The 71,749-nt window shown below is 40.6% G+C and overlaps 8 protein-coding genes across 8 annotated transcripts; 5 read left to right on the plus strand and 3 right to left on the minus strand.

Annotated features, from left to right (window-relative positions):
• The first annotated feature begins 2,843 nt into the window (after positions 1 to 2,843).
• On the plus strand, positions 2,844 to 3,797 carry LOC125362599 (olfactory receptor 5AN1-like). Its single transcript, XM_048361417.1, has one exon. It carries the CDS (start codon positions 2,847 to 2,849, stop codon positions 3,795 to 3,797), a length of 951 nt encoding a protein of 316 aa, XP_048217374.1. The 5' UTR covers positions 2,844 to 2,846.
• A 6,444-nt stretch (positions 3,798 to 10,241) lies between these two features.
• Positions 10,242 to 11,180, plus strand: LOC125361986 (olfactory receptor 5AN1-like). Its single transcript, XM_048360635.1, has one exon. The coding sequence runs from the start codon at positions 10,242 to 10,244 to the stop codon at positions 11,178 to 11,180; it is 939 nt and encodes a 312-aa protein (XP_048216592.1).
• Positions 11,181 to 16,030: 4,850 nt separating this feature from the next.
• Positions 16,031 to 16,980, minus strand: LOC125362600 (olfactory receptor 5A2). Its single transcript, XM_048361418.1, is given in 4 exon segments — positions 16,031 to 16,209; positions 16,212 to 16,496; positions 16,499 to 16,848; positions 16,850 to 16,980. Coding segments are annotated over 4 exon segments (945 nt in total).
• Positions 16,981 to 26,776: 9,796 nt separating this feature from the next.
• On the plus strand, positions 26,777 to 27,733 carry LOC125362601 (olfactory receptor 5A1). Its single transcript, XM_048361419.1, has one exon. It carries the CDS (start codon positions 26,777 to 26,779, stop codon positions 27,731 to 27,733), a length of 957 nt encoding a protein of 318 aa, XP_048217376.1.
• Positions 27,734 to 35,828: 8,095 nt separating this feature from the next.
• LOC125361691 (olfactory receptor 4D6) lies at positions 35,829 to 36,773 on the plus strand. Its single transcript, XM_048360269.1, has one exon. The coding sequence runs from the start codon at positions 35,829 to 35,831 to the stop codon at positions 36,771 to 36,773; it is 945 nt and encodes a 314-aa protein (XP_048216226.1).
• A 4,028-nt stretch (positions 36,774 to 40,801) lies between these two features.
• On the minus strand, positions 40,802 to 41,882 carry LOC125361731 (olfactory receptor 4D11). Its single transcript, XM_048360310.1, has one exon. It carries the CDS (start codon positions 41,741 to 41,743, stop codon positions 40,802 to 40,804), a length of 942 nt encoding a protein of 313 aa, XP_048216267.1. The 5' UTR covers positions 41,744 to 41,882.
• Positions 41,883 to 52,433: 10,551 nt separating this feature from the next.
• LOC125361791 (olfactory receptor 4D11-like) lies at positions 52,434 to 53,369 on the minus strand. The gene has a single exon (XM_048360392.1). It carries the CDS (start codon positions 53,367 to 53,369, stop codon positions 52,434 to 52,436), a length of 936 nt encoding a protein of 311 aa, XP_048216349.1.
• Positions 53,370 to 68,532: 15,163 nt separating this feature from the next.
• On the plus strand, positions 68,533 to 69,462 carry LOC125361773 (olfactory receptor 4D11-like). Its single transcript, XM_048360375.1, has one exon. It carries the CDS (start codon positions 68,533 to 68,535, stop codon positions 69,460 to 69,462), a length of 930 nt encoding a protein of 309 aa, XP_048216332.1.
• The last annotated feature ends 2,287 nt before the right edge of the window (positions 69,463 to 71,749 follow it).

The raw sequence follows: 71,749 nt of genomic DNA on the forward strand, positions 1-71,749 counted from the left end.
TTGTTGAACTAACCAATTACACCAGTGTTTGGGAGAGCTCATCTGATATAGTTAATGCTTCTGAAACACTTGCACTAAATATAACCCAATCTGAATGAAGTTCTTCAAAGTTACATTGGTATTATCTGCTCTAAAAATAAAACAGAAATACTTACAAATCCATAAGTGTACAATCAAAACTAAGTGGGAATAATATATTCACACTCAAAGCTAGGCAAAAAAATCATTTATTATGCATTGATCATATAGTAATTGAGTGATACAAATGTTGGTGAGCACAGTGTACAACACCATAGCTTATCACTTTCCCTGGCCAGTAATATTTTTCCCAAGTGCTTGATGCTGATGCAGAAGGAAATGAAAATCCAACTACATGAGGGAAAAACAGTGATAGAAAGTAGAAATACAGACAATGATTTCTTTTTATGTGCCAATTCATTGTGTAATAAAACGGATTCATTATTGTATTTCTACACATGCATATATTTTGCTTTGATAAAAAATTATTCCCTTTATTCCTTTTTAACCCTTCTCTTTCCTTAATTATTCTGGGCCTTTTTTTCCTCATCTCTCTCACCAGTTTTCCCTTCTACATATCCTTTTATAGTTACATCAATTTTTTTATTATTTCTTCATGTGATTGAATCTAGGCGTAGAGAGCATCTAATTAGGAAATCAGTTTATCTTTCATACTATCGCATCAGTGCTTCCTTTTTCCTCTTTTTTCTAAGCAGAGATAAATAATTATGTGAGTGATAATTTAGGTCATTTATTGAGCTGTTGTCCTTTTCAATCTTTTATGTTGGTCCTATGAGATAGTAAATATGATATGTACATTTATACCTGAGACAACTGGAGAGTGAAGAGAGGCAACGAGACCTCATGGTCTACAAGGCTGATGTTGTCTGAGAATTTTCTTAAAAATTAAATACAGAGAAAGAGACAACAGAGAAAGGAGGAGATTGTGTGGAAAGGGTAAAGGGAAATTGAAGGAAGGGAGGGAGGGAGGGAGGGAGGGAGGGAGGGAGGGAGGGAGGGAGGGAGGGAGGGAGGGAGGGAGGGAAGGAAAGAAGGAAGGGAGGAAGGAAGGAAGGAAGGAAGGAAGGAAGGAAGGAAGGAAGGAAGGAAGGAAGGAAGGAAGGAAGGAAGGAAGGAAGGAAGGGAGGGAGGGAGGGAGGGAGGGAGGGAGGGAGGGAGGGAGGGAGGGAGGGAGGAAGGAAGGAAGGAAAGGGAGAGGGAGAAAGGAAGGAGGGGAAAAAGAGAAAATAAAGAAAAAGCAAGCTCTGATTTGTGGATGTAAGCACTCAATCATAGTCGACATGAACTGAACAATTACTGTGTTCTCAATTGTGTACATTTGTAAGGATAATTTTGCTTTGAACTCTCTCAGCTAATGACTTCAAGACCACTTACTACACACATTTCCTTAAGAACACACCAATTTTATTTTGTTAAACCAAATCAAACAACTTGAACTAGTAAGAGGGTATCAGAATTAAACTATTATGCTTGAAAATTTAACCAAATCACTGTTGTTTTCAAGAAGCAAAACAGTTATAATTGAGACGATCCTTAGGGTAAAAAGTGAGCTGTTTTCACATCCTTTGGGAATGCTTTGTGTGCAAGCTCCCATAAGGGAACAAATTCCATAATTTTATTGGTCAAATATTTGACTTAACCACATTATTGTCACAATGGTAAAATACGACATGATGATCCAGGCGACTTAGAGATGTTATCTTAAGTACATTTGCAAAATATGTGGAAATGCATTGCATAGAGAGCATATAATGTCTACTAAAGGCAAAAGAATAAGTGTTTGTGGGTATTGTTTTTGCTCTTTCCTTTCCTCTCTGGACTGTTTCCTAACTGTGTTAAGTGTATTTGCTGGCTGCTGGTCTTTGAGACAGGAGTCCACGATGCAGTCATTGGCCTTTTAATAGACATCAGTATTCAGCCTATCAAAGAAAACAAGTATAATTTCTAGATATCTATTTTAAAATACAGGATGAAATACTACTTCAAAATTGTTTTGAAAAGAGGCCATATTTACGATCATGATTACTAAGCAACAATTATAGATAAATTGTCAGAAGTCTTTTACTATGCTTTATGTTTCAATTTTTTACTTAGCACAATAATTACTCCAATCATAACAATGTTCATAAGTGTGAAAGATACTCTTAGCAACTGAGGCTTGTTAAAAAACCATCCCAAACTAAATAACTCTGTGCTTGGGTGATATCATCAAAATATTGGAATGGAAAATGATTGACAGCTACCTAGAAATACTGAAGAAGCAAAGTAATTAATGGTGACTAACACTACTAAGTACTTATATGGAGGAAATTTTAGTTTTCATTTATATGAATATTCATGTGTGGGCTGGGGATATGGCCTAGTGGCAAGAGTGCCTGCCTCGGATACACGAGGCCCTAGGTTCGATTCCCCAGCACCACATATACAGAAAATGGCCAGAAGTGGCGCTGTGGCTCAAGTGGCAGAGTGCTAGCCTTGAGCAAAAAAGAAGCCAGGGACAGTGCTCAGGCCCTGAGTTCACGGCCTAGGACTGGCCAAAAAAAAAAAAAAAATTTCATGTGTAATATTTTCTCATATGTATGATGGCAATTTTAATTCTCCTGATATTTCATAAATTATTACCTAAATACTTGAACAGGTTCTGGTTGAAACTTACAAAGGAAGGCTGTGATCTTTCCACAGAACTACATTATGGGATTTGTCCCGGTCCAGCACTCATTGGGAGAAGATATTGCTAATGCTACAATTTCATCTGAACCAGCAATGCATTCTCTTGTCTCCTTTCTCCTATCAGGAACATCAAGGAAATGATTGGGGCAGGAAATCTTACAGACATCACCCAATTCCTCCTCCTGGGATTCTCAGATTTCCCCAGGATCCTAACGCTGCTCTTTGTTACATTCCTGCTCATCTACATTGCCACTCTCACCTGGAACCTGTCTCTCATTGTTCTAATAAGGATGGATTCCCACCTCCACACACCCATGTATTTCTTCCTCAGTAACCTGTCCTTCATAGATCTCTGCTATGTCACCTCCACAGTTCCCAAGATGCTCTTTAACTTCTTCCAGGAGTGGCAGACCATCAGCTACGTGGGTTGCATTGTTCAGAACTTCTTCTTTTCAACCTTGGGCCTGAGTGAATCTTGTCTCATGACAGCCATGGCTTATGATCGATATGCTGCCATTTGCAAACCACTGCTCTACTCATCCATCATGTCACCCACCCTCTGTGTTCACATGGTGTTGGGAGCCTACATGGCTGGACTCACTGCTTCTTTACTCCAGTTGTATACTTTGCTTCAGCTCCACTTCTGTGGGCCAAATGTCATCAGGCACTTCTTCTGTGACATGCCCCAACTGTTACATCTTTCCTGTACTGACACTTTCTTTGTACAAGTACTGACTGCTATACTAACAATGGTGTTTGGGATAGGAAATGTCTCCGTTATCATCATATCCTATGTCTCTATTGTAGTGTCTATCCTGAAGATCACTTCCGCTAGAGGCAGGTCCAAGGCCTTCAACACCTGTGCTTCTCACCTGACAGCTGTTTCCCTCTTTTACACCTCCAGTATCTTTGTCTATCTGAGTTCCAGCTCTGGTGCTTCCTCTAGCTTTGATAGATTTGCATCGGTATTCTACACTGTGGTGATTCCCATGTTGAACCCCTTGATTTACAGTCTGAGGAACAAGGAGATCAAAGATGCCATTAAGAGATTGCAGAAGAACGCTTGCTACTTTGGTCACCAATTGTAATTTCTGATAGATTGATTCCTGTCAGAATCATCCTAACCCACAATAATACACACATGACAAGTACACTATGAAATTCCTATTAGCTTATGAAAAAGGTTCAATATGATAAAGACTATATGATTATACTATCAACCAATATCTGACTCCATGCCATAAAAGATTGATTTTGTAGCTTCATTTTTCATGATTACAGCCATAGGTATTTGTAAAACAGCAAAGTTTAGAAACTTGTTTATTCCTGTCACTGCTGAGACTGAAGACTTCTTGATCTTGATAAACAATCCCTGAAAAATTTAGGAGTTTCCCCAGGATCCAGAACACTTGCCTCTGAAATATTTTGATACATCATACAGAAGCCATTGTGGTAACCATGGCTAATTCTGTATTTCTGAGCAGGTGGAATGAGCATATAGAAAGAACTAATCGTTTTCATAAATACGAGTTCAAAGTCTTCTTTTTTATTTGAGTTACTTAGCTTTGAATAAAGTGTAGTTTAAAAACAATAAAAGCTCTTTTCTTTTGAGCTATTTCGATTTAAGTTATTGCCATAACAGAACCACACCTGTTCTGTCGCTCTTTCAAACAAGTTTTGGACACATATTAATATTTTGGGCACATAACAATTTAAACATCATATATTCAAAGTACTGGTTTTTCATCTTAATCTAATCACAACGTACTGAATAAAGTAATAAACCCATGACTAAGAAGAATGCAGGTGGTCAAACCTCCTAACATATCACTTGGCCTCAGATATGTAAATCTCAATGCATAAATACAAGAACTATGAAGAAACAATACAGTATGACTTCCCAGAGTCCCACAATCCCTCAGTGATAGACTCTATAATGGCAAAGTGGTTGAAATAACACACAAAGAATAATTTTTAAATGATGAATGACATTAAAATGGTCATGAATAAATACTTGAACTCATCAAAGAAAATATAGGTATAAAAAATAAAGAAAATAATGTAAAGTATAAAAAATTCAATAAAAAAGAAATCTTGAAAAAAAGTCAAATTGAAATTTAAGAAATGAAAGCTCACTATGTCCAAGAAAAAAACTCATTTAAATAATGTGTAATAAACAGAGCATCAATGACTCATGCCTATAATTATGGCTGCTCAGGATACTGAGATTTGAGGATCAAAGCCAGACCGGTATTAAAGACTTTTATCTCCAAACAGCCCTCAAAAAGGTGGAAGTGAGAGTTGGGAATGTGGCTTAGTGGTAGAGTGCTTGCCTTGCATGCATGAAACCCTGGGTTTGATTCCTCAGTACCACATAAACAGAAAAAGCCAGAAGTAGTGCTGTGGCTCAAGTGGTAGAGCATTAGCTCAGGAACAGTGCCCAAGATCTGAGTTCAAACCCCAGGACTGGCAAAAAAGAAAAGAAAGAAAAGGGAAAGAAGCCAGAAGTGAAGCAGCGTTAAGTGATGAGCACTAGCCTTGAGGAAAAAAGCTCAGTGACTTCACAGGCCCTGTATTCAAGCCCAAGGATCAGCACACACACACACACACACACACACACACACACACACACACACACACACAAACACACACACACACACACTTTAAAAAGAATGAAAAAGAAAACATCTATAACACAGGAGAAGACATTGAAGACAGAATTTTTAAATATTAGGATTGAAACCCAAGACAGATGAATTAGAAAATTCAGGCAATGATAAATAAAAATAAAAGATTATGAACAGAACACATGTCAGGGACAAAAATATTCATGAAGGATTGGAAACTCATCATAACATGCTGAAAAATCTCCAAATGAGGACATATTACTATATATGTGTCATTACTAAATGTAAAACATAATCTAAGTGCTTTATAATTAATTCTCTATGTGAGAGTTACTCTGTGTTAGCTCCATTCAACAGTTGAAAATTCTGATACTTGCAGAGGTTAATTTACAGAAGGTCACACAACCCAGTAGAGGAGGAGGCAGAATTTAGCCCAAAGTTTTGGCACTAACATGTACAGCCATGAGCCTAGTAAATCATGGCTCTGTCGTGAGTTTCATTGGTGTACAACTCCATGCCTTAACTTCCTCACATGCACATAGGAAACACTGCTACTACTGCTGTAAAGCTGTTCTCATCATCAGATCACATCAGATAATTGAGAAAACATGAACATATCTTTGTAAGGAGGACTGTATATGCATTCATGTGAATGTTGTCAAGCTATGAAACCAGCTAGCTGTGCAGCCATGGGAAAAATCTCTCAACGTCTCTGATCTTAAATTCTTCACCAGGAATGTGAACATTTTAGACCTAGGGCCTTTCCAGCTCCAATGACTCCAGAGTTGTTAAAGAAAAATTACAATCTGAGATCACATTAGGATCATGAGGAAGTAGGGAATTGATCCACATGACAAAGTAGGGCCAGAAATCACCACGGAAAGATCCCCATGACAATATAACAATCATAACCCCCAAGAGTAAAACCCTGGCCTATTTTCCTCCTCTAGTTGCCTTTTCTCCGCTCACCCCTGCTCTAGGTGGCACATTTAAAAGGATGCCCTGTGTGGCTCTCTCAATTTCTCTGAGTGGGCACCAGTATCATGACCAAAATCACCAATCCAGGTGTACAATAGGCCCACCTGGAAAAATCTATGGGAAGGAAAGAGGCAGTTACATCCTTTCCCAAGAACTCTGTCATCTTGTAGGATCTGGCTCCGAACACAAGACTTAGAAGGGGAGATTTTTATGCTGTCTCAGGAGCTGGGTGATTTTTAAGTAGGACCTGGTGGGGCAAGTATATACCTCCCTCTCCATTTGACTTCTATACATGGCATTTCAAGTTATTTTCTTGGTTTCTCTTCTTAACCTGGACTTTCTTCTTAACTAAATATGCAGGCTATCCGAGGAAAGAATACTCTCAAGAATAAAACTTCAGGTATTCCTCTAAGGTGAGGATGAGTGTTCAACTTTTTAATCGGGTGACCTTGAACTCTGTTACTTTGTGTTTTGTTCACTTGTGTAATGGAGACAGTAATGTCCACCAGAACCGAATGAGATCATGTATACAGCACTAGAAATTGAGATCTAGATAAAAATATTTATGATTTTCAAAAAGAATCCCTAAGATGCAAACATGCCAGTCTGTGACTCACAGTTTTTCCTTTTCCGAGAGCTCTGTTAACTTTGTGACCATGAAGATACTATTTAACAAAAATTAGTTCTATCAAATATACAGCTTCAATTCATAACTTCTGGTTGTAAAAGACAAACTTCATGTTAATGATAGGACTGAGGCCTTCTGAAATATTCAAATGGGAGACACGCATCCCAGGGATTACTAGAGGTGTCACTTTCAGGCACCTTTAAGGTTGTTCTGCATGTTCCCTGTAAGATTTTTTTGTGATTGCTTACTTACAGTTGTTCTTCTCTCAGGAAAATTCCTGGTACTAATTGATACTGTCTTTCACATGTGGCATCGAACCCAACTTGCCCTTATTAGATCAGAAGTGTAACGGGTCTTGATTAGCAATATCCATCCAGAAAAATCTCCAACCAATATTTACATTACAAAGCTGTCCTACAAATCATCTTGAGAGATGGAAGACACAGGCAAAATAGTAACGGTAAATTGTGAGTATTTTCATTTTTTTTCTTTTATTCTAGCTTGTAAAATTTTAATGAGTTAAATTGATGAAAAAGGCTATCCACACTCACTATAAAAAAATCATCTCCAATTCTCCAATCACCTCAGTAAAAAGAGATTATGTAGAGTATATTGGGCAAAGCTGCCTATGGCCTCAAAATGCAATTTAAAAAAAAGGATGACCTTCATTCTGTTGCTAAACCGAGAATGTAACAATTTTCAGTTCTATGAAATGTTAAAGTTCATTATCTCCATTTATACATGAGGCAACAGAGGCACACAGATGTTAACAGTCTGCTATAGGTTATAGAGCCAGCAAGTCAGTGCCAGAAAAGTGTTCTCCCTCTTCCTCTTCCCCATCTCTCCTTTTAATGATTTATGTGCCTAAATACCTCGTTATTCACATAGGAGGTGAAGAAAACTAAGAAATTCCAGTTAATTATGGAGACATGCACCAGTCCATGATGAAGAAGAATGTCAAATTCCTACTAGTCGTTTTAATGTGTGCCATGGTGCATGTTAATGTGCAGGACCTTTCTAGTCAATCTTCAAAAAATTTAGCTATGATCACTGCTTGGCTTTTTCATTTCATGAAATCACAATTGGGTATGAAGCACAGAGGATATGTGTTACCTATTGTGGAATTACTAGGGACCTCTAACTCATTGAGTATCATCATAAAAATGTATTTTATTATGCAGCATTTCAGTAATGAAATATATACTTCAACCTTTATCTCCATAAGAATACTTCATAGGTTGATGCTGAATGTCCCTTGATATCATGTTCCTAACATTCATCAAACTAAATAAAAATTTTTTATGCAAAATATATCTTCATACTTCTGGTGGTTTGACCAACCTGTACACTGGATCTGAATCTATGCCTGTCTATAAGAAATAATGCTGTCTTCCTGGGTGATAGCCTCTCAGAGATTTTATTTTATTTTATTTTTGTGTCAGTTCTGAGGCTTGAACTCAGGACCTGGTACTCTCCCTGGGCTTTTCTGCTCAAGGCTTGCAATCTATCACTTAAGCCACAGCTCCACTTCTGGTTATTTTGGAGTTTGGAGTAGTTAATTGAAAATAAGAGTCTCGTGGATTTTCCTGTCCAAGCTGGCCTCAGATCTCAGCCTCCTGAGTAGCTGGTATTACAGATGGAGTCACTGATACTCAGTCATTAATTTTATATTTAAAGGAAAAAGTCTAGCAGCTCTAGCGTTCTTGTCTGCAGTAAGGCTGTTGTTCATGGTTATTTCTAAATAATCAATAATAATAGCAATGAAAACCTACTGGAAAACTACTAAGTACCTGAGTTTTCTCTAAGCACTTGCATAAGCTTTCAGCTCACAGTCATCTCAACAACCTTCTAGTTGGAGAAATCTTCTTGCCCTCAATTTATGATAGCTTAGAAGATTTAGTGTATTCAAGCAACTGGAACTAGCTAATACCGAACAAGAGAGTACCATACAGAATTAAAATACCAAACTTAATTTCTGAGCCATATTACTATTATTCTGTTTCCTAAGAAGTAAAGAACTCAGAAATTGGGATGATAAAAGTGACATTCTTGATGTCAATAGTGAGTGGTGCTCACATGCTTTTGGGGTATTTCCTATGCAAGTTCAGGCAAATAAGCTTTTGCCCCACCAAAGTATATCAGAAATATCAATATTTAGACTCAGAATAGTTTGGAGCTGTGTGGCAAAACACATATGTAAGAAAAGTTTGAGAAATGACTATACATAGAGTAATTAGTAGTTCTTAAAGGTAGAAGAATGAATTACATCAATTCAAATGAAAATCCAGGCTGAAGGCTTATTTAAAATGCACTTCAGAAAATGCCACCTGTGTGTTCATGATCCTAAATGAATTTTTAATGAATTGTTAGAATCCTTTTGAAAGAATGGGATCTGTTTTTCCTCCCATACATAAAAAATCACAGAATTCCTGTAGAATGCTTTTGAGGGTTGGCAGTCAAGCGTCAAAGGTCTCTTGTTACAGTGTTGATCATAAATGTTCTCCAAGGTCCTACATGCAAGTGTTGGTCAGAAGGCTGGGGCACTAAATGGAAAGTGAGGAAAACGTAGGGCTGAATTGGAAGAACTTAGGTAGCCTAGGATGCGCTCTTGAAGAGGACCTCGGGAGCCCCACCCCTAACTCTTGCTCTCATTCTTTCACTTTCAACCCATGATGAGGAGAGATGCCTCAGCTTCCCATTTCCCTTCATGATCAGCTGTGCTATCCCAATCCCAAAGCCACAAAGCCATCAAGTGTGAACTGAAACCCCTGGATCCGAGAGCCACTTTAAAGCTTCCCTCTTTTTAAATAGGTCATCTCAGGTACTCTATCACAATGATGGAAATCTGACAAACATATCCTTTTTATACTCTTGTGAGACTTCATGAATTAACTGGGAATATGAACCAATGAACAAATTTTGATTATTTGGAAGGAGCATGTGTGTTCATAGAAGCTCAGTGCAACATTTCTCCATTGCCAGAGCTCACTGGAGGAAAATATATCTAGTTTTAAAAATTGCTGGGCTGGGAATATGGCCTAGTGGCAAGAGTGCTTGCCTCATATACATGAAGCCCTGGGTTCGATTCCCGAGCACCACATATATAGAAAACGGCCAGAATTGGCGCTGTGGCTCAAGTGGTAGAGTGCTAGCCTTGAGCAAAAAGAAGCCAAGGACAGTGCTCAGGCCCTGAGTCTAAGGCCCAGGACTGGCAAAAAAATAATTGCTAATGCAACAATTTCATCTGAACTAATAATGCACTCTCTTGTCTCCTTCCTCCTATCAGGAGCACTAAGGGAATGATTGGGGCAGGAAATCTTACAGACATCACCCAATTCCTTCTCCTGGGATTCTCAGATTTCCCCAGGATCCTAGCACTGCTCTTTGTTACATTCCTGCTCATCTACATTGCCACTCTCACCTGGAACCTGTCTCTCATTGTTCTAATAAGGATGGATTCCCACCTCCACACACCCATGTATTTCTTCCTCAGTAACCTGTCCTTCATAGATCTCTGCTATGTCACCTCCACAGTTCCCAAGATGCTCTTTAACTTCTTCCAGGAGCGGCAGACCATCAGCTACGTGGGTTGCATTGTTCAGTACTTCTTTTTTTCAACCTTGGGCCTGAGTGAATCTTGTCTCATGACAGCCATGGCTTATGATCGATATGCTGCCATTTGCAAACCACTGCTCTACTCATCCATCATGTCACCCACCCTCTATGTTCGGATGGTGTTGGGAGCCTACATGGCTGGACTCACGGGCTCTTTCTCCCAATTGTGTGCCTTGCTTCAGCTCCACTTCTGTAGACATAATGTCATCAGGCACTTCTTCTGTGACATGCCCCAACTGTTACATCTATCCTGCACTGACACTTTCTTTGTGCAAGTTCTACTTGCTATGCTAACTATGTTGCTAGGGATAGGAAATGTCTCCGTTATCATCATATCCTATGTCTCTATTGTAGTGTCTATCCTGAAGATCACTTCCGCTAGAGGCAGGTCCAAGGCCTTCAACACCTGTGCTTCTCACCTGACAGCTGTTTCCCTCTTTTACACCTCCAGTATCTTTGTCTATCTGAGTTCCAGCTCTGGTGCTTCCTCTAGCTTTGATAGATTTGCATCGGTATTCTACACTGTGGTGATTCCGATGTTGAACCCCTTGATTTACAGTCTGAGGAACAAGGAGATCAAAGATGCCATTAAGAGATTGAAGAAGAAAGCATGCTGCTACTGATGTCATAGATTCAGAGATTTTCGATAGATTGTTTCTATATGAATCATCTTAACCCATAAAAAATATGGTCATAACTAGAACATTAGAATGAAAAAATAATCCCAATGATGGAGACGTTTTTCATTGTGCCTGTGTGAAAGACCTCAGCCTTTCTTCTTAAATAATTATGAAATATCCACCTAGAGCTCAGATTACAAATTAATTCATGGAATCTTACAAGAATTCTCAAAGGTCTTTATAATGTTGACTCTCATTGTAAAATGTACCCCAGAAATGCTGTAATTATGGTATATAGATCATCTACATATAATATGTAGACATGTAGATCTATAACTATGTAGATAATATAGATGATATATAGAGAGAGATCTACATATAACCTATATATAGACCTCTATATATAACTCTATATAATCTCTATAGAGATCTATACATCATTACATGCATGAATCATCTATATATCTATCTCTATTATATATGTAATCAAGATGACAGGCTGACCTTGAAAGTTTGTTGTATAATTGCCCTTCATAATCATGAAAACACAAATGACATTTTTCCAAAATAAATTTTAAATACTTTTATTTGCCCGGGCACAATCCCTGAGCTTTTTCACTCAGGAGTAATGTTCTACTACTTGAACCACAGTTCCACTTCTGGCCTTGTGGTAGCTAATTGGAGATGGGAATGTCACGGACATTCGTCTGCCTCAGCTGTTTTTTTTTTTTTTTTTTTTTTTTTTTTTGGCCAGTCCTGGGCCTTGGACTCAGGGCCTGAGCACTGTCCCTGGCTTCTTCCCGCTCAAGGCTAGCACTCTGCCACGTGAGCCACAGCGCAGCTTCTGGCCGTTTTTTTCTGTATATGTGGTGCTGGGGAATCGAACCTAGGGCCTCGTGTATCCGAGGCAGGCACTCTTGCCACTAGGCTATATCCCCAGCCCTGCCTCAGCTGTTTTTGAACCATAATCCTCAGATCTCCACCTCTTGAGAAGCTATGATTATGGGCACAAGCCACCAATACCCAGTTTGTCACTCACTTTTCATAAGCAGTTTTATTAGAATAAATAAGAACATGCCATCTAATACCAAAAATGATACTTCAGATATGCCAGTTTTCCTACATATGTTGACATTGAAGTTCAGACAATACAGTTCTATTTCACAGCTAGGCTTGCTGTTTCTTTCTAGAATATAGTCCCAACTCTCTCTTCTGACTAGATTACTGCCAGTCATTTTGCCTGTCATTTCTGAAGGAAAATGCCACCATGTGATTTTTACAATTCCAAGCCATGGTGGCAAGAAACTGCTCAGGTTATTCCTTTGTTGAAATAAGGGGCCAGCATTTGAAGGGGTGTGGAGAGCATGAGAAAGTGAGAACAGATAGAACTGAACATAGTGGCTCCTGGCTATAATCCTACCTAACTGGGAACTGAAGATTAAAAGGGCCACATTTAAGGCTATATGGGGGACGATGTTTGCAACACATCACCTCAACCACTAAAAGCTAGGTCTGGTGGTTCGAGTTTGTTATCACAAGCATGTGGGAAGTACAAATAAAATGATAATGATCTAGGCCATCCCAGGTATAAATTCAAGACTTTATTTGAAAAATCACTAATGGGGTGACATTGATCAAGATGCACTATATTCATAAATAGCTTTTGTTGAATTGGCAATTCCTTTGTACAACTACTTAAAGGTATTAAAGATTTTTTTTTAAAGAAAATAACTAAAGCTGTGCCCCTGGCAAAAGTACAGTCTTGCTAGCTTTGTCCTTTGCTAAAAGCTAAACATGGCATTCTGGCTTCATCAGAAATGTAGTCTGAACTTTGTTGATTTCTGTCTTGCTGGGAAAGATTCCTGAATATTAGATACACACCCTGGGTTGGGGTAGGTTTATTGAATTAACCGCATACATTTCATCTCTTACCTGCTAGGTGTCCCTAGACACTGCCATGCTGGGTTCTGCTTTAAATTCACTATAAAGTGACTAGATAACGTAGGGTCCAAAATATTCTATTAAATGTATGTCAGCTTATATGCCCCATAATAACATGAGGTTTACTTTGAACCCCAAATTATTTTAATTGGGACAGGTTTTTCAACCTATCCTTATATTCTGCATTAGAATTAATCATTATTAGTGGCCATTGTTTTTTCCCTGATAGTTTGGGTGAACTCTAAAAAGTCCCCTATATATATACTTAATGCAAAAGGGAAACTTCCATTATTAATAAACATTTAAGTGATGAGACAACAGAAATTTTGGTAAGGACTTTGACTTCAGAATTGCATTCACACCTCCACTGGGGGAACAAAAATCTAACAGATGATAGATTAGTCACAGCACCACATAAATCCAAAGCATAAGGCATTTTCATTAATTAATTAGTGAAATTAATTTGCTGGTTAATGAATCTGATAAGTTAATTTGTTGCTAGCATTTCAATGACTTTTGGCATCAGGATAATGTCACATCCATTGCTGTATTCAACATTGGTAAATTAAAGGACAGATGCTACTCAGTGAACTAGAGGTGCAGATAAAGAAAAGTGGAGAAGAACTGCTATAAGGAAAAGAGGCATTCAGGAGGCTGACAGATTGGTACAATGTTAACATACCCATATGAAGCCACAGCTACACACCTGAGTTCTGATTACTTAAGGACTCCTAATGTGCAAGAAGAATTGCAGTATGAGTTTGTGTTTTCAAGGAGCCTACTGATTTCCCTACTAGAGTGGATATGTCATTGCTATTATACATAACTGTGCACTTTCCTTTTTCTTATTAAAAAAAACTGACTAATCACATTGATTAACATAATCTAAACTGAAATAAGCCAGGCCTTCGATTAGGTCATATTGACACATATTCTTACTTAACTCTACCAACTCAATGAGGTAGAGGCAATTATTATCCCCATTTTACAGTAGATGAGAATGGAATCTGTAAGTTACATATGGCCATGTACTTTAAGTGGCAGGTGAAGTTAATAGTCAAAGGCCAGATGACTTAAAAATAAATACTGCTGGGTATCAGTAGCTCACACCTGTAAACCTAGCTAGTCGAGAGGCTGAGATCTTAGGATAGCAGTTCAAAGCCAGCCCAGGCAGGAAAGACCATGAGACTCTCATCTCCAATTAATCACTTAAAAGCTGGAAGTGAAGCTGTGACTTAAGTGGTAGAGTGCTAGCCTTGAGCAAAAAACGCTCATAGACAGTGCTCAGGTCCTGAGTTCAAGCCCCAGGAATAGAACACACACACACTCAAGAAAGAAAACCTCCTCCACCACTTGGCTATAGTCTTTTTAGATCCTCTTTCCAGGGCACTGAAAGCCTTTACAAATATCTCATTTGTTTGGCTTAGGTAATAATAAATCATTACTACATAATCCATAATAGCACCTCTTGAAAATTTCCTCAACAAAGGTGCAATTATCAGTGTCTATACATAGTGATTTACAATAAGTGTACTACTATTATTATTGATTATTTCTATTTACAATGGGGTATTGGAGACAGTCAAAGGAGCTTTTCTGAGAACATAAGAGTGTGCGTGTGTGGGTATGGGTGTGTGTGTATGTTGTGTGTGTAGCCAGTACCATGGTGTGATCTTTTGGCTTGCTTGCTCACTTTGCCGATGTTTTACTGCTTCAGCTGTGCCTCCAGCCTAGATTTTTTGCTGAACACAGAATATCATGGACTTTCACTGCCTGGGATGGCTTCAGACCACATTCCAGATCTCAGCCTTCTGAATAACTAGAACTTACAGGTACAAGCCACTAGTACCTGGCTCAGGTTCATGTTATTTAATTACTATTTACTTATGGCTGCCTAAGAACAACCACAGTCAAATTCATTTATTTCTGTTCTTTATTGCCAGTTCAAGGATGTGTACCATGTTTTAAGAGAATTTCAGGAAGAATTGTCACTGTCTTCCGCTCCTTACCTAAGTTCTTATCTAGGACTTATCAAACATGATAAAAAAAAATTTCACACCAAATGAAGACGTTCTTTTTTGATCTCTAAGAAATGTTGAGTGTTGTTTAAAAGCTGCCACTGCTGGCTTGAGAGACAATTTCTTGGTTTTATTTAAATAACTGCAGGGACTAATTTTTTTTTGCAAAGTTAATTGAATTAGCCACAAGGCTATCCTATTTGTTTCATTGGTAAGGCTCCATGCAGAATTCCTGCCTTCACAGATCTAAAGAGCATTAGCACACTTCATTGGTAACAGTGGCTTGCTTGTAGCCACAATTCTACAACATGGGAGTATCTTCTCTCTGATCCCCATTTCTTCTAAGGAAAATATTTGAGAATCTCAGAATAGAGAAGGGAATTGTGTTCAGGAAAAGAGCTGTCCTCTTCAGGTAATTATGCTCTATACTGTTAAAAAAAATGACCACCTTCAATGCCAGACTAACATTTTTCAATAGTTCTCCTCCTACAGATGCAAATTCTGGATGTTCTATGTTATTTTTATTATTGTGAAGTTTTCTATTAAGCAGAGCATTTGAAATCTCAGTCTGGAGCTCAAGGTATACCTCAAGTGGTAGAGTGTTTGCTAGCAAAAGTGAAACGCTGAGTTCCAGTACCCCAAAAAAAGGAATGATAATAATGCTAATAATAATTAAATAAATAAAAGGAAACTTCAGCCTAGGCAATAACTATTTATTCTAGAAGTGAGTAATGAACAAATTGTTTTCAAGTACCAATAGACTCACTGGCTAGCGGAGTTTCACAAAGAGAAGAAAAAGCTTAATCCATACCAACTTATCAGGAGATCAACTCATCGGAAGCCACATAAATGCCTGCACCCAACACATCGCTTCCCTGAAGACACAGCTTGGGTTCAGAAAAATGAATGCCTGGGAATGAACACATGGTCCCTTTCCATAACTTTCCTCATGGCATTCTTAATCTCCTTATTCCTAAGACTGCAGATGACAGGATTCGCCATGGGGATCACCACCGCTTAGAATATGGACACCACTTTGTCCCGGTTCAAGGAGTAGCTGGAAGGAGGTCGCACATGAAGAGACCAGAGCCATAGAAGAGGGTCACTGTAGTCAGATGAGAGGCACAGGTGCTAAAGGCCTTGGTACTACCTTCAGATGAGCTGATCTTGAGGACAGCAGCCACAATGTAACTATAAGAGATGAGGATGACAAGGACGGACACCACCCCATCAATACAACCCAGAATGAAGCACAACACCTGACTGATGAAGGTGTCCGAGCAGGACAAAGCCAAGACTGGAGGAAGATCACAGAAGAAGTGGTTGGTCATGCTGGGCCCGCAGAAGACATTCTGATAGAGTATGTTTCAACCAGAGAACTAAGGAATCCACCTATATAGGCACCAGCCACCATCTTTAAACAAAGCGTGTGGGAAATGAGGACAGTGTAGAGCAGTGGGTTGCAGATGGCAGCACAGAGGTCATATGTCATGGCTGCCGAGAGAAAGCATTCCTTCAGCCCCATCCCACAGAACACAAAGTACTGCATGGAGCAGCCAAGCAAGGAAATGGTTTTCTGCTCAGTGATGATGACAGAGAGCATCTTGGGGGTGGTGGAGGATACATAGCAGATGTCTATAAAGGATCAGTTTCTGAGGAAGAAGTACATGGGATTGTGAAAGTGAGGGTCCATCCTGATCAGAGCCATGAGGTATCAGAGATAGGAGGTAGATCCCCAGAAATAATGCAAATAGGAAAGCCTTCAACTGAGGATTATCCGAAAACCCCAGCAAGATAAACTTTGTCACAGAAGAATTGTTGCATCCTATAGCCACTACAGCCATAGACTTGTATCCTGCATAAAAGACAGAGAGAGAAAGAAAGAAAGAAATCAGTCCCAAGATCAGAGAGATTGTGTGTTTGTTATTCTAACAATGGAAACTTCTTGGAAGATCATAAAAAACAGTGAACCTCCAGTTACAGTTCCAACTAGTTTCTAGCAAAATCTTCTCAGAGCAAATTGTCAAAATAATCTGTTGGAATCTGTGTGTTCTCTATAGCTTGTTCACAAAAGAATTTCTGTGAAATGGAAGAGAAAGTAGGAACTAAATAATTGGTTTTTGTCTTCAGCTCCTTCCTTCCATTACCAGGGGTCATGGAAAAGCTCCTTCCAGAGCTTCATTTTCTCAAGCATAAAGTGGGATGATGAGATCAGATGAAGTCCATGGTCCCTTTGGAAATGATTGTTCCTGTGGAAAGTCAAATTTTCCAACTTTAAAAATATAAGCCAAGGGGGCTGGGAATATGGCCTAGTGGCAAGAGTGCTTGTGTTGTATACATGAAGGCCTGGGTTCGATTCCCCAGTACCACATATATAGAAAATGGCCAGAAGTGGCTCTGTGGCTCAAGTGGCAGAGTGGTAGCCTTGAGCAAAAAGAAGCCAAGGACAGTAGTGCTCAGGCCCTGAGTCCAAGCCCAGGACTGGCAAAAAAAAAAAAAGCCAAGGGGCTGGGAGTATAGCCTAGTGGTAGAGTACTTGCCTCGTATACGTGAAGCCCTGGGTTTGATTCCTCAGCATCACATATATGGAAAAAGCCAGAAGTGGGGCTCAAGAGGTAGAGTACTAGCCTTGAGCAAAAAGAAGCCAGGGACAGTGCTCAGGCCCTGAGCTCAAGGCCCAGGACTGGCAATATATATATGCCAAATTAAAATAACAATGAACTTAGAAAAGCTAACAGAAATTAATATTTCCTGACAAAAAAAGCTGGGAGGAAGGAGGGGTGGTTAAATATTTAAGGACAATAACTAGTGACTTTCAACTTTAATGTCATCAGACCAGATCAGATTACCATTCTGAAAACTTTTAGTAAGTCCATATAGACTTGGTGATTAAGACAGATAAACTATCAGAACCAGTGGTTCATGCCTGCAAACCTAGCAAGTTAAGAGGCTGAGATCTGAAGATGGTGGTTCAAAGCGAGCATTGGCAGGAAACTTCCTGGAGCTCTTATCTCCAATTAACAGTCACAAAGCTGGAAGTAGAGCTGTGACTCAAGTGATAAACATTAACCTTGAGTGCAAAAGCTCAGGGACAGTGTCCAGAGTTCAAGCCCCAAGACTGGCACACACAAAGAAAAAGAAGAAAGGAAGGAAGGAAGGAAAGAAGGAAGGAAGGAAAGAAGGAAGGAAGGAAAGAAGGAAGGAAGGAAGGAAGGAAGGAAGGAAGGAAGGAAGGAAGGAAGGAAGGAAGGAAGGAAGGAAGGAAGGAGAAAGACTATTGTCCCTGACGTCAAACCAGGAATAACAAGAGCTACCTCTCAGTACATCCATCTGTTATTCCCATCGGAAAGGAAATGAGCTCATTGTTTCTTATTGTAATGCCTACAATGTCTGAGATGAAGTATCCAGTAAATATTTATTGAATCAGTTAATTTTTTTCCACTCCTCCTCAGAGTTTAGCAGTTTTTGGCCTATGAATTGTTACATCGGGCTTATCCCTACTATATTAAAGCACATAATAATTACAAACTGTAATCATAATATAGTGACAAGCAGAGTACAATAATATAACCCAAATATGTATTGAACATGTTTTGTCTATCAAGTACTGTTCTAAGCACTTAATTTTTTTTTTTTTTTTTTGCCAGTCCTGGGCCTTGGACTCAGGGCCTGAGCACTGTCCCTGGCTTCTTCCTGCTCAAGGCTAGCACTCTGCCACCTGAGCCACAGCGCCCCTTCTGGCCGTTTTCCATATATGTGGTGCTGGGGAATCGAACCCAGAGCTTCATGTGTAGGAGGCAAGCACTCTTGCCACTAGGCCATATTCCCAGCCCCTAAGCACTTAACTTATACAAACCCACTTCTCTCTCCCCATCACCCCAGGAAATAAGGGTTACTCTGTCTCTTCAACAGATTAAAAAGTGGAATAGGTTGAACACTGACAGCTGTCATTTTCTGTGTGAATGAGTAAGGAGGGAAAGGGTTGGACTTATAATTATTTTAGGCAGAAGGGTCCTGAGATTTTTGTGTGTGTGCTACAAGAGGAAAATACTGGTTGCTTTGCTCCCACAGCATCTTCTATAGACCTCATTTTATCTTCACTTCCTACTGTCTGTGCTCAGCCTCCAGTTCCTCTAATTTAGTTTATTTCTGTGTATGCACATATACTGGCCTTACGTATAAATTAATGCCTGCTTCTGGGATGGCTGTACCTGTGTTGCCAAGTCTCCCAAATGACCTATGGGAGTTCATTATTGTCATAGGCCGAGGTAGCTAGCCCCATAGGCCATACTCCAACACTCACTCCAAAGCCCAGTCATCATTACAGCTAAACATTTGTGAGCACTAATTATTCTCTTGGGTTATGGGGAAATAGCCTAACCAGCCCTACCAGAGTCTTCTTTTTAGTCCCCTACCTCATTCCCTTCTGAGTCTTCCCAGATCTGGGTCCAAGAACACCTCTTTTTAGAAAAAAATGTATTGTCACTATAAAGGTGATGTACAGAGGGGTTACAGTTACGTAAGTCGGGTAAAGAGTATCTTTCTTTTTGGACAATGTCACTCAAGAATACTTCTTTTTGTAATAAAAAGCAACCTTCTATTTTAAAAAGCCCTTTGGTTGGAAGTACCCCCTCAGACATACACACACACACACACACACACACCAAGACATGCAGTAAGACATAGAAGTAAAAATATTTCCAACAGACAGACAAGATTCAAATTCTGCCTCTGCCATCCCATCAACAAAAACAGACAGGAAGTTATTTAATCTCTTCAGTATCAACTTCCTCATTTGTAACAACTGAGTTGATGAGATCCCCTACCTCAAAAAAAAAAAGATTGTCTTGATAATTAAATACCATTTGAGTAAGAAGTCCTTTGTACAATGCCTGACACATACAAATCACACAATGAATATAAACTAATACTATTGCAACCTCTGATTCTGAGGTCATAGCTATGTAGCCTCCTTTCCTCCTTGAGTTTGTGTTGTGACTTTTTCATTGTGGTGAACAGGTTCATTTTCTCTTTAATGTCCCACCTGGATAGATCACCGTGAAGAGGTCGGGTAGTGTCTCTGGATCTAAGTAAACTGAATTCACTGTCCAAGAATTCCCAGAGGGTCTGAAAGCCTGCCGCTTTAAATCGGGGGTTGTCTTTTTTCAGATGTCAAACTTATTTTTTAAAAAAAGAGTTATTACATTTCAAGGAAATTAAGTTAGCAATTCAGTCTAAAGAAAAAGAGAATGCATGAAAAATACCTTCTCTATGAAGGAATACAGTTACTGAGATTCTTGCTATACAAGGTAATAGAGTTAGTTGAGGGAAATTTAGTGACTGACAACACTGAAAAAACAGAGGTCAATAACTCCCCAAATCAACTATAAGCTTATACAGGGTAAGAAATAAAGTAATCCAAGAGATCTTGAGGCTGAGAAAATGAGGCCAGTCAACTCTGAATGAATTTTGTTCTTTAATTAAGACCTGGGAAATTTACAAAGTAAACATAATAATTGAGTTCTATATATTGTCCTAGAAAAAGATCATAAGGAAGAGTAACTGTGGATTTAACCTGTGACACCAATTCTGATGATGGTTATAATAACTATAGGCAAAGTAAGTTGGAAAATCCTAAAAATAAAGAGCAAACTACTTGGGTTGGAGGCATGGTTCCACTAGTAGAGAGCTGGTGAATGAAAGAAAGCAACAGGTACAAAATTTGAGTCCTAGTCTCAAACAAAAATAAAGGAGCAAACTATAGTTCAGCCCTGGTAGCTCACTCATTTAATCCTAACTATCCAGGATGCTGAGAACTAAGGACTGAGTTCAAAGCCAGCCCATGGAGAAAAGTCAGTGAGACTCTTATCTCCAATTAACCAGCAAAAAGCCAGATGTTGAGCTGTGGCTCAAGTGGTAGAGCATCAGCCTTGAACAATTTTTCCCAAGTCTTTCTATTCCCTCAAGAAATGTGCAATATCATTCTTTCTGATGGAAACATAGAATTCCATTGTGTATATATACTACCTTTACTTGATCCATTTGACCACTGAGGGGAATCTGGTTTATTCCATATCTTGGCTATGGTAAATAATACTGCAATGAACATGGTTGTGCTGATGGCTTTGGTGTGGCCTTGTTTGTGATCATTTGGGTAAATACCCAGGAGTGGGATTGCTGGGTCAGCGAGAGCTCTGTGTTTAGTTTTTTGAGGAATCTCCATACTGCATTCCAGAGTGGTTGAACAAGTTTGCATTGCTACCAACAGTGTAGTCCCATTCCCTTTTGGCCACATCCCTGCCAGCAGCTGTTATTGTTTTCTTGATAATGTCCATGAGGTGGAATCTCAATGTTGCTTTGATTTGCATTTTTTATGGCCAGAGATATTGAACATCTCTTCATCTGTCTATTGGCCAATTTTACTTCTTCTTCTGAGAAGTCTCTCTTTAAATCTTTAGCTCATTTACCGATTGGGTTGTTGTTTCATTGTCATATGGTTTTTTTATCACAGTGAGGAACAAAAAAGGGCTGGGAATGTAGCTTAGTAGACTGCTTGCCTAGTATGCAGGAAACCCTGGGTTCAATTACTCAGTACCACATACACAGAAAAAGCTGAAAGTGGCACTGTGGTTCAAGTGGTAGAGCACTAGCCTTGAGCAAAAAATCTCAGGGGCCGTGCTCAGGCCCTGAGTTCAAGCATCAGAACAAGAAAAAAAAATCAAAGCAAATGAACACTAAGCTTAAATTTTTCTCTGGGCTTTGCTTCCAACCAATTCAAATAATCTCATTAAAATAGCTAGACTAAAACCTTAAATCAGCATAAAAGAACATTATATTTTGTACTCTTTTCTTTTTTGTTTATTTTGTCAGTTGTGGGGCTTGAGCTCTTTTTGCTCAAAGCTAGAGCTCTACCATTTTGAGCCACAGTGCCACTTCTAGTTGTCTGATGGTTAATTGGAAATAGTGTCATATACGTTCCTGCCCAGGCTGGCTTTGAACCGCAACTCCTCAGATCTCAGCCTCCTGAGTAGCTAAGATTATAGATGTGAGCCACCAGCACCTGGCATGTTTTATACTCTGAAGATTCAGAGAACCACAGCAAGGTAAATTTTGGAATCCGTGTCAAAGCATGAACTACATGCTTAGCATGGAGGAGGGTCTCAATAAGTTTTTGTCTGCTCCACATACTTCAAGATAAACAGGTTGCATGGAGGAATGGAAGAAGGTTGGTAAATTTATATTCACATGCAAGCAATCTTGAAGGGCCTACGCAGAATGTTCACCCTATTCTTAGATTCCACTCTCATGAGTTTCTTCCTCAAGGGTTGCCAAAACACACAGTGATTAGCCTCGGGGGTTAAAGGACCTGGCCACAGAGATAGAAGCATTTACATTGATTTGTGTTCTAGACAACCCCAGAGAGCAATTAACAACAATACCCTGAAGTTTGGGAAATGTATCCTTTTCTCTTTCATAAGGACCCTCCAGGGCAAATGTGAGGAAACATCTCCTAGGAGAGAAGAGAAAGGAACCTCCCCTCAGCGTAGCCCCGATTCCCTTTGAAAAGCCTTCAAAAGTGACCCCAAATATAGATATGAGTGGACACCAGAGCTACAGCCCCCGCACCTTTGTACGTCTTTCCCTCTGTTCCCTCCATTACTCTATCCATGAACACATCTTCTCTGTACCAAGTACTCATTTGGACCCTGGAATAAACAGTCTTAACCTCTCAAAAGTCGTTAGCACTGTGTGTATGTGATGCAACCAGTGTAGTCTGCTTAAACTCTTTCCAAAGTAGGACAGCTCGCAAAGGCACCAGATCAGTGAAGACAGAAGAGGAAGGAGAAGGTAAGTGCAATCTCTATCTTTTGTTTTTTATCATCATACTCAGATTAATCTCACTCATGGAGTACCCTCCCTCTGCAAGCCCATTTAGAAGGCCAAGAACTGTCTGGCTTATAGTGTCTCTCATTATACTTTTCAATTATAACTGCCTTTCCTTCAAAGGCAGCCCAATCTGTTGGGTGTTTTGGGGGGGAGGGGGGAGGAGTTCTTTTCGAAGAAAGACTTTACTTTTAGAGCAGCTTTAGGTTCATAGCAACATGATAATCTGAGAGATGCCACCAAATAAGACTTTGAAGAGCCTGACTTTAGAGTTACAGCTCATTTTTGGTCCTGATGTACTACCCTTTGATGAGCTTCTAAAACACATGTGACCCTATGCAGTCAGGAAAAGAACAGAGAATAAAATGCCCAGAGGAATTTCTATGCCATTCAACACAACCCCCAGTTATTAATTCGTGTCTGAAGAATAATTTAGGAAGACTATACTCTGGGTAGATTTCATATTCTGTATTTTCCAAACCCTGAAAAGGTCTTTAACATCCCAAACCACCTTCTTTATTTTTTTTAACTTGATAGATGCTTTGAATTTTACCATCTGAATCTCAATTGTTGGCTTATACCCTTTGTTTGTTTGTTTGTTTTTTGGCCAGCCCTGGGCCTTGGACGCAGGGCCTGAGCACTGTCTCTGGCTTCCTTTTGCTCAAGGCTAGCACTCTGCCACCTGAGCCACAGCGCCACTTCTGGCCGTTTTCTGTATATGTGGTGCTGGGGAATTGAACCCAGGGCCTCATGTATACGAGGCAAGCTCTCTTGCCACTAGGCCATATCCTCAGCCCTGGCTTACACCCTTTGCTCCTTTTAAATTATCTCCTGTCCTTGAGAGGTAATCTCACAGTTTCAGCAATCATGTGTCTGTCTGAGTAAAAGAAAGGACCTAGAAGGAGCAAGAAAATCAGAGACCACACCAATCTTTCACTCCATGTGCTGGAAGCAGAGAAAAGACAGTTGGGCCTCTTGGTGTTCCCAGGCTCAGACCATGTGGCTGCTTCCCTTGATAGGGTGCCTGCGACTTTCCCAGGACTGTGTTGCAGGCTGCCATTAGCTCTGAAATTCTGAGAGGCTGGGGATCATGGTCCGACTCCCCTGGCTTTACTGGGCATTGCTTCGCTAGAGCTTCCCTAGAGCTTCTCAGGTTTCTGCCTGAGCATCTAGACACTTCAGTCCAGTATTTGCATTCTGGGCACACTTGCAATTAGCCACTTTGAACATCATCAAGCTAACTGATTGTGTCCTCCAGAGCTACAGCTTGAGCTTCGACAAAGGCCACTTGAGTGATGGCAGGGGTAGCCAATGATCACTCACCCAAGTGCCTGGAAGCAGAATCTCAAAGTTGTCTCTTCTGTGAGCCCCTAGAAAATGTGTCCCTCCTCCCACCAACCCTGTCTGCTTAGCTGGAGCTCTGAATCTGTGATGGCAAACACCACCCTGCCCCAACTCCACTCCCACCTTTGGGGACTCTTTCCCATTATCTTGATGATTAGCAACTTGTTGCCTTGTTTTCAAGTTTACAATAGGAACATGTTTGTTTTTTTAATTCTTCATATGACTAGACTGCTAGTTATCCAGATTTTGGTAGTCCACTTCCTTTTCTACAGTTTTAATTTTTTCCCCAATCAGACTTATTTTTTTCCTTCTTCTTTATTGTCAAAGCGAAGTACAGAGGGATTACTGTTTCATATGTAAGGCAATGAGTACATTTCTTATCCAACTTGTTACCTCTTCCCTCATTTTCCCCCCCACCCCCTTCCCCACTTCCCTCCCTGCCATGGGTTGTACAGTTGGTTTACACCATATGATGTCATAGGTATTGCTGTTACCTTGGTTCATCTTTTTATCCTTTGTCTCTCGATTTTGGTACTCCCTTTCCCTTCCCTAGTTCCAATACACGTATATACAATATCGAAAGTACTAAAATCAGATACAGTGATATCAGGGGTAAAATCACAGGAAGGGAATACAAGGAAAAAAGAAAAAAGTGGTACAGCTTTACATGCATATTGAAAATAACTACAACAATGATATACCACTTGTGTCCATAACTTGGAGTTCATTTCGCTTAGCATCATCTTATGTGTTCATATGTACATAGCTACTGAGCTATTGTGAACTTCTGCTGAGTATCCTAAATGTGTACTAATTGTTCCCTATGAGGTAAACCATAGAGTCCATGTTTCTTTGGGTCTGGCTCACTTCACTTAGTATGATTTTTTTCCAAGTCCTTCCATTTCCTTACAAATGGGGTGATGTCATTCTTTCTGATAGAGGTATAGAATTCCATTGTGTATATATGCCACATTTTCTTGATCCACTCATCTACTGAGGGACATTTGGGTTGGTTCCATGTTTTAGCAATGACAAATTGTGCTGTGATAGTTGTGCTGGTGGCTTGGGTATCTACCCAAAAGATTATAAGCAGACTTATTCTTGATACCTTTTGATTTCAAGTTCTAAACAACAACAACAAAAAAACAACAGGAAAAAAAGGAATTTGAAGTTCAGTGGTTATCACCTAGTGAATGTTTCTTTTTTCCCCCAGAAGAGATACTTGTGGGAAAATATTTAATTTTTTAAAATATTCTCTCCTATGGAATTTCCAGCGCATATCATCAAAGGCCATTAGTGATTAAGGATCTTTAGTGGCAGTCTTAGGTAAATGAATTTAACTTCTACACAATACATCCGCTTCCTTTTTAATGATAAATCTTGTTTTCAGGACTCCTTTGATGCAGAAAGTCAGCACAATCAATTAAAAGTAACCATTACCCCTCATGCAGCCCCTTCTATATTGTACCTAGAAATTTCTGCCAGATATACTAACCCATCCCTCTTAAGTTATACCATCCTTAAAACCCCAGCACACAGACCCAAGTCAGCCACAGTCTTTGCAATTGTATTGTGAAAAAGGCCTTGACTCCAATTGCAAATAAGATTCTCCTCATATCCACCTGAGACCACATCAGAATGACTTCTGCTGCCCCTATTTCTATCTGCATTCAGCTCATGATCACTTAGATCATTTCTCTTTTTTGTTATTATTAGTGGTACTGGGGTTTAAACTCAGAGCCTTGCACTTTCACAGCTTGCATGCTCTACTGTCCCTCTGTCACTTGAGCCCTGATTTTTAGTGGCTACTTTGAAGAAGGAGTTCGTAAACTTTTCTGCCTAGGCAGTCTTTGAGCCATTATCTTCAGAATGTCAGCACTAATAATACAGGCCTGAGCCACCAGTGCCCAACTCCCAAGTAATTCCCAAGGTGTTTTAGAGTTTCTCTCGTCTTCTAGTGAGCTAAAGGCAAGAGTTGATGCTGAAATGCCTGAACACAAAGGTTAAAATCCTTTCACTATAGTTTGCTGCTCAAATATTCAAAGCAATGACTGTAATTGCTGAGAGAGGAGAGAAAACAGGAGAGAGAGAGAGAGAGAGAGAGAGAGAACAAAAAGAGGGAGAAGAAAAAGGAAAGGGGAGGAGGAGAGGGAGAGAAAGAGAGCTGTTACCCTCTGTAATCCTCTGCCTTCCCTCTTATGCATCCGTAATTATTTTTTACACCATCTGCAATGCATTTCTTTGGTGTTTTCTAACTGTGAGTTTTTTATTTTATCTTTTCTTTTTTGGTACTAAAGATCGAACCCAGGACATTGCACTTGTTAGGCAAGTGGGTTGACACTGAGCTACATCCCAGTCCTGTAATGTGGATTGTCATTATCAACCCAGGTCTTTCTGTGGCCCTTGTGATCCATGGGCAACCTGTCTTTGAGTAAGACCTGGAATAGCTCATCAGTGACCCTGTTCATCTTCCTGGGATTTGCAGATCATCCAGAACTCCAAGCTGGGCTCTTTGTGACCTTCTTGTGCATCTACCTCATAACGCTGGCCTGGAACCTGGCTCTTATCTTTCTGATCAGAGGTGACACCCGTCTGCATACACCCATGTACTTCTTCCTCAGCAACTTAGCCTTCATTGACCTCTGTTACTCTTCTTGTGTGGCTCCTAAGATGCTTTTTGATTTCTTCCGGGAGAGGAAGACTATATCATTCCTAGGCTGTGCTGCCCAGTTTTTTTTCTTTGTTGGCATGGGTCTAACTGAGTGCATCCTTCTGACAGCCATGGCGTATGACCGCTATGCAGCCATTTCCAGCCCCCTTCTGTACACAGCCATCATGTCCCAGGATATCTGTATGCGGATGGTAGCTGGGGCATATGTCGGTGGCTTCCTGAGCTCCCTGATCCAGGCCATCTCCATATTTCGACTCCACTTCTGTGGACCAAATATCATCAACCATTTTTTCTGTGACCTCCCTCCTGTCTTGGCACTTTCTTGCTCCAACATTTTCCTCAGTCAAGTGGTGAATTTCCTTGTGGTGGTCATGGTTGGGGGAACATCATTTCTCATCCTTCTGATATCCTACAGCTACATAGTGTCTGCCGTCTTGAAGATCCACTCTTCGGAAGGTCGGTGGAAAGCCTTCAGCACGTGTACCTCGCACCTGCTGGTGGTGACTCTGTTGTTTGGGACCGCTCTTTTCATGTACCTGCGACCCAGTTCCAGCTATTCATTCAGCAGGGACAAGGTGGTGTCAGTGTTCTATTCTCTGGTGATCCCCATGCTGAACCCTCTCATTTACAGTTTAAGGAACAAGGAAATCAAGGAGGCCCTTTGGAAAGTGATGGAGAAAAAGAAAGTGTTTTTCTAAGTGAGGCCATAGAAATATAGTCTCCCCATTGCTGGAGACTTACACAATCTACATCATCTCCACCTATGTCTATGATAAAGAAGACACACTGTGTTCAGGGTAGAGAATGGAAGCGCCTCCCACCGAAGGCTTCTCAATGTCAGTCATGTTCACTGACCTACTGAGTCCACCATGTGTGTCCAAAAAAAAGTGAAAGTGATTCCTTCATCAAAAATAACCTCCTTCAAATACCCAAGTTATGAAAACAGCCCAGATGCCCTACAGTAGACAAGGGGATCCAAAAATGTGGTACATAAAGCCAATGGAATTTTACTTGTCTATTAGAAAAAATAAGATTATATCATTTGCAGGGGAATGGATGGACCTGGAACAAATCATGTTAAGTGAGGTAAGCCAAGATCAAATAGGCAAATGGTGCATGTTTTCTCTCATATGTAGAAGCTAGATCTAAAATAGAACTGGACGTGAGAACTTATACACGACTCTGGGCATTCACATACAGTCAGACCAGATGAGAATACCAGTAGGAAAGGAACCAAAGGCATGAAATACTATTTATCAAAACGAATTCCAGGAAATGGAAATATGGGTTATTTATATTGGTGATGGTGGTGTTGGTGATTGTAATGGTGGTGGTGTGTGCTTTTTTCTTTTCTTTTCTGCTTTTTGGTGAGATCCAAAGGGGGCACAGCAAAGGAGGGATGGAGGGTGAACAAATGAAATCATAGTGTTCAGTATATACTGTGTGGGAAATGAACTATGCAACTTGTGGACAGGGACAGGAAAGAGGAACTGAGGGAAAGCAAAGGAATGGGTAACATTGTTTGAAAGAGAAATGCATGTCTTACTTGAGTTGTGAAATTATGACTCCTCTGTACAACACCTTGATAATAACAATAAATTTACATTTAAAAAATAAAAATATCTCCTTCAGCCAAGAGCAAAAAGCTCATGCCTGTAATCTTAGCTATTCAGGAGGCTGAGATCTGAGAATTTCAAGTTGAAGCCAGACTGGGCACACAAATCCAAGACTTTTACCTCTAATTAACTAGAAAAAACCAGAACCAGAGGCATGGTTCAGGCAGTAGAGCACGCTCTCTGAACAAAAGAGCTGGGTGAGAGCTCAAGGTCTTGAGTTCAAGCCCCAGAACCAACACGAAAAGAAAGAAAAGACCCACCAAAACCAACTGTGGATAGTGGAGGTAGATTATAGCCATAAGATGTTTGCTACAATCTCCATCCCAGCTATGCAAAGACCTAGCAAATGTAAATGCAATGGTATCTGGCTGATGCTCTTCTCTTTCCAGTCTCAGCCACTTACCCATCCATATCTCCTTGATTTTTAACCATACTATCTCTTCACATCCAAAATTACTCCTTATTCGCTTCTATCTGGACCTATTTCTTCTGTAAAACCCTTGTTCCTTCATGTAAATGGACTAACATTACCCACGCAGGGTATATTTCATTTGCATCATCTCAGGCATAGCCAAGGCTCTCATCCCCAGGTGATCACTCATGGAAGGTGGGGGATGCTTTACAGTGGCTATGTCCATCACAACTATCTCATTTCTTTGTAGTTCTAGGCATTCTCAACACACTTTTCCATGAATGAAGTTCTAGCAGATGTGCAGAACTCTGATTTCATTGCTCATATAAGAAAATTATTTCCTCCATACCTAGAAAAGTATAAACAATGAATAAAGAGGAGATATCTGTGATTCGGGAATCCTGGATTCTCTCATTTCTTAAATTTATTCCCATCCAAAGCTAAGAAAATTTAGAATGACCTGCGCAATTCATAGGCAGTCATTCTGCAGTAAGTGGGTTGGGGATTGAATCTAGGATGCAAATAAGCAACATATATAGATGCTCAAGTCCCTTATATAAAATGGCATAGTATTTGTATGCAACTTGCACAATTCCTCTCATGTACTTTAAAACATCTCTAGATTACCTATCATACCTAATACCATGTAAAAGCCATATAAATGCACTGTATTGGTTGGGGAATAATGGCATACATGTGCAGTAAGAACACCATTTTTTTCAGAATATTTTTAATCCGCGATAGGTTGAATATACAGATATGGAATATATAAATATGGTAAATAAACAGAGAGTCATTTTTGAATTCTTATTGTGCTCCAAGTTCCTTTGTAAGCATATTTCATAGATTAACCATTGATTCTTTAGTCTCACAGCCAGGAGTAAAATTTGACTTCACAATTAAAGCAATATGGTTAGGACTAAGACTAAAGAACCATGGTTATTAGGGTCTTATCTCCAATAAACTACTCAGAAAAGGCCAGAATTGGAGCTGTGGTTCAAGTGTGCAGAAGCTCAGGTACAGTACCCAGGCCCTGAGTTCAAGCCCCAGGACTAACACACGTGCGTGCGCGTGCGCACATACACACACACACAGAGTGATTCTCAGCAAAGAAACAGAACAAGCATTCAGAACTAAGTTACTCTGACTAATGCTGTAAGTCAAGTCTACCTTCCTAGAAGAGTAGAGCACAAAACCAGAAACATCATTTCAGTCTAAGTACCTAACCTAGGGACAGGAGGCTAGCTAAAGCTCCACATCTATGCTGAAGGTTCATCATCCTCATTCACCAGCAAGACCTGAACTGAAGCTCCATCCACAGCCCCAGACCTCCAGGCCAGGAGGGCCCCAAATCTCCGCAGTGTCTCCAAGTCTCATTTCAGGCCTCTGTGTCATGAAATGATCATAGCCAGTGCCTGCATCATTCAGAGTTATTATGAACTAAGAAGAAAAGACACTCTTTGAATAAAAGTATGTAAGTGTCCATGATTCTTATTACCACACATCACTTTTCCTAAGGAAGCATTTCAGATGCCCTGGATAGAAGGAAATCCCTGGGCCGTTCACTTTTCATTCTTGGACTCGCTGTTGTTATGGTTCCATGTGATATAATTCATGTCTGGGTTTTCCTACCAGACAGCAAACTCCATAAAAGTAGAGGTTAAATTTTCTGTTCCTTTTAAACAGAGGAATCATGAGGTGATAGATAGATAGATAGATAGATAGATAGATAGATAGATAGATAGATGCATGCATACATACACACACATAGATATATGTGTACATATGTATATATACATAGATACAGATTATTATAACTGATCATTTTGAAGGAAATCAGCTACATGGCCCAATGTGACCACTGTCACACTTGTCATATGAAATTGATGTTTGAATAGTGATAAAAAAAAACCTGAATTATAGGAGACCTCTGCATAAAATTTCAGGTGAACAAAGGTGAAGTGGCCTTTGGGGATTCCTTAGGCTTTCCTGTTCCTTTTTAACACCTCCCTATTAAATGGCTTACCATAATGGATCTGTGTGTGTGTGTGTATGTGTATGTGTGTGTGTGTGTCAGAGACAGAGAGGATGTACATATACACATTGCTTAATGACTTAATAACTCCCACTGCATCTGCAACTGCCCCAGTGAAATTTACATTTCCTGTACTTGATTATTATATTGGACTTCTAATTTAGTATCCACAAGAAGACTGTAAGATAGGGTTTGTGTTCAGGTAAAGAACAAGCCCTGAAGATGGAGAAACTGACACGCTCACCATTTTAATGCAAAGGTAGGTGAAAGCATTCTGAAGACACAATCACACCTGCATGCAAGTCTAACCGTTTATGATTTTAGCATGTTCAGTTTTAAGTCCCCATTTGCTATGTAAAGATAGCCATATTGAACAAGTTGCTAAGCTATCCTGCCTCTAACATAAAATACAGAGCTAATTTATAAGACACATTTAAATTAAGAGATGGTTTTTGCATTAAAACTTAAACATCTCCTGACTACAACGTATACAAAAATAATAAGCATTGAGATTAAAAGCTAGTTGGGAGCTGGGAGGGAAACACAAAGATATGAGCATTTTGATAATATCATTATCCTGCTTTGAAGTTTATGGGCTGGGGATGTAGATCAGCAGAACATTTGCCTAGCATGTATAAGGCCATGGGTTTGATGCCTAGCACTGCAAGAAAATGAAATGCTTTTCACAAGTTGCCAATGTACATTCATATACATTAAACATTTAACTCAGGAACTGGTGCTGTCTCTGAGCTTATATGTAGGTGTGGGGGGGTGTGAGTGTGCATGTGCGTGAGCACATGAATGCACGCACACACACATACACACACACAAACACACACGGTTTTACAGATTGGGGTTTGTTTCCCTAATGTTCCTTAGCACTGTTTTTCCTGGGGCATTGACTTGACATAGAAGAGTTAGCCACTCAACACTAGACAGGACATCTTTTGATACCAAACAGTTATTTTTAACAATGAGATAAAGAACAGCCTTTTAACAATATTCTCTTCTTTCTTGCACCTGTTGTCTATACTTGATGAGAAATCAGGCTGCCTTTCAGACCATGATGTCCCTCATGTTTGCATGTGTCCCTGGAGTGTGGAGAAAAACCTAGATGCATCAAAAGCACGAATAGTGTAAACAAAGTTATCAATGGACTACTGTAGCCCCTTAAATTTTATCTCAAAATAGCCAACTTCTCATTCAGGATATCTGTTCTTGGTATAAGAAAATATTTTCTCTATAGTATATTTAAATTGAATGTTTTAAGTCTTTAAAGCATAAATTCTGTGAGTCTGTTTTAGTTACGAGAGGGTTTTCATCATTGCTTCAAGTCTGTCATTTTTACATTCTTATTTGCATATATTAATTAGATAAAATTCAAGTTCATGCTGACATTTTATACCTGTATGTAATAAATTCTATTTCTTGTATATAATTGAAAAATGTATTCTTTCATTATAATTTAATGGAAAATCTAATACACTGCCCTGACAAAAGTCAAGAAAAATTCATTTAATTGATTTATACAGCAAGACAAATGACTAAGAAATGTAGAATGAGGCTGGAATGGAGTCAAAGTAAACAAATTCTTCTCCAAACATTCAGTCATCTGTTCAAAAAAAAATATTCAATAAGTGATATGTGTCTGGTAGACATTACAGATTCAAGAGTGACAAAAGAAAGTCCTGCTTTGGGGACATTTACACTTTAAGGAAAAGGTAGAAATAGATACATAATAAGCAGGGAAGTAAAATAATGCTAGATTATCACAAGCAAATCCCATGACAAAGCCCTATACTCCCCATGTCATGGGAAAAGATACTAAAATTCACGGTGGTTATGTTTCTCCAAATCACAGTTAGAGCTTTACAAAAAAGAAACAACAGAGCTGATTTCAAAGGCTGTGCTCTTTTGACCAAGCTAACTCTGGATTTGATACTGCAACCTGGAGGTTACAGGAAGAATCTCCACCGTGTAAACCTGCTTCTGAGCCTGATTGTCCTGAGCTTTCTAAAGGAAGTGGCTACAAGAGCAAGTATTAAATCAAAATAGAAGTGATATGTGGCTTTGACCTCAGGTCCCAGAAACCTGAGTTGACTAGCCAAAGCCTCATGAAGACATAGCATAAGCACAGGAAAGGAAAAATTAGAAATGTCTTCCCCACATATCTCTTTCCTTAATAAGTCAACTTTTCCTTAATAAGTCAGCTAATTTTACATGAAAAAAGGGAAATGAAGTTGGACATCCATGGCTCAAAGCTGTAAGCCTAGATACACAGGGGGCTAAGATCTGAGGATCAAGGTTTTCCAGCCAGGCAGACAAATCTGAGAAACTCTTACCTCAAAATAACAAGCCAAAAGCCAAAAGCGGTAGAGCACCAGCCCTGAAAGGAAAAAGCCAAGAGAGACCCGTGAGAGAGATGCAGGGGGGAGGGAGGGAGGGAGGGAGGGAAGGAAGAAAGAGAGAAAAGAAAATATTAGAGCTCCAATTTATAGGGAAGTCTCTTATTTCAAGAAAGTATAGGCAATTTGCCAACGTCAAAAATTAGAAGCTATGTTTAACCCCTCTGGAAAGCAGCATGGAGACTCCTACAAAAATTAAACACAGAACTACCCTATGATCCAGCAACTGCACTCCTGGGCATTTATCCAATAGAACACAAAGAAAGCTACAATAAAACTACCAGCACAACCATGTTCATTTCAGCTCTAGTCACCATAGCCAAAATATGGATTCATCCCAGAAGCCCCTCACTAGATGAATGGATTAAGAAAAAGTAGTATATGCACACAATGGAATTTTACCCATCCATTAGAAAGAAGGATATTGTACCATTTGTAAGGAAATGGAAAGACTTGGGAAGATCTCTATTAAGCAAAGTAAGCCAGACCCAGATAAACAAAGGTCGCATAGTTTCTCTCACTAGTGGTAGATAGAATGTGCCTATATATCTATAAGTAAACATACTGGGTATGCAAACAATTCCAAATAAGTTAACTGAATTATAATGGACAGTATAGAGAGCACAACAGTACAATTTTTTAGAAAGACTAAGTCAAAACACAACAAAATAAGCACCAAGAAATGGGTACTGGCAGGGGATGAGGGAGAGCGAGGACAGAGGGGTAAAGAGTGAGGTGAGGAAGTGGAAAGGTGAGGAGAATGAAGTCAACTAAGAAATGTAGGAAACGGGGTAGGCTATCTTCACATTCCACATGAGATTAAGGACATTTTTACAGCGACAAAAGGCACGTGCAATGAAACCACATGTGACTAAGAAACTGTGAACATGGCTATGTGTAATGTGGAAATGATTAATTCTCCTTTTGAGTGTGTGGGATGCACAGTCTTCATTTTCTAAGACAAAGCTTATAGATGTCCCAGAAGAGTTTCTCCCTTGTACGTGGGTCTAGGATCAATATTTCTCTTGGGGTTCCATACAGGGAGAATGGAATGGATCTTGGCGTCAACCGTCTTAAAGTGGGTGCTTTTCGTTATAGACATCCTTGATGAAAAGAAAACAGCACAGTTCCAAATGAGTTATACTCTCTGCGGAGTTCCCTGCTATTAGGTGGTAGCAGGAAAAATGAAATAATATAAATAAAACACCTCCAGACTGCCTGTCTTAGGTAATAAGTCACTGTAGGATTCCTGCTTGTTTAATTGCATAACTTAAGTATAAACCAGTAGACTATTGTAAGATGTACAACTAAAAATAAATAAATAAAAAGTAGCAGTTCATTTGTCTATAAGAATGAAAGTATCCTAATTATAGAAACCTCAGAAATGTAGGGAGTTCAGAAGATTTTTATTTCAGAAAACCCTTGTATTTGAAAACCCTTGAAATTAAGCTAAAAAAAAAATGTCATTTTGACAGGACCAGAAATTACAAAGGAAGCCTCAAGAACTAGAATATTTAGGAATAATAGGTTCTGCTTTATTTCAGGAAAGGTGCATGAGTAGCTGGGAACCACCTCAGATAGAGATCAGAAGGATCACGGTTCAAGGCCAGCCTTAGCAATTTAATGACAACCCTTATCAAGGGGAAAAAAAAAAGGACTGGGAATGTGGCTTAGTGGTAGAGTGCTTGCCTAACATCATTCATGAAGCCCTAGATTCAATCCCTCGGTACCACATAGGTAGAAAAAGCCAGAAGTGGTGCTGTGGCTCAAGTGGTAGAGTTCTAGCCTTGAGCACAAAGAGGCTCAAGAACAGCACCCAGGCCTTGAATTCAAGCCCCACAACCAACCAAAAAGGAAAAAAAAAGCTGGACATGGTACATATATATAATCCCAGAATCACCTACTAAACTAATGAATTAATCAACTAATGAATTAATCGCATAACTCCTTAGCTAATTAATTAATTGAAAAGGATGACATGTTGAAGTGAAGCAGTTACTCTTTCAGGACAGAAGAGAGACCATAGTCAAATGACCATAGTCCTTCATCTAGCTCTAGACAAATGAAGGACACAGGAAGGACATAGGTTTTTTCTATAAGCACAGACTACTTCGGTTAGAAAAGAAAACCCATCAGAATCAAACATTTCCTGACCAACATGGGAAGACTCTGGCTCCATTTTTCAAAGTAGTCATGTCTATCCAGATGGTTCAGAAAGAGCCTTATGGTACAACAACAACAGATGGTAAATAAGCTGGCCAGCTCACAGCTAACGTATCTTCGTATCTTCTCCCAAGGCAGACGTGGGACACAGTCATGCTCGTCATGAACCAGATCAATCACACTACAGTGAAGGAATTTGTCTTCTTGGCACTGACGCCCTTCCGAGAGCTGGAGCTCTTCTTGTTTGTGGTCTTCTTTTCAGTGTACGTGACGATGGTGCTGGGGAATGCCCTGATCGTGGTCATTGTCACCTCAGAATCCCGCCTCCACACCCCCATGTACTTCCTTCTGAGGAACAAATCAATCCTGGACATTGTGTTTTCCTCCATCACCGTTCCTAAGTTCCTGGTAGATCTTTTATCAGAGAAGAAAACCATCTCCTACCATGGCTGCATGGCACAGATATTCTTCTTCCACTTTGCTGGCGGGGCAGATATTTTTTTCCTCTCTGTCATGGCCTGTGATAGATACCTGGCAATTGCCAAACCCCTGCACTACATGACCATCATGAGGAAAGAAGTATGGATGGCCTTGGTGGTGGCTTCCTGGGTAGGTGGTGGCTTGCATTCTATTGTCCAGATATTTCTTCTGCTTCCCCTCCCCTTCTGTGGCCCCAACACCCTGGATGCCTTCTACTGTGACGTGCCCCAGGTGGTGAGGCTGGCCTGCACGGACACCTTTGCGTTAGAGCTTCTCCTGATCTCCAACAATGGGCTGGTCACACTGCTGTGGTTCCTCCTCCTCCTGGGCTCCTACACGGTCATTCTGGTGATGCTAAGATCCCATTCTGGGGAAGGACGGAAAAAAGCCCTCTCCACCTGTACCTCCCACATCCTGGTGGTGACTCTCCATTTCATGCCCTGCGTTTACATCTACTGTCGGCCCTTCATCACCCTGCCCATGGACACGGCCGTGTCCATCAATAACACCGTGGTCACCCCCATGCTGAACCCCATGATCTACACCCTGAGGAACCAAGAGATGAAGTCAGCCATGCGGAGACTGCAGAGGAGACTTGGGCCCTCTCAGGGCGAGAAGCTAGGGTGAGACTCCCAATGGAGGCTGGAAGGCTGGGGCCAATTTCACTTTCTCTGCTAGCCTCGAAAGAGAGACTGGTGGGCTCTTTCCAGTCATTCCCCTGTGTGTCTTGTATGACTAGCCATTCAACTCTCTTAGAGGGAGTGTGTGAGCAAAAAGGAAGAAATAAACAATGCAGGGCTCTCTGCCTTATGGAGTAAGAAGTGAGATCCAAAGATAAGATTGAGAGCAATAGACTAAATAGTACTTTTAAGCCATCTATTGCTCTCACCCCCAATAATTAGCCTACTTTCACCACCTCTGCTACACAAATAAGTGTCTAGTTTGGGAACACGTCTGTATGAAATCCACAATGACAGTTTCTTTGGAGGGTAAACCTATCTCCTCTTTCCATTTTACCCCAGGACTTCTATAAGGGAAAACTATGATTTTTGTCTATGTGGAGACAATCCAAGACAAGTCATCATAGCTCAAAGCAAAAGCTACCTGTGAGACCTCTTCCACCCTCAAGATCTCTTTTTAATACCAAGAGAAAAGAGAAACATTGTATTTTGGAGTCATTTAGGAATAGCCACTGAGCTTGTGTCAGAATTCACTGCTCTCTCAGGGAAGAATTTCAACAAATTAGCTGTGTAGAGACAACGCATCGCCCTTCTCTTTCTATGCTTGCATCAATTTCACCTTCAATTATTAGCAGCCATTTAAAAATAAGTCAAGAGAAGGAAGACGAGCCAGGACATTGCAGCACACCAAACAATTGTGTGCAGCATACCAAATTGATATAATGCATTAGTATCTAGCCAAGAAGGTCCTAAATGATATATATCTGCAATCAGAGCAACCTGAATGTTGATGATTGGTGTATGCCAAAGTATACAGGTGGGCGATTCTGAGAGGATAGAGAGCAGAGAAGAGAGGGAGAAAAGAATATAGATCCAAAGGAAGGAACCTATGCTAATCTGCATAACAATGTTTGAGCTATTGAAACAGGATCATAGGAAACAGGGCTCTAGATAATTTCCCACATGAAGGAAAATCCCAAAAGCTATTATCACAGGAGCAATCTTTGAGAAACAATTGGAAGTTTTCAAATGACATAAAGTGGGTGAATTTAATCAAATCACATTATTTGCATCTATGGCAATATTACAGTGGAACCTCTTTGAATGATTAGTTTATGCTAATATTAAAAAAGAAAATGTTCAAACAAAAGAACGATGTGTTCCCATTCATGACATAAAGCTACTTAATGGCACTAAGGATGAATTAAAGGAATAAAGACTGAAGAAAAAGAGAACCCATGGGGAATAATCTAAGGAAAGAAAATGAGGGTTTCGTGCAGTAGAGGGGACAAACAAAAAAGTGAAGAACATAGAATATTCTAGACACCTGCCTTTTGCACAGGTTCTTTGCAATGTGGATAGCTCAGTGCAAGGCTTTTAACTGAAATGCACTTCCTGTCAGTACTGTGGAAGTGACTGACCTCACAGATTGAATGAATTAGGGAAACAAGAGAAGCAGTCACAATTTGTCTACATATTTATCAAATCTCTCTGTATCATTGCCTCCCTCTCCACCCCAATACATTAGCTAAAGTCATATGTATATACATATATATATGATTTAACCAAAGTATAATGTGTGTATATATGTATAGACACATACATATAAACATATAATATATATTGGATTTTACTATGTAGTTTTGATTTACATGTCTCTCATAGCTAAGGAAGCTGGCTATTTCTTCATGTATTTATACAATCTGTACTTCTTCTTTGATCTATTTTGAATTAGTTCCCCCTGCCCCACAGGATAAGAGGTAAGGATTTCATTTCAGTTTTAAATGTAGATATACAGTTTTCTCCGCATCATTTTGTTGGAGATGCTATCTTTTCTCAACAAGCAGACATGTGATTAGAAGAATAAAATAGAAAAAAATGGAATAGAATAGAAGAATAGAATAGTATAATACCAGTAAAGAGCCCACATAACCAGAACCATCTAATCTTTTTTTTTTTTTTTTTTTTTGGCTTGAACTCAGGGTCTGGGTACAAGGCTAGCACATCAACAGCTTGAGCCACAGTTCCATTTCCAGGGGTTGAGTGGTTAATTGGAGAGTCTCACAGAGACTTTTCTTTCCAGGCTAGTTTTGAACCATGACCCCCAGATATCAGCCTCCTGAGTAGCTAGGATTACAGGTATGAGCTACCAGGGCTGGGCATGCCATCTTTTTTTTTTTTTCCGGTCCTAAGGCTTGGACTCAGGCCTGAGCACTGTCCCTGGCTTCTTTTTGCTCAAGGCTAGCACTCTACCACTTGAGCCACAGTACCACTTTCGGCGTTTTCTATATATGTGGTGCTGAGGAATCGAACCCATGACTTAATGCATACAAGGCAAGCACTTTACCATGAGGCCATATTCCTAGCCCCTTGTGACCTTCTTTTCTAGTACATACTTATATTGATCACACTGCTGTTTCCTGTACTTTCTGGGATCATCTCAGGGTTTGTAAGTCTGAGTTGTAAACTAAGATTGTACCTCAACATAAACATTTAAATAGTTTTAACAATTTTAAAATATAGGCTCTACCATCATCAATGGGAAAAGCACTACCATAATGAACATACCATATGAATAGCATGAATAAGTAAAAGCAGTAAGAGCCCAAATTGACACATTAAATAAAATAGTTCACTTTATTCCAGCATTTAAGAAAATGTATGAATCAGCAGAAGCAGTTTCATAGATTTCTGTTACTTTAGAAAAAAAGCCCTCTTCTCAGAGAATAAAAATAGATTTCTTTATTTCTTCCATCTAGTTCTTTATCACTCTTTCTTTTTTTTTCCAGTCCTGGGGCTTGAACTTAGGGCCTGAGCACTGTCCTTGGCTTCTTTTTGCTCAAGGCTAGCACTCTACCACTTGAGCCACAGTGCCTCTTCTGGCTTTTTCTGTTTATGTGGTGCTGAGGAATTGAACCCAGGGCTTCATGTAGAAGAGGCAAGCACTCTACCACTAGGCCATATTCCCAGTCCCTTCTTTTTCCCTCTTTCTGTTTTGTGTTTTTGAGATGATGTCTTACTGTGTTTTCCAAGCGAGTTTTGGACTCGTGAGCTCAAGCAGTCATCCTGCATTGGGCTCGCGAGTAGCAGAGACTATGGGTGTGTCTTACTGAACACGGTTCTTTTCCAGAACATATATACCCTTATTTGAAGAACAGAAGTCAGGGAGAGGAAATACACACTCCATGAGCGTGTTAATTCAGTAAGTTTTAGTGGCATTTACAATATTGCACTTCTGTTAGGTGTTATGAATAGGATAACAAATAAAACACGATTCTTCTCAAGAATACAGGAGAAAGGAGAGAAGGAAAACTTAAATGAAGCCCAAAGTACTTGTTAGATGTAAACAGAGTGCTAATGCAAGATACTAGGGTGGCCAAGAGACCTGGGTTTCACAGGAAACTCAGGGAAAGATCTTACTCAAAGTGACAAAGGTCATAACCAAGGGGTTGATCATTCCACTGAAGCAGGCCTATCCCAAGGCAAAAGTTCCCAACCAACGGAGTAGGGGGAGAGGGTGGCACTGAGATTCACAATCTCTTCAGAGGACAGTTATTTAATTTACTCTTACTATGGAATCAGAGAGGAACTTAAGTCATGTATGCTTATTTTATCCAAGACATAATTATATTGCAAAAGATACCACAGAGTATAAAGTTCAAATGGTGTTCTGTTTCTACTAGGACTTAGTTCTTTCTCTCTTCACAATGCAGGAGTGTGGTAGGATTGCCTGGGTGTTTCTTGATTCTGTTTCTTGTATTTCCTTGTAGGCTGTAATACAAAAGTATTGTACATTTCTACTTCAAGCAACTCTAGTTCCTTTCTTTATTCTTTGACATGACACTTAATCTCTTCACTTTGATAGCATGCTGATTTTATGACATTAGAGTCCTGCATATTTTCTTAGAAACAGATACAACTTGCTTAACATTTACTTAACGTGCAAATATTTTCAAAAGTGGTGATAAAAGGGAGCTACTGGTCTCTTCCGTCAGAAGGCCCAAGTCTTCTCTTGAGCCTCTTCATGGCTGATTTCATCTCCTGGTTCCTCAGAGTGTAGATCAAGGGGTTCAGCAGGGGGGAGATGACCGTGAAGGTGACAGAGATGGCCTTGTCTGTGGGGAGGGCGGTGAAGGGCCGGGCATACACATAGATGCAGGGCACAAAGTGCAGGGTCACCACGGTGATGTGGGAGGTGCAGGTGGAGATGGCTTTCCTCCTGCCCTCGCCGCTGTGAGACCTAAACATTGTCAAGATGACAGTGTAGGATACCAGTAGGAAGATAAACCACAGAGTGGTGACAAGTCCATTGTTGGAGATCATCAGGATCTCCAGAAGAAAAGTATCAGTGCAGGCAAGCTTGAGGACCTGGGGGACATCACAGTAGAAAGTGTCCAGCACGTTGGGCCCACAGAAGGGGAGTGGGAGCAGGAGGGAGATCTGCACGATGGAGTGGACAAAGCCCCCCAGCCAGGAGGCTCCGATGAGCGCTATGCAGCGCCCCCTGCTCATGATGGTCACGTAGTGCAGGGGCTTGGAGATGGCTATGTAGCGATCCAAGGCCATCACGGACAGAGAGAAAATGTCTGCCCCACCAAGGAGATGGAAGAAGAACATCTGAATCATGCAGCCCGCATAGGAGATGGTCTTTCTCTTGGATAGAAGGTCCACTAAGACCTTCGGGGCAGTGATGGAGGAGAAGCAAATATCAAGGACTGCTAGGTTGCGGAGCAAGAAGTACATGGGAGTGTGCAGGCGGGAGTCCTGGGTCACGGTGACCATGATGAGCAGGTTTCCCACGAGAGTGGTCATGTACACACAACCCAAAAAAATAAATAAGACCAAGCTCAGGTCTTGAGATTGAGTAAGTCCTAGAAATATGAATTCTTCTATTCTGGTTGCATTTCCCAACTCCATTGAGTCATGTTTCCCCTTCCTGGTGCATCTTAGAAAAGAAATTAAGAATATTATTTGAAAAATGTTACCCTTCCTTTATTTGTAGAGTTAATAGTTAGGTCTGAAAACTCCTAAGGTATCGTCACCTCGTGGGTTGCTCTTCCAAATGCATTACAAATGTAGCGCAAATTATATCGTGCTTTGAGTTGGGTATTTTTTGTTTTTTTGAACCCATGGGGGACCAGGTTTCTATCAGCAATTGATCACTAGTAATTCACTTTTGAGTTCTGGATAAATGCAATTATTCTAAAGGAGAATGTTGAGTATTGTTCATATGCACCAATTGTGTCTGATCCAAATACTCTCGCTAGAGGCATTAAGGTACAGAAAGCTGGGACTGTAATATCAGAGTTTGTAATTAACTTTTATCATTTAAAAACTGCTCATGCACAAAGGCAATTGATTTTCAAAAGGAAAAAGTCAGCATTACAAACAAGAAAAAGCATCCTGTCTCTTACAAAATAAAACAAAGCAAAAACAAAATGACATCTTATTACCCATGCATGCATCTAATTATTCTGTCCTCTGGAAATCACAAATATTTTAGAAAATGCATATGGTGAGGATCTTAGCTTTAAATATATGACATAAACAGGTGGATGATGATGAATTTTTATAGCACAATGATATAAAATGGGGTTTGTTTTTATGTGAATATGACAGCATCTATTTGGCATGATTAGAACACTTTGAAGCTCACAGAGATTTTTATTCACTTTTTAAAAATTTAATATTATTGTCAAGGTGATGTACAGAGGGGTTACAGTGACGTACTCCAGGTAGGAAGTACATTTCTTGTCAAACGTGTTACTTCCTATGTCATTTTTCTTCTACCTTCCTTCCTCCCCAACCTCCTCCCCTGCCCCTGAGTTGTAAGGTTTTCCAACATATTTTCTTTTATCACTGATTTTTTTTAATGCCAATAGTGGGACTTGAACTCAGAACTGAGGTGCTGAACTTGAGCTCTTTTGCTCAAAGCTAGTGAGTGCTCTACCATTTCTGACTTTGGAGTAGTTAATTGGAGCTAACAGTTCTCAGCCACCTGAGTAGCTGAGATGACAAGTGAGAGTCTGTGTATGCTTTCAGATATGCTTTCTGTCATTAAACATTACTTTGTATTTTCTAGAATTTTCTATAGGTGGAATACACTTTATATACTTTCTTTTTTTCTGGTTTCTCTAATTCATGAAATGCATTCATGGTTTGTATGTCTTGCTGTTTTGTTCCTTTGTGATATGTGGCTATATCATAGTTCATTCGCTCCCTTGTAGATGAACATCTGGATTATTTCTATTTTTTTACTACTACATTTAGAGCTGCTATGACTATCCATGTATAAATCCTTATGTGGCTATACATCTTCCTTTTTCTTGGGTAAATTATCTATGAGTGTTTTGCTATAACTCTTAAAATTTATTAAGAAGAAAACAAACAACCTAATTTCTTTTTTAAAAAAAGAGCAAATACTCAGACAAGTGCTTCAACCAAAAGACACTGACATAGAAAATAAGCATACGAAAAGATCTGCACTGCTGTTTAAGTCAAATAAAACCACAGTATAAATTGAAAACAACATAGTAGAATTTACTAGCATGGCTAATAGAAGAAGCTAATAGATACACCAGGAGTGGGCAGAGAGAAACTGGAACATTGTTGGGCATGTAAAAATGGCAAAGCAGTCGGACAATTTGCTAGAATATTAAACCTACACTATGTTGCCTTTCAGTTCCTTCCTTTCCTTCACAAACTCCAGAACTTGTTCTGCATTTCTTTCTCCTACATTGACTTGCCTCTTCTTCTCCTGATTAGAAATCAAAGGACAAAAGTTGCTTTCTTCCTGTTTGAGGAGATTGCCTTTTCTGTTCTTCATTTTTTTCCCCCATTCACTCAAAATATACTTAACATAAAGACCAAAATAACAAAGTATCAAGAGGCGCCCTACTTCCGGGGCACTAAGAGTCCTGGTGAATGTTGGTACCGTGTCATCAGGCTGAGCATTTGCTGGCCATGCTCAGATGATCTAGTTATTTCACCCCTTTGATCTCGGTCTCTGAATTTGCCATGTTAGAGACAATAGTATCTTCATAAAACTTTTGGTTAGGATTAAATTGCTATATTATGTAAAGTATTAATACTTGCGGCATTGCATAATTTATAATGTGTGGATGATTGGTGCTATCTTAAAGGAAAACTCTGGCTTACACACACACACACACACAAAACTTCAAATGCACTGACACTATTTTAGAGGAACTGCAGACTTCCCAGAATATGTATCCTAAAACAAGTTCTTAACAACATACTCTTCTGAGGAAAATAAGGAATATTTTTCTTTAGCGATAGCGATCCAGAGGGTGGGACCACAGGTGGGCAGGATGAAGACAGAGGCTGACTCTCACTTCCTGTTGGCCATTGTCTGAGCAAAGCAGAAAAACTGCTCAGTGTCAGATCCAAGCATCAAGAGCCATCCAGATTCAAGGCTGGGATTTGCCTGGATTTGCCTCTGGGTGATTCAGGCAAGCGTGTACCCTCATTGAGTCTATACTAGCACCCAGCTCATGGGGAAATTATAAAAATCAGATGAATTAGCATACGCAATAGTCCCTTGCCTGCAAGCTAGTTAGCTGTGATGAGTTAGAGCCGTATTGGGTGACCTTAATAAACAGCGGAGGGAACTGAATGGAAGTAGATCTATCAACCCTGACTTAAAGACAGAGGAAATTATCAGCCAAAAACACCATCTCAGGATCATTACTGGAGATGTTGAAGAGAATCTGCTTAGTTAGGAACGTGGCTTAGGTCTCACATACACAGCACACTGAGGTTTGTACAGCAGGGAAGAGTATAAGCAGTACTTTAGGTCCTGTGCTCATAAAACACTACTGGGATTCAAAAGCAGCCTACAGGGCTGGGGATATGGCCTAGTGGCAAGAGAGCTTGCCTCGTATACATGAGGCCCTGGGTTCGATTCCCCAGCACCACATATACAGAAAACAGCCAGAAGTGGCGCTGTGGCTCAAGTGGCAGAGTGTTAGCCTTGAGCAAAAGGAAGCCAGGGACAGTGCTCAGGCCCTGAGTTCAAGGCCCAGGACTGGCCAAAAAAAAAAACAAAAACAAAAGCAGCCTACATTAGCTTCTGCAGCCTTCTACTCTTTGGAACCATATCATTATTTAGTATTGTGGTTGGTGCCTTAGCAGAGTTCTAAGTTACTTGAGGAAAAAAGAAAAGTAATCTAAACACAGTGGGGGGAAAAATTTCAATCAAATAGTGACGCAGGAAGGGTGTAGTGCATCACTGTCGTGAAAATGAAAATCTGAATGAAGGAAAGGGATCCTTGATCATTCACTAAGAAGCTCAGGAAAACAGCCCACAGGGAGCCCTATTTATGTTCAGGCTACACAAGAATGGGAAGAAAGGATGCTCTTGTTTTAGCAACTGCTTGACTTGTGTGCAAGTTACTCCCATACAGGAAGACATTTAGCTCTAAAGCAAGTTTGAACATTAGCACCTTGGATGGTACGGGGAAGAAAATAATGGTGACATATTTTTAATTTCTGGCAAATCTTAAAGAAGAATATGCAGGCATTAGTCATTCAACTTTTTGGAGAGTTTGAAATATTGCGATTTTTTCCCTCTCCAGGATTAAATTTAGGATATGAGTTACTTCTGTAGATTTGAGTCGGAGGAGATCCATCTGGATAGAGGAAAAATGGGTCAGGCAAAAACAAAATCTCTTCTCTGGCATCATGTGCTCTATCATAAAGACCAGTTTCTTAGTCCCAGAACAAGCATGTGAACAGAGGAAATAACACCACAACCCTCCACTCATATTATAAATGAATGCTAATTCAAAATAAAATAACAGATTGGGGGGAAAAAAAAAACTCTTCTTTGTGAAGTATAAGAAGTCCCAGGGCTGGGAATATGGCCTAGTGGTAGAGTGCTTGCCTCCTGAAAGTTTGATTCCTCAGCACCATCTACACAGAAAAAGCCAGAAGTGGCTCTGTGGTTCAAGAGGTAGAGTGCTAGCCTTGAGCAAAAAGAAACCAGGGACAGTGCTCAGGCCCTGAGCTCAAGCTCCAGGACTGGCAAAAAAAAAAAAAAAAAAACCCAAAAGCTCAGGGACAGTGCCCCAGACCCAAAATTCAAGCCCTGGGACCTGAAAAATAAAAATTAAAAAAATAAAAACTAAATCCCAGAAAAGAAAAACGCTTTTCCCTCAGTTCTAGGCTGCCTCATTTTAGTGTCTCAATTCACCGTCGCCTTCCTGTTGATAGTTGCAACCTGTGCTGTCTGTCGCTGAAGGCCTCTGTGAAGGGTAGCTGTGTATATAATGACATTATTGGTAGTTAAAAACAAAACACCACATCCAGCTTTCAACCTATCTCTAATTTTTCTCACTCTTGTGCGTAGACACCAGGCACCAGAGGCACACACACACACACACACTGGCAGACGTAAAACACTCACCTAAAATGTCTCCCTGCTTTCAGGGCCCCCACATCCTGGCACCTACGGGAACCTTGCCCATTTGGCTTCACCACGTTCAGTGCGCATCCCAATGACTCCAGTGACTTCACTTCTTTCTTCATCCGACTAAGGGCAGACTCTGGGAATCATATTTTCTCAACTCTTCTACATGGATTCACCATGTCTTATCACATTTCCCAATGTTTTCTTTAGTCCCAGGACAAATGTATGAATCATCAGAGGGATTATAGCAGGCGTGACATGGAGAAGTTCTGCTGAGGGCGAGGTTGTTTCATTGGGAGCAATCAAGAAGAAGCCCAGGCAGGAACACCTAGGAATTTACATGTTGTCCAGCATCTAGAATGTTCTAGAGGGAACTGAAAAGGGGGAGGGCCCTCTCATTCTCTGAATTCAATAGAAGAGAGATTTTTGTTCAAATATGTCAAGAGGTACTCCTTGGAAAACACAAACGATATTAATTAGGGTCATCGGAGTATCTGTGTGGAACACAGAGGGTGGAGGGCCGGTGGGGAGCTAATCTGCTACTCAGCCCTGTATTCTAGCTCCAAGTCTTGTCAGTTAACACAAAGAGAACTGGACAAGCCCAGGGTCATTAACATTTTAGAGACGGCCATTCCTCCCCCTAGCTCAACACTCTGTGTGCAAGAGAATCACCTATTTGGAAAGAGATTGGTGGGGCGGGGAGGAAGGACAGCTCACACTAGCACACTAAGAAAAACAGAGCACGATAGTTGACACTTGATTTCAATGGCTAGCCAGCTACCATGCTTGACCCTCTTTTAAGATCTACAGTGCTAAGACCCAGAAAACTGAATGCTATAGGCAATCGTAGCTCTCCGCATCTATCCGGGATGATCTAATCAGCAGAGGGTTGTGTATTTTCTTCTTCCTGTTATCTCAGCCTAGAGGCAGCATGGTTCTACTTGCTTCTGTGAGCAGAAATCTCCCCCAGCTTCACTACCATGTCCAGGCCCTCCTCTCCCGCTGCAGCTAGTGTATCCAGCTGCCGTTTCACATACCCAGACCTGTCCCTAACAAAGATCATGAAACAGAGTGCTTGGCTTTGTAGCACTACTCTTGAATGACTGACTGCATCCAGAACTACTCAGCTGCAATATGTAAGGATTGACTTCCTACTGGCTCAACTCAATAAACCACAGGCGATCTCTTCAAAATGACAGAAAATGCTGGAAGCCAGTGGTTCACACCTGTCATCTTAGCTACCCAGGAGGCTGAGATCTGACGATGATGATTTGAAGCCAGCCCAGGAAGGGAAGTACATGAGACTCTTATTTCCAATTAACCACCAAAAAAGCCACAGTTGGAGCTGTGACTCAAGTAGTGGAGGGCCATCCTTGAACAAAAAAGCTAAGGGATAGCTCCTAGACCCTAAGTTCAAACCCTGATATGCTTACACAAGAATGATGGACAAAATGTTTTTTTTAATCTTTATGCAAAAATAAGAACAATATTTATTGAGATTTCCCCGGGTACTTTTAACAAAGTGAACTTTTATTTATTTATTTTTAATATTTGAACTCAGGGTAACTATTTACTAGGCAAGAGTGCTACCATTGAACCACACCTCCAGCCCTTTGGCTTTTACTTCATATTTCAGAAAGGATCTCCTGCTTTTGCCTGGGTCAGATTTAGACCTTCCCATCTCCACCTCCTGAGTAACTAAGGTTACTGGCATTATGCATTATCTACTTTAATGTCTTTCTTGCTGTAACTTAATTGTACAAAGCAAAGGGGTTTGAAAATATTCACCTGTTTTATTACCCTTTCTTAGTCCCTTTCCCTTTGTCCTTCCCCTTGATACTCTAGCAGCAGCCCCTCTTTTCTTGCTCCTTCTCATCTCCCTGTAGAGTTCATTCACATCTTTTGTTAAGTTTATGCCTAGTTTTTATGTTATTTTATTTCCAAGGTATGGGAGGGGGGCTATTATGAATAGTATTATTCTCCTTCCTGCTGAGAAGAATGTGTATTCTGTGGCCCTTGACTGTAATATTCTGTAGATGCCTATCATTTGATCAATAGTCCATTTGATCAATAGTAACCTGTAACTTTGATGGGTTTAGTTGATATTCTAAATGATAAATCTATTGGTGAGAGTGGGATATTGAAGTTACTTTTATTGTGTTGGGTCTGTCTGTTCCTTTATGCCCCTTAGTGTTTGTCTGTGCTGACAGTTGTGTGTGCTGACCCGTGGCCCATCTATATTTATCATTGTTACACCCCCTTGATGGACTACTCAGTAGGCAGTGACCTTGATTCTCTTCTGATTCATTTTGTTTTGAAGTCTGCTTTGTCAGATACAAATGTGCTTCATTGTACTCCACTACTTTCAGGTTCCATTGGCTTGGAGTTCAGGAGAGAGGATTTTTTATGGGGAGGGGAAGTTCTCTCATGTGGAACAGGAATTTGATTTCAGGATCTTGAGTCTGCAAGCCAAGATTTCTCCCACTTGGGTCCAGGGCTTTTTACTTTTCTTTCTTAGAGAGAGTCTTGTGATTTTTTTTGCTTGTATCTGATCTTGCACCACAGCTCTCTTAGCTTGACCACCCAATTACCTGGGATTATAGACACATGCCACATACAAGATTGTTTTTGGACATAAGAACTCACTTTTGGCTTGAGCTGGCCTCAAGCCATCATCCTTCTCTTTCTCTCTGTTTCCAAGGAAGCTAGGATACAGATGTGTACTACTAGGCCCATCCTATCTCATACATTACCCATCCTGTCCTCCTCTTCTGGTGTAGGGTTCCTTTGAGTACACTAACTTAGTGGACAGGAACTTCTTCTGCTTATACTTATCACAGGAAGTTTTTCATCTCTCCTCAAAATGGTTATTAAAGCCCACACTTTAGATTTCTTTTGTTTTTAACTTAGCATCCTTTTTCTGTCTCAGGATCCTGTCTAAGATGCCACATATCACACTTGCCGTGCCTCCTTAAATTCCTCTACATTTGCTTTTGATGACATCGGCAGGATTAAGGGGCACCTGCTCAGGTGTTTTATAGAATGTTTCTCGACTGTTCTCATGATTTTTCTCAGGGTGAGACAGGGGTTGTATGTCTTTGGGAGAAAAGATAGAAAAAGTGTCATTTACACCACATCATCCCAAAGAACATATGTCATTAATGCAGCTGATCAATGACACACATTAACTTCACACACCTGCCTGGAGTAATATATTTCTCCAGGTTTGTCCCTTTGTTCATTTTTGTGTATAAAGTTCAAGGTTGAGATTACTATTCATAACTTACTCATAAAGAGTTGGGACTTAGGCTACATCTTGATGGTGAAAAATCTACAAAAATTATTTAGAATCCCACTATGTGTGAGGCTCCAATGTGTTCTATTTATTTATATGCTCAACCATTTGTTTATATCAGTATGGACACATGGGTATTTATTTTATACATGGGGTAATGCTATCCCACTGAATTCTATTCTTCGAGGCTTGGGTTGTGTCTGCTTTTGCCACTGGGAGTCATTTTAGTCATCTCTTGGGTCCCATTGTTTTGTTTATTTGTTACTTCCTTGCTTTTTGACACAAGGTGCTCCGGGTTTGTGTTCTATGTGTTCCCTGACCCAGACCTCCTATTTCTCATTCCTCCAAGGGACTCTGCTTCTTTTCTAATGGTCTTTATTTACTTTAATAACCTTCAGTAGATTTTATCTATTATTTATTGACTATTTGGGATGGTCCACACAAGCAGAAGACTGTGTGTAGGCCTTGACCTAGGCCTGCTATCAGTCATTTGCCAAAGAATTCTGGATGTTTGCTTTTTCTTTTTCCTTCATTTCTTCCTCTTTTCCTTTCCTTTCTTTCATTCTCCCTCTCTTTCTTTCTTTTCTCTTTTCTATCCTTCTTTTCTTTTATTCTTTGTGTTGTTCCTGGGGCTTGAACTTGGGGCCTAGGCTTTGTCCCTGAGATTTTTTTTCTCAAGGCTAGAGTTCTACCACTTGAGCTAGAGTTCTACTTCTGGATTTTTTTTACTAGTTTATTGGAGCTGAGAGTCTCACAGGAAGCTGGGAATATGGTCAAGTGGTAGAGTGTTTGCCTCGTATACATGAAGCCCTGGGTTTGATTCCTCAGTATCACATACATGGAAAAATCCAGAAGTGGCAATGTGGCTCAAGTGGTAGAGTGCTAGCCTTGAACAAAAAGAAGCAATGGACAGTGCTCATGCCCTGAGTTCAAGCCCCAGGACTGGAAAGAAAAAAAAAAAGAGTCTCAAACTTTCCTGCCCAAGCTGGCTTCAAACTGCAACTCTCATATTTCAGCTTCCTGAGTAGCTAGGCGTACAGGTGCACGCCACTGGTGGTTAGCTTTCATTTTTTTTTCATTTTTTGTTTTAAGTAGCCATTACCAGTTTATTTACAGTACGGAGTGTGAACCCAGTTCTTCTTCCTTCCTACCTTCCTTCCTTCCTTCTTCCATCCCTCCATCCCTCCCTCTCACCTTTCCTTTTCTCTTTTTTACTTTCTCTCTTTCTATAGTTCCCTATCTCCCTTCTTTTTCTTATTCATATATTTCAGTTATTCAGAAATGTAAGTAGCATAATAAATGATAAGGAAACTGAAAACAAAATAATATACTCCCTTGACACTTTGTATGATCAGTCACTTGTAGGCACACCGCTATTAACAAGTGCAAAAAGTAAATTTTATTATTTTCTTCAATGAAAATTGTTTCTGTTTACATAACTCAACTGGCCCACAACACACAAGCCTTCTGTAATAGTCTCTTAAATGTTGAAAATAAAGGGATAAAGCACCATACCCAGACAAATTGTACTCTGGTTTATTTTAAATCTGTTTCCTTCCAGTTTTGATTATGTGGTTGTTTTCTGGGATATCTGAGTTCTTAGGGAAATTCTACAGCCATGAATTTCTACAATATGATAAAGTACAGTTAACATATGACTTCTCTTTGGAAAAAGCATCTCTACATTGGGGAAATTGCCAACACTGCCTCAGGCAATTGCAGTTTCAATTCAATTCAATTTGAATTCCTGATGTATGACACAGAAATATTGACACCCAATCAGAGGGAGTCATGCCATCAGAATGAGCAAGCTCTTCGGGGGTTAATGACCTGAATCATTCAGGTCTCATAAGATACATGGGTCCACATTCAAAATACATGAAGTGCTCCAGAAAAATGAAACACCAAACCAGACAAAACACATTGAATGAGTAGCTAGCAAAGATTTTGTCTCATTCTGTGGGCTATCTCTTAACTCCGTAAATTATTTCCTTTGCTATGCAGAAGGCTTTTAATTTACTGTAATCCTTTCAGTCAATCCTTGCTCTTATTTCCAGACATACTAGAGTCCTATTCAGGAAGTTTTTCTATGCCGATAGCTTCGAAGATTTTCCCACTTTCAAAGTTTCAGGTCCTACCTTAAGGCCTTTTACATGTTTTGAATTGATTTCTTTTCTTTTTCTTCTTTTCTTTTGAACAGGATAAGAGGCAGGGATTTAGTTTCAGACTTACATGTAGATATCCAGTTTTCTCAGCATCATTGTTGATAACTCTCTTTTTGCCAACACACATTCACACACACACACACACACACACACACACACACACACAGAGGCAACTTTGCCAAAAAAAATAATTGGCTGTAGTTGTATGGACTCATTTCTAGGCATTATTCTTCTTATCTTATCCTATCCTGTCCTTCTATTCTACTAGATGTAAACTATATCTCAAGTGAGAGTAATTTATTTAGGAAAATTAAGGGGGGGACATATTGCCTATAATGAGTTCATTAGGATGTGATTACATCATGGAAGACACCCTAGAGTTCCCAAGAACAAGCTTCACATAACACAATACATGGCTTAGTTCCCTCTCTCCTAAGAATGCAACAACATAGTAGAAATGTCTGAGTGACTTTGATTCAATTTTCTTTATTTCAACCAAGTTTGCAATGCAAAAACCATAAATATCTCTACAGGTAACAATCTATTCCTTTATTATCCTCTCTGACATGACACCTTTTTTTACTTTATTGACATGCTGGACTGGAATCTTTGAAAGTCATACATATTTCAGGAGAAGCGAGTCATTCATTGCAAATCCATTAATAAATAACATTTACTTGATGTGCACACCTTTTCAAAGGTGGTGATAAGAAGGAGCTACTGGTCTCTTCCATCAGAAGGCCCAAGTCTTCTCTTGAGCCTCTTCATGGCTGATTTCATCTCCTGGTTCCTCAGAGTGTAGATCAAGGGGTTCAGCAGGGGGGAGATGACCGTGAAGGTGACAGAGATGGCCTTGTCTGTGGGGAGGGCGGTGAAGGGCCGGGCATACACATAGATGCAGGGCACAAAGTGCAGGGTCACCACGGTGATGTGGGAGGTGCAGGTGGAGATGGCTTTCCTCCTGCCCTCGCCGCTGTGAGACCTCAGCATCATTAAGATGACGGTGTAGGACACCAGCAAGAAGACGAACCACAGCGTAGTGAGCATGCCATTGTTGGAGATCATCAGGATCTCCAGAAGAGAAGTATCAGTGCAGGCAAGCTTGAGGACCTGGGGGACATCACAGTAGAAAGTGTCCAGTACATTGGGCCCACAGAAGGGGAGTGGGAGCAGGAGGGAGATCTGCACGATGGAGTGGGCAAAGCCCCCCAGCCAGGAGGCCCCGATGAGCGCTATGCAGCGCCCCCTGCTCATGATGGTCACGTAGTGCAGGGGCTTGGAGATGGCTATGTAGCGATCCAAGGCCATCACGGACAGAGAGAACACGTCCACGCCCCCGATCAGGTGGAAGAAGAACATCTGAGTGATGCAGCCCTGGAAGGAGATGGTCTTCCTCGCCGAGAGCAGGTCGGTCAGCACCTTGGGGGCTGTGATGGAGGAAAAGCAGATGTCGGCAACAGACAAATTGCGGAGCAAGAAGTACATGGGGGTATGTAGGTGAGAGTCCCAGGTCACGGTGACCATGATGAGCAGGTTTCCCAAGAGAGTGACCACGTACACCAGCAGGAGGAAAAGAAACAAGACCAAGCTCACTCCCAGACTCTGGCTCAGGCCAAGGAACACCAGCTCTTGGATCCTGGTGCAGTTTTCCATGGCCAGGGGCGCATCCTCCTGCTTGCTGATGGCTTTCAAGCTATGTCTTACGGAGGAACTCTATTTACCTCGTTCTCCTGAGCACCTAGAGCCTTTGCAAGATGTTTCCCTGAATGGATGGAGTGTTCACAGTTTGTTCGATGGTCCATGTATATAGCATCACAATCAGTTTTGTAATCAAATCAAGTTGTCACTTGTGAAGCCATTCCATAGTTCTTTTCCTTTCTTTTTGTCTTGTTGGTTCATTTATCTTTCTTTGGGAAGGCAAGAGGGGTCACAGAAATGGAGGGACAAAGAGTGAACAAATGCAGCGATGCTACCCACTAGATGCTGTGTTGAAAATGAACGAACAATACAACTCAGGGGATGAGAGGAAAAAACTCAGAGAGCGAGGGAAGGGTGGACATTGTCCAAAAAGAAATGTACTCTTTTACCTGACTTATGTAACTAACTCCTCCATACATCACTTTTATAATAACAATGAAAAATAAGTAAATTTAATTTTTCAAAAATTTCCTGCAGAACTCTTCTGGAAAGGAAAACATACTAAGCTGTAAGAGTTACGTAGCATATTTGAAAAGATCAATATTCCAGAAAAGGGGGTTGGCGAGGGAAAAAATTGGGAGAAAGTGAGGGAAGAGGTGACACTGTTCAAAAAGAAATGTACCCCTTACCTGGCCCCTCTGTACATCAGTTCTTCAATAAAAATAAAATTAGATATGTATATATGCATACCAATGTTAAATTGGTGCTTTGGGTACAAAATGTCCAAGTCATTAAATTTTTTCTATATGTTCCTTGATTGAGATTTCTTCACCATCAGAAGTGGCGCTGTGGCTCAAGTGGTAAAGTCCTAGCCTTGAGCTGAAGAGCTTAGGGACAGCACCCAGGCCCAGAATTCAAGGCCCACATCTGACCAAAAAAAAAAAATCTCTTCATCATCTTTTTAGTTATGCAGTTTTGAGGGAAAATGATTCTGGCTTTGATAAAAGCAGAGAGTGAAAAACATCATCCTCAGTTTCTTATTTCTGCTATAACTGCCCCTAGTTTGCTATTATTGTTACTATTATTGTTGTTATTACTATTTTCAGTTTTTGTGGGGTTTTTTGCCAGTCCTGGAGCTTGGGACTCAGGGACTGAGCACTGTCCCCGGCTTCTTTTGCCTCAAAGCTAGCACTCTACGTCTTGGGCCACAGCACCACTTCCAACTTTTTCTGTTTACATGGTGCTGAGGAATCGAACCCAGGGCTTCATACATGCTAGACCAGCATGCTACCACTAAGCTACATTCCCAGCCCCTTCAGTTATTTTTTTTTTGCACTGAGCAGAAACACCATGTTCAGATAAGAACCTAGGACTTTCAGAAATTAGAAAGATCCAACTATACTGTGCATTTGGAGACGTGGCTCTGTATCCTCCATATTTTTCCATCAACAAGCTGATTGGTGGGGACCGGACTCAGTTCTGCATGCTGTGGATAATGTAAGTTTGAACCGGGAAGGAGTAAGAAGAACCTGAGCTAAGACTGATCTAAACTTAAGGGACTATAGGACTGAAGATGTTATCGGTGTCAGAACTAACTGGATGTCTACTTTCTTCCTCCTTTCCTGTCTCCAGCATCAGTAGATCCATTGTTAGGCGACCATCATGATGCTCTCTGAAGCTTGTGAATGGTTCTCCCCTGTGCAATGGAAACATGGGTTTTAATTCTTTCCTATGGATGGTCAACAAAGAGATCTCATCCTCCAAACTCACGACGTCTGAAGACTCAAACTGCAGATGTGACTCTACTCCACTCCAAAGACTACATTCCATCTTCCCCAACATGCAATCATGGTTTAAGCACTGAATAGAATAGAATGATTATTTTATCTCAATTCAAGGGTAAAAGCAATAGAAAACAAGAAAAGGCCATGTTTAGAAAAGTCTACACTTTCTTTTCACTTTAAGCATACAAGAATGAAGCAGAATATAATTTCTCTGAAAACAAAAATCGAAACAGCATTTGGTGATTCCCAGTGAATCTGTCGATAGTGCTGTGCCCATTATTACTTATAAACCTTTGTTCATCAACTGGACAAGCTTAGCTCTGCCTGGTGAGATGAATAACATCCAATTCACAGGACTTTCTATGTGTTTTTATATGCTCATAAAGACAAGGGGGAAGGAATGCAGTTAAGAATCCAATGTGTGGGGCTGGGAATGTGGCTTAGAGGTAGAGCACTTGCCTAGCATGCATGAATGCCTGGGTTCGATTCCTCAGCACCATGTAAACAGAAAAAGCCAGAACTGGCACTGTGGCTCAAGAGGTACAGTGCTAGCCTTGAGCAAAAAGAAGCCAGGGACAGTGCTCAGGCCCTGAGTTCAAGCCCCAGGACTGGTTTTAAAAAAAGAAAGAAAGAAAGAATCCTACAAAATGAGGAAAGGACTGGGTTGAGAGAGACGGGTGAGAATGTTGAAAGGGCATCGACCAAGATGCATTTTATTCATAAACTGCCTTGTTAGATGGCAACGGCTTTGTACAACTACTTAAAGATAATTTTAAAAATTAAACAACAAAGAAAGCAGTCACAAAGTTTCCAGAAAAAGAAAAAAAAAGACAAGAGCCAGCATAGGATTGGCCCCATGTCCTTTAGATGTGCAGCACCTCCAGCGAGCTGGCCAGCTTGTGCAGCAAAAATGGATGCTAGCAAAATGAAAGTGGATTCCTTTACCTTAGAAGCCACTGGCATGCGCTCGTGACATCGCATTCATCAGAAAGGGGAACGCCATCCATTTAGACAAGGAATCTCGTCCTGCAATACACACTTTCTGGTCCTTATGGCACTGTTGGTATTGTGCTAGCACTAGCCACATGCACACGAGTACAGTGAAGTTCTAGTCTCCAGCAGTTTTCAGTCTGATGCAAGGTGCAAACGTTCAAGTATATACACACATGTGAGCTACAGTGCTGGCACCAACATGGCAGCTCCATTTAGGTTTCGTCAGGGGAAGTTCCTGGTAGAAGTTAAAGTTTCGGGGCTGGGGATATGGCCTAGTGGCAAGAGTGCTTGCCTCGTGTATATATAAGGCCCTAGGTTCAATTCCCCAGCACCACATATACAGAAAATGGCCAGAAGTGGCGCTGTGGCTCTAGTGGCAGAATGCTAGCCTTGAGCAAGAAGCCAGGGACAGTGCTCAGGCCCTGAGTCCAAGCCCCAGGACTGGCCAAAAAAAAAAAAAAAAGAAGTTTCATTCTGTTTCAATGATTTTCCCAGAAGCAGGAAAAGGTACAAAGGGAGGAATTCACAAATGGCCATCACTGATTAAAATCACAGGAGCATGTGGAGAACACGAGAAAATGCAGTGTGGTTGCTATGATGTAGGGAGATGTTTATTAGTTGTTTGGCTGTTGAACAATGGTTCTCATATTTGGGAGTGTAAAACTGAAATATTCCTCCATGGTATGTTGGGACAATGGACTTTAATTTCTTTTCCCTCAACTCTCCAACACACTCTTCTCTCCCTCCCTTTCCCTCTCCTTCCCTCTTCCCTCTCCGCCCCCCCCATCTGTCCTAGTCCTGAGGCTTGAACTCAGGGCCTGGGCACAGTCCCTGAACACTGTTAGTAAAAGCTAGTACTCTACCACTTGGGCCACAGCTCCACTTCTGGATTTTAGGTGGTTAATTGGAAATAAGAATCACAGGGACTTTCCTACCTGGGCTAGCATTGAACTGTGATTCTCATATTTCAGTCTTCTGAGTAGCTAGGATTCTAGGCACAAGCTGTCAGCACCCAGCTCCACTTTCTCTCTCTGAGTGACACTGGGTATCACAGTGTGCATCACACAGCAGTGAGAGGATACTGCTTTCACAAGAATAAGGCATGCTTATATAAGATGTGTTTCATCATTTTAAGTAATCATTGCTACTATGATTACTTGTTGCATCTTACGTGTAGACAATGAGCATTCATTGCAGTGTTTACGTAGCTATGGATAAATCAAGTCAATGGAAGTTCAGGATACTATTGTAAGTAACAGAATACAGACAGAGAAAGAGAAGATATCATGGTCTTGTATTTGGAAAATAAGAAAGCAGACCTGATAGCAAAACAGTGATTTAAAGAGGTTGGAAAGGCTTACGTGTGCGGGTGTGTGCATGTTGTGTCGGTAAAGGAAGATGAGTGCATGCTGTATGCATATGGGGAAATATTGCGTGAGACCCAATTAATATACAGAATTTATATATGATAATAAAAATCAAAAGTGATCAAATAAAATGTCGACTTAGAAACTAGACTATATTGTTAAAATTCTTATAGTCTAAGAAAAGTGAATGATTTAAGAAATTAAAAGATGCAATGCATGATAAAATATGAGATATTTTGATAGGAAAACACAGATACATTTGAATAGCATAAAAGCCATAATATAATGCTCATGATCATTTCGGACAATAACGAAAGCTAGGATTTTTAGAGTTCTTTGTGTATATAACATGCTCAAAGTAGATTTGCTTCATTCTTACCTTCACTCATTAGATACATGGTAGTGGCAATCCTACTTTTCACAAACACCTCACAAGGCTCTGGAGTGGAAGAGATGGGAACAGGAGGAGGGTTGTCTTTTACCCTACATTGAGATATGTGTTCACAGTTTGTGCAGTAAGGACATTTGAAAAAGCCTGCCTCAAGAAAAGCATTTTCCAGAAACCCTCTTTACACTAATTTTCATGTATAGCAGCTTCCACCAAAACACAACCCACAAGGTCTTGATAAATACATGATCACCTCTCTCACAAACAAGACACCATTTTATGATTAAAAACTCATGATCAACACCGTTTCCCCTCTCCCTCAGTGTTTGACACTCACCTTCCCTGTGTTTGTCTGTGGGATGGGCATCTTTGGATGGAAGCACTTGCTAGACCTGAGAATCATAGTGAAAGTCAAATCAGTTACACAGAACCACAATATCATCTCCATCACACCATGTAGAGCGTTAGCCCAGCCTTGTACTTAATGTCCTTGCTTATTCCCTGAAAGTCCAGCTAAAACTCATATGCACATCAACTGGCATCATTAATTTCTGAAAATTTTGTTTCTGAAAGTAAAGTACTTTGGGGTATGGAATACTTTTTTTTTCCTGGTCAGTCATGGGCTTGAACTCAGGGCTTCGGTATTGTCCTTGAGATCATTTTGCTCAAATCTAGTGCTCTACTGCTTTAAGCCATAGCTCCACTTCCAGTTTTCTGGAGGCTAATTGGAGATAAGAGTCAAATGGATTTTCCTGCCTGGGCTGGCTTTGAACTGTGATCCTCAGATCTCAGATTGAGTGGCTAGGATTACAGGTGCGAGCCACCAGCACCTAGCTTGTCTTAAGGTCCTCCATTTTCAGAAGACAAAGAATAGACTTGAGAACCTCATCTGTAAGGTTCCTCCACTTGTGTTTCAGTCTAATGTTCAATTCCTTTACCTTTAGGCTTAATGTAAGCATGGCCAACAGAATATTCTTGTTCAAGAAAGTGGAGGTAAGTAGCTGATTCCAGTTTGGGTAATGCAATTTTAGTGGGAATTATTAAGGTAACATAAGCAAAACAGCACACACAAGACATACACACACAGATATTGGTCGGTGTCTAAATTCTTTAGAGGCAACAGAAGAAATCTATCCAATTTCTGCTTTCAGCAATTCTCCACTGGGTCTGTGGCGCCATGTTCTAGTCCCTTAGTCCCAGGCTGATTACAAGAGCTAGATGAAGGATTATTTTTGGACATGGAAGTAGAAATCAAGGGGCTAGTTTCCCTGGCAGTCACAGAGTTTCAGTGGGACTTATTAAATAGATTGTTGATAATATTTATGCAAAGGTATAAACACAAGGAGTTCATTATGGAGAGCAGCCATATTTGGGGTTGTGTCCAGATTATCTAATGTCTAGAGAGAATGAATCCTATTAGCCTCAACTTAATCAGTTCTTTGTTCAAAACATGCCAAGTGTCATGTCTGGAAAACCTACAAGGTCTATATTCACTTTTTGAAACTATGGAAGATTAGATATTTAAACTATGTTTGTATATATCGTATACATAAACATGTCATATATATATATATATCTCAAGCTGCCAAAAGGCTAGAACAAGAGAATATACCCTAAACACTTATTGTCTTTTCAAGCAGAGAACAGTTGTGTATCATGCAGGAAGCTGCATGTCTACCTGTACAGCAGGTCACAGGTGATCCTTAGAAATGTCCACCTGTGAATTGTTACTGTCTACCTCATATGTATGTTATAGAACACTTTTACCCTCAGGAGAACTGGAAGTCACAGATAGGTGGAAGTAATCAGTCAAAACTGTCCACACAACATTTTGGGCTTTATATAAATTTAACTTATTGATCCATAGAATAAAAAGTGTTTGAAGGGCTGGGGATTTAGCTCAGCAGAAGAGCACCTGCTTGGCAATGCAAGGCCCAGAGTTCAGTCCTCACCACTGGGGAAGAAAATAAAACTATAAAAGACCAAAAAAGAAAAAAAGAATAGGGGCTGGGAATATGGCCTAGTGGCAAGAGTGCTTGCCTCATATACATGAAGCCCTGGGTTTGATTCCTCAGCACCACATATACAGAAAACAGCCAGAAGTGGTGCTGTGGCTCAAGTGGCAGAGTGCTAGCCTTGAGCAAAAAGAAGTCAGGGACAGTGCTCAGGCCCTGAGCCCAAGCCCCAGGACTGGCCAAAATAAAATAAAATAAAATAAAAATTGTTTGAAGCAAGGTCCTGGTAGTTGAAAGAAGTGCCATCCTGGGGTTTGGACTCAGGGCTTGGGCATTGTCCCTGAGGTAATACTTTACTGCTTGAGCAACATGTCCATTCCCGGCTCTTTTTGTAGGTTTGTTATTTTTTTGTTTTGTTTTTTTTTGGGGGGGGGTGGGGGCGGAGATAAGACTTTCAGACTGGGCTGGGGATATGGCCTAGTGGCAAGAGTGCCTGCTTCATATACATGAGGCCCTGCGTTTGATTCCCCAGCACCACATATACAGAAAATGGCCAGAAGTGGTGCTGTGGCTCAAGTGGCAGAGTGCTAGCCTTGAGCAAAAAAAGAAGCCAGGGACAGTGCTCAGGCCCTGAGTCCAAGCCCCAGGACTGGCAAAAAAAAAAAAAAGACTTTCAGACCTACCTGGGCTAACTTCCAACCATGATCTTCAGATCTCAGCCTCCTGAGTAGTTAGGATTACAGGGGAGAGCCACTGGCACCAGGCATTTGATGCTATTTCTAATGCCATGAGTCAAGATTTCCAAGATTGACTCCTTAGTTCTCCTCTTTATTTCTCAGCCATCTTATTCCATCTTCAGTGAAAAGCACTAGACACAAAGACAGGAATAGTGCTGACACATGGAAGGGACAAGTACACAATTGAGGAAGAGAGGGAAAATAAATAATGGAGACCAAAGAATATGAAACATGTAATGTAACTATGTACAAAGTAAGCCTAGGAATCTCAGTGAATGCTGTTGACCACTGGAAGAAGGGGAGGAAGGAGAACACAATCACAAATTATCTGATTAAAATGGGATATATGCACATCTGAAATACCATGGCAAAACCCCTTGGCACAATTACTACACACTGAAAAGATGAATGACAAGAGCATAAAACAGATTTGGATGACGAGTGGGCATTAGCACGACTGGAGAAGGCAAATGGAAAAGGTGAAGGAGGGAGGCTAAGTATGGCTAAAGCAGTTTATTTACATACATCGTGAAAGAATATAAAACTTACCAAAGTTGTTTTAAGTGGGGAGCCAGGTACGGAGGAGTGGTAGAGGGAATGGGTGTGATTGGTACACATTATATATGTGCATAAAAAGGTCACAGTGAAAACTCTACTTGCATAACTAATATATAATTCACCATTCCCTCATCACCATCCTTTCAAAAAGTGTAGACTAGACTTTTGCTAGTTACTTTCTGCCCTTTACCCTACTTTGTTTCCCTTCATATTGCTTTTCCCATTCTACTTGTCTCTGTAGTTGTTTCTCTGATTAAATGCATGGCATCTTCCCATTAGAAAGTACATTGTATGAAGGTATAGGTATGTCTGCTTCACTGTTTCATACTTGTGGTACCATAACCCTTTGAGTAAATACGAGAGTCTGTGTTTGAAATATATTAGAAATGCCAGGGCTCGGGCTGGGGATATGGCCTAGTGGTAAGAGTGCTTGCCTCATATACATGAAGCCCTGGGTTCCATTCCCCAGCACCACATATATAGAAAACGGCCAGAAGTGGCGCTGTGGCTCAAGTGGCAGAGTGCTAGCCTTGAGCAAAAAGAAGCCAGGGACAGTGCCCAGGCCCTGAGTCCAAGGCCCAGGACTGGAAAAAAAGAAGAAGAAGAAAGAAACACCAGGGCTCCTAGAGGACATTGCTAATTTCCTTTCTCAGCGAATGTGAGTTCTGCCCTTCTATTCATAAATCTGATTGGACTTTACTCTCTAAATTCTATTCTCATCCGAAAAATATGTTGCGATGTAGATTCCTATTTCTCCTCAGCAAAATTCAGTGTGTACTACACGGGTCCTCTTGCATTCCTTTTTATGTATCATGTCAATATTAAGAACTTGTCTACTTGGTGACTCTTCAACTCTAGCCTCTTTTTGATCATGTCCCTTCCATGTGTCAGCTCTATTGCTCTCTTTGTATCTGCTGCTTCTCCTGGAAGATGGAATCGGATGGCTGAGAAATAAAGAGTAGAACTAACAAGTCATAGACTCCTGGAAGATTGGGCCCAGATGTCATCGTTTTAGAAGTAGCATCAACTAAGAATTCATCTTTCAACTGCCCAAACCAACCTTCCCACCATTTTATTCAATAGAGCAATAATTTGAGTTCAAATTCCCATGACCTTAGTTCTATCTGGCTTTCCCAAGGAAAAAGGTGTTATGTGACATGCAAATAAGACAGAGGGTAACAATTTACAGATGGACATTTCTAATGCTTACTAGTGGTCATGCAGGTTTCTGGAGACATAGCTATTGTCTGCTTGAAAAGAAAATGAAAGATAATGAAAGGAAAGTGTTTAGGGGCACATTCTCTTAGATAACCTGGACTAATACTGAAATGTGCTTGTTCTCCATTTGATTCTTTGTGTTTATACATTTGTACATACCATCAACAATATATTTCATAATTCCTATTGATCTCCATGGTGACCAGTCATAACTACTAGCCACTTTTTTCTATCTCCATGTCCAAAAATAATTCTTCAACTAACCCTCGTAATTGGCCTGGGACTAAGGGACTAGAACATGGTGCAAGGATGCCGTGGAGAAATGTTGAAACCATAATTTGGTTAGGTGTCTTATATTACTTCTAAAGAATTTTTTGCATCAACAAAACTTGTCCCTATGTGTGTGTGTGCTCCTGTTTTGGTTACATTAATTTAATAATTCCCACCAAACTTGCATCAGCAAAACTGGAATCATCCAACTACTTCTACTTTCTTGAACAATAATAGTCTCTTGGCCATTCTTACATACATTAAGCCTGAAGAGAAGGGATTTAATCACTCCACAAGTAGAAGAACTTTAAAGATGTGAATGGTTGAGACATGTTTCCTTTGTCTCCTGACAATGGAGCAAGGACATGAAGATATTTAATTCCTCAAAGTACTTTACTTTCAGAAACAAAAATTTCAGGAATTAATGATGCCCGTTGATGCGCATGTAAGTTTTAGCTGGCCTTTCAGGGAATAAGCAAGGACATTAAGTACAAGGCTGGGCTAACGCTCTACATGGTGTGATGGAGATGATATTGTGGTTCTGTGTAACTAATTTGGCTTTCACTATGATTCCCAGGTCTAGCAAGTGCTTCCGTCCAAAGATGCCCATCCCACAGACAAACACAGGGAAGGTGAGTGTCAAACACTGGGGGAGAGGAGAAACGGTGTTGATCATGAGTTTTTAATCATAAAATGGTGTCTTGTTTGTGAGAGAGGTGATCATGTATTTATCAAGACCTTGTGGGTTGTGTTTTGGTGGAAGCTGCTATATATGAAAATTGGTATAAAGAGGGTTTCTGGAAAATGCTTTTCTTCAGACAGGCTTTTTCAATTGTCCTTACTGCACAAACTGTGAGCACATATCTTAATGTAGGGTAAAAAGACAACTCTCTTTCCTCCTGTTCCCATCTCTTCCACTCCAGAGCCTTGTGAGGTGTTTGTGAAAAGTAGGATTGCCACTACCATGTATCTAATGAGTGAAGGTAAGAATGAAGCAAATCTACTTTAAATAGCATGTGACATCTACAGAAAACTCAAAAAGTACTAGTTTTTATTATTGTCAAACATGATCATCTACCTTATCACAGCCTTTATGCCAGTCAAATTTATCTGTATTTCTTTACCAAAATATCTCAGGCATTATATTCTTTAATTTGAACACATCAATTACTTTTTAAAAGACTACGATCAGCCAGGCACCAGTGGCTCATGCCTGTAACCCTAGCTGCTCAAGAGGCTGAGAGCTTAAGATGGCAGGTTGAAGCCAACCCAGGCAGGAAAGTCTGTGATACTCTTTATGTCCAATAAACTATCCAGAAAAAGCCAGAAGTAAGGCTATGGCTCAAATGGTACAGTGCTAGCCTTGAGCAAAGAAGCTCAGTGACAGTGCCCAGGCCCAGAGTTCAAGCCCCAGGATGGGCCCAAAAGAAAAAAAAAAAAAAGACTATGAGTATTTCAGCAATCTAGTCTATCTTATGCACATATACTTTATAGTTTTTTCATTTTTATTAACATGTATTAATTTTGCCTATCAAGGGAATTCCACATATTTCCACATAGGAATACAATCTGCACTTATCAAACCCAATATCCCTTTACTTATATACACACACTAAACAAACATATTCCTACACACACCATTGCATGCACACACGCTCACACATACACAGCTTTCCAAACCTCTGCTAATCACTATTCGACATTCAGGAGGCCACTATGCTGTCTATGGCTCACACTCGTGATGACCACAAAATCTCCACACGCCTTCTCAGAACAGTCCTCAACTTCTAGAACTAAATACATGGATGAAAGCAAAGGACATTGTCCTGACTCATGATGGAGGAATATTTAGATCTTACAATCGCAGATAGGAGACCAGTCAGGGCCATGCTCTTACATGAATCCCTCAAAGACCAAACAAAATATAATCACTGCTGAATGTAATAACCAAATATTTGTTGAGGTTTTTGAGACAAGAAATTACCTATTACTAATAAAAATAAATAAATCTCCTTTCCACATGTCTCTACAGAGTGCCAAACATGCTGCATTTTCCAACATTCTCTGCCCACCCCTGCTACTTTCACCCCTGATGGACTATTGAGAAATTTGTATAGTTCTCTGCTTGTGTTTCCTAGAAATGGATCAAAACTAAGCAAAATTTTCACCTCTTTGAGGAAACTTTCCCGGACGAACTCTAGGTTGTAGCTCTGCTATTTGCACCAGCACTATAGCCCACATGTGTTTATACACTCAACTGTGTGCACTTTCCCTCAGACTGCAAATTGCTCTAGAGGAGCCCATTGCTGTACTTGGGTACATACTGCTTAGTAATCGCCCAATCCCAACCATGCCCTAAGCATTACAGAGTGTGTGTTATGGGACTAAAGGACTCGCTGAACAAACAAATGCAGTTCCATTTTCTAGCACATGCACCGTGATGGGTGCAATGTGATCCAGCTTTATGCCTTCTAGTTCCATTTTCCTAGCATCCGTTTCTGCTGTACCATCACTGCAGGGGCCACTGATGTGAGTGAGATTGGGCCCCATGCTGATTGCAGATGCATTCTGTATAATTTATGACTGCTTAATAAACAGGTCGCCTTTAGGCTGGGTGAAGAAATGTTGCTTTAGGGGCTGGGAATATGGCCTAGCGGCAAGAGTGCTTGCCTCGTATACATGAAGCCCTGGGTTCGATTCCTCAGCACCACATATGTAGAAAACGGCCAGAAGTGGCGCTGTGGCTCAAGTGGTAGAGTGCTAGCCTTGAGCGGGAAGAAGCCAGGGACAGTGCTCAGGCCCTGAGTCCAAGCCCCAGGAATGGCAAAAAAAAAAAAAAAAAATGTATTAAATAATTAAATATTCATTACTACGATATTAAATCATGTAATGCATATCATTAGGAATGTTTGAACAAACAGCCTGTAGAGTTTGGAAGAAAAGAGAATCACCTCTGACCTTTGATTCCCCATCAGACTGATGTGGTGAGTTTGGGGAAATGAGTCTCCCTTACTGACCAACATTTCTTTATTGGTAGGGAATAACTAAATTCACTGTTTCCCCTGAGTGCGTATGAGAACCAGTCACAAGAAACCCAAAGATGAACGAGGTGAAAACTCCAAGGGAAATTGTGACTCCCCCACTCGCCAGCTACAAATGGATCTTCTGATGGCAGAGACTCAAGAGGAAAGAGAAACAAGAACAGAAGGAAACGGTAGATTGCCAGTGACTTCTGCCACAGCCAGCTATACACCAGCCTTCTTCAGTCCTATAGCTTCTCCAGGTAATCTTCCCCTCCGCTCTGTCTCCTCCCCCTTGCTGACAGCTCAAAATGATGCTATACACCCCGTCCATCGGAGCTCCGTGCTGATCTACCTAGGTGATGGCAAATGGTGAAGGTAGAGCCAGGATTCCAAACTCCCAATATAGTTATCTCAGCTCTCCACCCTACTGCCTGGCTCCGTGGGGAAATTTGTCCCCAAAATTAAATGACCAATCATCTTTTTTTTTAATAAAAGATTTATTAAACTGGAAAATAGGATGTTTGAGATTTATCTATGTCTGTAAATGTTTTATCTTATAAATAAAATAGCTCTATTAATATCTTTGCTGACAGTACATTGGCACTATTTTATTTATAACTCAAACTTCAGTCATGTGTTAAGCCTTGCCCCCATTATGATATGAATCTGAAATGTCCCTCAAAAAGCAAATGTGTTGAAGACTCAATGTCCACCTCCTGGCACTATTGATCACAAGATCAATCAATGATTTACTGAGTTCCTAGCTGAATGAATGGGCTATTATGAGGTAGGGCTTAGTTGGAAGAAGTAGGTAAGGGGTTTGGGAGTAGGACTTTAAACCTGGACTTTCCTTTTCCTCCTCCCCTTTCCATCTCTTCCGCCTTCCTCCTCCCTTCTCCACACCTCCTTCTTGGTCTTGCTTTCTGGCTGCCAAGAGGTGAGCAGCTTTGTTCTGCTGCGCCCTCCCTCATATGTTATCATTCCTTGCCATAGTCCACAGCTATGGGGTCAAGTGAGCATGGACTGAGATATCTGAAGTTGAAAGCCCAAATAAGCCTTTCTTCCTTTCAATTGAGTTACCTTAAGTATTTTGTCACAATGGTAGAAATGTGAACAGTCCTCAGTTAATTCAATTTATAACAGTGCGTTGTATAGAGTGTAAATTAAAAGGTAAAGGACAGGAAGGGGTGATAAGCGTTTGTTAGAAAAGTATTATGAGAGTCTCATAATAAGGAAAGGACCTGTCTTTTGGCTATATAGTCATATTCTCCTGTGCTTAATCAAAAGCAAGATGTTAAATAGATTTGTAGCTTTATCGAAGTTTCTTTACCATTATGTAAATAATGATGAATGTATTTTTTTTCACCAGTCCTGGGCCTTGAACTCAGGGCCTGAGCACTGTCCCTGGCTTCTTCCCGCTCAAGGCTAGCACTCTGCCACTTGAGCCACAGCACCACTCCTGGCCGTTTTCTATGTGGTGCTGGGGAATCGAACCCAGGGCTTCATGTATTCAAGGCAAGCACTCTTACCACTAGGCCATATCCCCAGCCCCGATGAATGAATTTTAATGCCAAGAATGTTTTCAGGGACATTACATTTTTTTAATTTAGATGTTATGAAATTTGGAAGTATTATTTTAATAAAAAGTCTTTTGAATGAGCATTCTAATCACTCCAAAATTCTGAAAAACAAATATATCTGAATGAAAAACTTTCCAAACTTAGAAAGCCTTAAAATGATAAGACAAAAGGGTATTTGATGTATATGTGGGTTTGTGCTTGATTTCATAAAGAAGCTACCAGGTCAAATAATGTATTACTGAAGATACCATAAATTATTCTGGGATACAAAAGAAGTTATTGCAGACATAAATCTTACAAAATGTTGTTCACAAAGCTATTCATCATGATCCTACCAAGAGAATGGAAGACAAACTCCAAATGCCCCAAACTCAATGTACTTGGGCGTTGAAGCTGGTTAGACCTCTAAAGCTAATGTTATAAGGTAAATTATCAGAGAAGCCACATTTTGAAGGATCGAATCTTGGACTCTTTATTAGAATGCCAGCAGTCTGCAGGCAGCCAATTGTTATAAAGGCCTGCAGCCCGCAAATCCCCTTCACATTGTTAGGAAACAGACCAGAGAGGAAAGAGAAAACAAAAACAATACCAACAAACCAATTCAGCTCCAATGGAGAGCTTGGGATGCCATGGTGACCAGAGATGAGCCAGGAGACAGGACACAGGACGAGAACACAGCGACAGGTGGCATGCTATAATGTTGCCTCAGCTGGCCTGTGCCTAAATAGCTGACCAATCATCTTTCCAGCCTCAAAATTCCAAAGGTCCCTATCCCAATGTGTTCCTGTTTGGTGTAGAAAATATCTAATAATTAATAATATTAATAAATAGTATTAATGATAGTCAAGCCAGAGCAGTCAAATGAAGAATGGAAGAACCTGCAGGTGCTATTTTCACCCACTGCTTTTATCCAAGGCAGAATCATTTTCCCTCAGAACAGGATAAGTAAGAAGATGCGACAAAAAGATTTTATTCATGAAAGTAGACACAGGTTTAGCACATTGACAGTTTTATAATCAAAGCATCAGATCAAACTTTGGTAATTTTATCTTTTTAAAAGAATAGCTTAGGTAACATTACTTTCTTTCCCCCAAATAGTTCTACAGAAAAAGAACTATTGAATGAATTCATATGGGACAACTTGATTTGAAAATGTAGACCATGCAAGAAATTGCAACTGTACGTCCATGCAGAGAAGATTCTAACTGGCGTTCTAGACGCTCAGGAGAACAAAGAAAATGCCACAGTGCTTCCATAAGACATAGCTTGAAAGCCATCAGCAAGCAGGAGGATGCGCCCCTGGCCATGGAAAACTGCACCAGGATCCAAGAGCTGGTGTTCCTTGGCCTGAGCCAGAGTCTGGGCGTGAGCTTGGTCTTGTTTCTTTTCCTCCTGCTGGTGTACGTGGTCACTCTCTTGGGAAACCTGCTCATCATGGTCACCGTGACCTGGGACTCTCGCCTACACACCCCCATGTACTTCCTGCTCCGCAATTTGTCTGTTGCCGACATCTGCTTTTCCTCCATCACAGCCCCCAAGGTGCTGACCGACCTGCTCTCGGCGAGGAAGACCATCTCCTTCCAGGGCTGCGTCACTCAGATGTTCTTCTTCCACCTGATCGGGGGCGTGGACGTGTTCTCTCTGTCCGTGATGGCCTTGGATCGCTACATAGCCATCTCCAAGCCCCTGCACTACGTGACCATCATGAGCAGGGGGCGCTGCATAGCGCTCATCGGAGCCTCCTGGCTGGGGGGCTTTGTCCACTCCATCGTGCAGATCTCCCTCCTGCTCCCACTCCCCTTCTGTGGGCCCAACGTGCTGGACACTTTCTACTGTGATGTCCCCCAGGTCCTCAAGCTTGCCTGCACCGATACTTCTCTTCTGGAGATCCTGATGATCTCCAACAATGGCTTGGTGGCTACCCTGTGGTTCACCTTCCTGTTTGTGTCCTACACCGTCATCTTAATGATGCTGAGGTCTCACAGCGGCGAGGGCAGGAGGAAAGCCATCTCCACCTGCACCTCCCACATCACCGTGGTGACCCTGCACTTTGTGCCCTGCATCTATGTGTATGCCCGGCCCTTCACCGCCCTCCCCACAGACAAGGCCATCTCTGTCACCTTCACGGTCATCTCCCCCCTGCTGAACCCCTTGATCTACACTCTGAGGAACCAGGAGATGAAATCAGCCATGAAGAGGCTCAAGAGAAGACTTGGGCCTTCCCAAAGGGAATGAAAAAGAAATCCCGGCCTCTCTCCCATAAATGAGTCTCCTTTTTCATAGATCCATGTACACAAACACATTGTCAATTAACCAACTGTGTGTTCTAGATAAATGTTTTTTAATTTATTTTTCCATTTAAATTCCTATGTAACTGATAACACTAACTTCTCTTCAGCATAAAGTAGCTTGTGCTATGAGACTGAGCACACTGACATATTTTCAAAGACCAAAGTAACAAGGTAACAAGTAACAAAGTAACAAGACAATATATGATTGTCTTAAGTTGTATGATTAAGTTACCAATGATGGATATTAAAACCCATCAAAGTACACCCTGTAAATATGGAAGTTTATTGCATGTAAGTTCCACCTCAACAAAAGCTAATTCATATAAGGAAAAAGTCTGAGAATGGTGGTGTATACTTGTAATCCTAGCTATTTAGGAGGCAGAAATAGGAGGATCATAGTACAAGGCCAGCATCAGGCAAAAAGCATAAGACCATGTCAGAAAATTGAACTAAAAGCAAAAAAAAAAAAAGGACAGGAGGGCATGGCTCAAGTGGTAGAGCACTTGCCTAGTAAGTGCAAGGCTCTGGTTTCAATCCCCTGTACTACCAAGAAGAGAAAAAGAAAGAAAGCAGAAAGGGACCATCTCATTTTATTTTTTGTAAGGATGATAAACAGAGGGGTTACACTTACATAAGTTAATAAGTACACTTCTTTTCTTTAATATATTTATTGTAAAGGTGATGAACCAAGGGTGTTACCATCACATAAATAAGGTAATGAGTACATTTTTTTTAAAAACAATGTTACCTCCTCCCTCATTTTCTCCCACTTACCCCTCCCCATGCCGCTCCCCCCACCAAGTTGTAAAGGTCAAACAATCTCATTTTAAAGCACTGACAAAACTACTGCATCTAGATGTGTGTCAACACCCAAAGTAGCACTTCTTGTACATGATCTCTTTAAAATAGAGAGGAACACAAGAAGAAAGAATCAAATTAAGATTTCTTTTTGTCAGTTATGGGGCTTGAACTCAGGGCCTGGGTGTTATGCCTGAACTCTTTGTGCTCAAGGCTAGTATTCTAGCCCTTTGAGCCACAGTGTCACTTTTGTCTTTTGAGAGGTTAATTGAAGATAAGAATATCATGGGTACTTTTCTTCTTCTTCTTCTTCTTCTTCTTTTTTTCTTTTTTTTTTTTTTTTTTTTTTTTTTTGCCAGTCCTGGGACTTGGACTCGGGGCCTGAGCACTGTCCCTGGCTAGCACTCTGCCACTTGAGCCACAGCACCACTTCTGGCTGTTTTCTATATATGTGGTGCTGGGGAATTGAACTCAGGGCCTCATGTATATGAGGCAAGCACTCTTGCCACTAGGCCATATCCCCAGCCCTCATGGGTACTTTTCTGCCCAGGCTGGTTTTGAACTGCCATCCTCAGATCTCAGCCTCCTGAGTAGCTAGGGTTACAGGCGTGAGCCCCCTAAGACAGGTTGCCTACAAAGCCACAAATCTACAAATTAGATACTGCTTTAGAAAGTCATTCTCAATAGGACCTCTCAAAGGTTTCATTTCAGATGACCTGGAAGACATGTGTCCTACTAGAATAAAATAAAGCTTCAGTGGCTGGATCCAAGGGGGATAAATCTGATCTGAGGAGGTCAAAGGAAGCCGGAGGAGCCGGGCACAGAGGAATGGAACACTTCAGTGTATGAACCTCGCAAAGCAGTTCAGACACTGGTGGCAACATCTACATTGGAGTTTGCACTCAGGTTCTTGAGCTGGCACATGATCTACTACTTGGGCCACAAGAAGCCTCCTCTCCCCCTCTGTTTTCTTTTGCTTTAATTATTTTTCCTGTAGAGTCTCCTGGTTTTGAGTAGGCAAAACCTTCAGCCTCCTATGTACCTTGTAACATATCCTCATGTCTGGCTTTTTGGTTAAGATGAGGTCTCCCTAACTTTGTGTCCTTCTACCATGATCCCCTCAATCTGCACCTCCCAAGTAGCTAGAATTATATACATGAACCCTAGCAAAAGACACTGAGTTTCTAAAATAAATAAATAAATAATTGTTTAAAAGCTTTTCCAGCCCTTACCTCGTAAAATGCTTTGTAGGGTTTCCTTGCCACTAGAGAGAGCCCTTCCCCTTCTCTGCGTCTCCCTTGGGCTGCTATTAAAAAAGGGGAGATAGTTTTCCCCCCCAAGATGAATCTTTAGAACCTGTTATGACAGGCCAGGTGCAACTGCTTCACGCCTGTAACCGGAGGCTGAGCTGTGAGGATCACAGTTTGAAGCCA

This window comes from Perognathus longimembris, chromosome 13 (assembly GCF_023159225.1).
Source record: "Perognathus longimembris pacificus isolate PPM17 chromosome 13, ASM2315922v1, whole genome shotgun sequence".
In the NCBI taxonomy this organism is placed as follows: Eukaryota; Metazoa; Chordata; class Mammalia; order Rodentia; family Heteromyidae; genus Perognathus; species Perognathus longimembris.

Bases quoted from the DNA above. Each gene is read 5' to 3' on its own strand.
- LOC125362599 (XM_048361417.1), top strand. From the start codon at position 2,847: ATGATTGGGGCAGGAAATCTTACAGACATCACCCAATTCCTCCTCCTG.
- LOC125361773 (XM_048360375.1), top strand. From the start codon at position 68,533: ATGGAAAACTGCACCAGGATCCAAGAGCTGGTGTTCCTTGGCCTGAGC.
- LOC125362601 (XM_048361419.1), top strand. From the start codon at position 26,777: ATGGGCAACCTGTCTTTGAGTAAGACCTGGAATAGCTCATCAGTGACC.
- LOC125361731 (XM_048360310.1), bottom strand. From the start codon at position 41,743: ATGGAGTTGGGAAATGCAACCAGAATAGAAGAATTCATATTTCTAGGA.
- LOC125361791 (XM_048360392.1), bottom strand. From the start codon at position 53,369: ATGGAAAACTGCACCAGGATCCAAGAGCTGGTGTTCCTTGGCCTGAGC.
- LOC125361986 (XM_048360635.1), top strand. From the start codon at position 10,242: ATGATTGGGGCAGGAAATCTTACAGACATCACCCAATTCCTTCTCCTG.
- LOC125361691 (XM_048360269.1), top strand. From the start codon at position 35,829: ATGAACCAGATCAATCACACTACAGTGAAGGAATTTGTCTTCTTGGCA.